The sequence below is a fragment of the Anas platyrhynchos genome, chromosome 4, assembly GCF_047663525.1.
Source record: "Anas platyrhynchos isolate ZD024472 breed Pekin duck chromosome 4, IASCAAS_PekinDuck_T2T, whole genome shotgun sequence".
Classification (NCBI taxonomy): Eukaryota; Metazoa; Chordata; class Aves; order Anseriformes; family Anatidae; genus Anas; species Anas platyrhynchos.
In genome coordinates, this window is record NC_092590.1 from 60,494,770 (window position 1) to 60,563,709 (window position 68,940).

Genomic DNA, 68,940 nt, shown 5'->3' on the forward strand with positions numbered 1-68,940 from the left:
TATTTGGTGTGACAGTTGGATTACAACAAAACAATGGGTTGTTATATGTTTTGACAGCTACAGGAACATTCAAGAATAACACAAAAACAGCTGTGGAAATTAGCATATTACAGCTTAGGGTGGTCAGAAGTATGTTTATTTGCCAAGGGACAACCTTGGAGAGCTAGCTAGATATTATTAAGTCCCTTTCTTCATCTGATATACTAAGAGCATGCACCTCACTACACTCTTTTTTTTCTTTATTTTATTTTTTAACCCAAGATTGGGTGCCAGATTGTAAAAGTCCAGACATTTTATTCATTTTTTTAAGAGGGCTTTGACTGTGACAATTTTGCATCTCCAGTAAAGTCATATTCAGTTCATTTGCAAACCTGTCTTTAAATAATCAATATGAATATTTTTAAGATTTAATGATCGGTAATATTACACAACCAATCAACATACTAAAATAACGTGCTGGCCATCCTTCTGTTTTCATGTTATATGTGAATTCAGCCCATTTCAAGACAGAAGTGGTAGCTTCTCACTCTTTAGTGAGATGACTTACTAAAAAAGGCTATCTCGGAGGGAAGGGTGTACAAATAATTTAATTGCCATATAAAAAAGAATCCCAGTATGTACATAATCTTTCTTTCACTTTCTCTAAATCTCAGTAAATCTCTAAATCTACACATACCGGGAGCTGAGACGGAAAGTGCTTTGTGTCTGCCTACTCCTTCCTGCTAGACAGCAAACAAGGAAAAAAAGTACAACCAGGAGATGACAGTGTCACTACTGTAGAGGACTAGCTTTTATTTTAAACTAAGCATGCCGACCAGCACAACCACCACCAAAAACTAAGACTAAAAGTTACAATAAATTAAAAAAAAAAAAAAAAAAAGAATTTGGGCATACTAATTAGCATATACTCATATGTTCACAGCAAGTAGTGAAGACTGCCTCTTGGGGCATGTTTGGGGATGTTTTCACTAGGAGAAAAAGTTCCTACTCACTTGTAGCTGGAAAAGTTTGGGATGGAGTCTGCCTGTTCTGGCTGGTAGAGGTGTGCTGGGGAATTGTCTGTAACCAAGGGAACTGCTGCATTAAAACCAATGTGTGTAGTAACTTTCATTATTTTTGTCTGTCTAAATAAATAGCCAAAGCCCTGTTAGCTTCTAATGCAGAGAGGTGTTCTTTATCTTACTGAGTGGGGTCTAAGAAAATGCTGTCAGCTCAGTTGTTTAAAATGGAAATCTTTCACCCCTTTAAGTAAATATTTGGGATAAGAACAAAGAATATTATGACCTCATGAGCAGGCAAGAAGGAAGTGATCGGAGATTTGCTTCAAATGTGGTTCTGGTAGTTTTAGCAGCTGTTGATTGAAAGGTTGGACAAGCAACCACTCATTCGGTGGCCAGAACTTGAGTGAAAAGGAGATTATATTCTCATGATCTATGACTAGAAGATAAAAAGCCTAGTGAATGTGTACATTGTTTGTAAATACAACTATATTATCAGTTGTTTTGTAGTAAATTGAAATGGCTGCTCTGAGGTCACAGCAATCAGATTATTTCCTGGAATTTCGGAAGGCAAGCCGCACATCCTGTAAACAGCAGCTCTCCCTAGATCCATCAGACTGCTATGGCACGTGCGATGTGTCACACATGAGTGTCACCACGAGTTATGTGTCACACAACAAATACGATCACTCTGCAGAGGCAGAGACAGCTAGTCTCAGATCACTCAGAAAGGTGAAGGTGATATGGAAACTACTGCTGAGAAAGTCAAATAACAGATATTTTGTCTTGCTTTATTTTTATTTTTTAATTATTTGGTGTAGGTAATAGGAAAAAAAGCATTGAAGGGCATATTCTCAGTTACAAGAACACTGGAAACGGATTGACTTCCTACTTTCAAATACAACCTTGGGAATTTGGCATTATGACACTACAAACAGCTGTATTTCTGAGGGAGAAAAAAAAAAAAAAAAAAGTGAAAGCAAAATTTCATCTATAACTTACATCTTCAGAAATAGTACATGTGCAGTTCATTTTTGTTGCTGCTTGCTTTGCAGGTTGTGATACTTGGAGGTTGTGTGCAAGGTACTAGTCTTTCCTGAGCACTGGATTTGAATGACCTTCATGATTTTCCTCAGATTTTTACTTTTTTATTCTCTAATCTGCCTTCATGACAAAACTGGGAGAGTTTTGGTTAGTGGTAGGACAAAAAATGTTCTGCATTTATTGATGAAGTTTGTCAGCTTTCTCTGATATAACCTGTATAGGATTTATCTACATCTATTTAATGAGTTTCAACACTTTTTTGTAAACTGTTCATGATGGTTAATGGGAAAATACAGAGAAGAGTTCAACTAAAAGTTAGATATCCAAATCATTGTACTGGGTTTACGTTGCAAGATTTTGGTAGCAGGGGTCTGCAGGGCCCAGCTCTGTGAGCAGAGCCCAGCAGCTGCCTCATGTCAGGTCAGAGCCAGCTCCACCCGGCTCCAAAGGGACCTGCTGCTTCCCAGAGCTCAGCCAGTGAGCAATGCTGGTTGGGCCTCTGGGAGAGCAGACTGAAGAAAGGGAAAAAAACTGTTGTGCCACAGCAGCTGGGAGAGAGGAGTGAGAAAATGTGAGGGAAATAGCCTTATAGACACCAAGGTCATTGCAGAAGGAGGGCAGGAGGTGCTTCAGGCATGGAGCAGAAGCTCCCCTGCGGCCTGTGCAGAGGCCCCTGGTGGAGCAGGCTGTTCCCGTGCAGCCCATGGGTCCCACATGGAGCAGATCTCCATGCTGCAGCCCATGGAGGAGCCCCTGGTGGAGCAGGTGGTTGTGTCCTGGAGGAGGCTGCGGCCCATAGAGAGCCCCTGCAGGAGCAGGCCCCAGGCTGGAGCTGCAGCCCGTGGAGAAGAGCCCATGCAGGAGCAGGGGTCTGGGGGGAGCTGCCACCTGTGAGGGACCCGTGCTGGAGCAGTTTGCTCCTGGGAGATGGACCCCATGCTACGGAGCCATGTGGGAGCAGTTCTTGAAGAGCTGCTCCCTGTGGGAAGCCCACACAGGATCAGTTCAGGAAGGACGGTATCCCGTGGGAGGGACCCCATGTGGAGCAGGGACAGGGAGTGACCGTGAAGGAGCGGCAGAGGTGAAGCATCAGAGACTGACCACAGCCCCCATTCCCCATTCATCTGCACCACTCGGGGGAGGAGGTTGATGGGGGAAGGTGTTTTTAGTTTGCTTTTAGTTTCTCCCTGTTCTGGCCTGTTAGTAATAGGCAATAAAATAAATTACTCTCACTACACTGAGTCAGTTTTGCCCATGATGATAACTGGTGAGTGATCTCCCTGTCCTTGTATCAGCCCTTGAGCCCTTTTCCATCATAGTTTTTCCCCTCTTCATTTGAGGACAGGGAGTGACAGAGCAGTGTGGTGGAGTCCAGCTGCCCAGCAGTGTGAAACCACCACAGAGACAGTCAAATCCTGATCACTTCAGAATCAATAGAGAGAGGCTGGAACTTCCAGAAGGTTGTTCATTTCTCTCTAAAACAAATGTCTGAGATCAGATAACTTTTCTTTTGAAATATTTGTTTCAGTCTACTGGCCATAAAGGGAACCTTGAAAAACTATTTTAGTAATTTAACTGCTGCACTTTGGGGAGAAGAAAGGAGATGGGAGAAGAGAGAAGGGGAGGGGAGGGAAAGAGAGGAGAGGAATCAATACTTTTAGGCCTTACTGAAGTATTACTACTACTACTGTTACTTACTGAAATACTGGAAAACAACAACAAGGATGAATGCTTACAGCTTACTTACACATCCAGTAGCAATGAGTAAATCTATTCTGATGATTTCCTATTTGTCATCATATTTACACCTCAGTTAGTTCAGAAGATATATTCAGAACCAATCCTGAAGGACTAAAGAGAGACTCAGAGAAACATTTGGCTCCAGAGATGCATTCTCAGTGGGATTAGCTGTGCTAACACCAGCAATGTTCTGCTTCATCAGGAACTAGGATTTGTGGTCCTTCAGAACTAAGAGTTCAGTATCACGCCAGGACTGATACCTTCTGTGCAGTCTTGATATTTTTATAATCTGACAAAGAAGGGCAAGCTCAAGAAACAGCTACCAAACAAAGAAAAAAAAATAGGTTTCTAATGTCTCCTCAATGATGAAGATTTGAGGTAGTTGTGAAACCTGTCCAGAGTTACTGGAGAGACATGGCAGCAAACCACAAACTATGACAGTGGGTGTTGTTCCTTAAAGCAGGTTAGTTGCCTTGTCCTGGGAGTCTTTAAGCTGGACAGGAGAGCATGACATGAGGTGCACTTAAATCCTGACAGCACCCCCTTTTAGATCTAACAAATGGCCTGTAAAGTCACAACACTGAAATAAAAGGAATAGTAAATTTTTAAAAGAAATACTATGAAGGAAATAAAAAGCTAGCTTTAATCCTTACTAAAATCTTAATACTGCAGTGGGTCTTTAAACAATGTCTCTGTCCCATAATAGCCCTGTCTTTGAATGGCCCAGTCCCACCAAAAGCAGAGCATACAGCCTTGACCTGTTTGCATTGGAACAATTTCCCCAGCAGTATCAATAACCATCTCCCTGTCTAAATGTCTGGCCTGAAGTCAGCAAAGAGATATCCACCCTGCACTTGCTATTTAATAATCTCACCACACTGTTTTCTGAAAGGGGGCAAAATTTCAGTCAAGAGCAAATTGAAAAGATGACTTACATTTGCATCGAGAATGCACTCATTGCAGTTGGGCTGGATGCAGTTTTCTGAGAGATCTACAGGAAATTCTACAAAAAGAACAAAAATTAAGGCTAGTCTGGCTGAGAATAGTCTTGATTGAACTGTGGAGCTTGTGAACAGGAAGCCTATCTCTTTATGAAGTCTTACTCCTTATTGAAAAAAAAAAAAAAGTTTATTTAAGAACATCAAGAGTCTGATTGATCGTTAAGAATGTCACCACTACCAGAGACCAGGAAGTATCTGACAAACTAGAAAAATGTCTATAGCTCCTAACATCACAAATTGCTATTGTACACACCATGTAAGACGATCTTTGTTTTCCTATTTATCCAGATTTCACAGTTCTCCGTTGGTTCTCTGGAAAAGATACTTTTATTACTTTTATTTTGCCCTTTCCTTATGTTCTGGAACATTGCATAAACATCTACTGTAACTAAAACAGTTTATTTGTAGGAACTAGCATCTTGACCCTTCCTTTTACATAAGTCAAGTAATACGGATGAGTTTTACGAATAGTATAATAATGGGAATATTTTAATTACCTGCTTGAAAGTTAGTACATACACTGTTGTGTGTGACTTCTTTTAAAGCCATGCTACTGAATATGGCCTCAGACAGGTTTTTTCCAACTTTGAGTGAACACGTAGGCTAACAACCAGCTTGAGAAGATTTGCAGTGTTTATCGTGCCTGTAAATTCACTGCTTCTCTCTCTCTCTCTCCTCCTAATGGAAAACCTGACAGAAACGCAGAACATCCTTTCTCCACACTGTTTCTCCAACTTTACATCCAGAAATGTGACACAGGATTATCAAGAAAACACCCTGGGCAGCAGCCCCTGCTGTTTCAGGATGACAGCACTGACAGGAAGGTCTTTGATGGATTTGACTTTCTAACATTTCAAACCTCTTGATCTTTATTAACCTAGATTGCTATAAAGCCCAAACATCTACTACTTTCATCTTCTCATGCTGTGTTTGCAGGTCTGAATACTGATTACCTGCCTAAATATATACCTGCTGTAAAGCGACTCTCCAGTGTAATACTCGCCCTTATCCATATCACCACCTAATGCAGGAATGGACTGATACCGAATCTTTAAAGTCTTTCCAGCATTTCTTCATAACTGATTAGAAATAATATCTTTCTAATGGAAAGATAAGTCCTAATCAGAAATGTGTGTTTTCTTTAAGCTCTAAAATGTAATTCACAGTGGCAAGAAAGCCAAATTATACAAAACTATGTAAGGATAATGAATGCCGTAAAAAGGAGAAGAGGAGGTAAAGCTCTAAATGAGAAAATATCAAGTGGTAAAAGTTTGAATTCCAAAATCTATACAAATATGTCAAAAATATATTTTCTCCTTCATATGATTCAATATTTACTCCAGCTTATAAATTAAAAAAAAGAATTCAGGAACACCTTTTCACCTTTTTATTGACATTCATGCTGCATGAAGATGCAATGTGAAGTCAGTAGAAGAAAGTGTACTTTGTTAAACGTACAAATCATGAATAGCCAGCCCCTTTCTGTGCTGCAGAGACATTCTACAGAGTTTGCACACTTTTTTTTCCACAAGCCTTTCATTTCAAGAATCCTTTTCCACTGGTGTGATAGTGAAGCAGAAGTTGGAGACAGGCTCTCCTGCCTCAGTGCTCAGGGTGAGGGCTGCTAATACCAGTATTACTGCTTTCCCATGTCTGGCACTGAACTGTACATCTTCGGAAACTGGTTATGGCAAGATGTGGTGGTCAGAACATCTCCAGTGTATCACAAACTAAAATTAAATTTCTAAATATGTCCTTATGTTGGAAACTGTAGAGCAAACTTCACCACTAACATGAATGCTGAAAGCAACCGGAACTTCCTTCACAAGCTGTAACACTGCCAATTTTCCAGTCAGAGTTTGATGTCAGTGTTAATGAACCAGAATTGGGCTTCAAAGCAATGCCTCTGTTTTTGTAACCCAGAAGCACTAGGAAAAAAAAAAAAAAAAAAAGAGAGAGAGAGAAAAGGGAAAATCTTGTGACGCTAGACAAATAACCAAACAATTGTAGATCATAATTCTGAACATACAGAAAATTAAATACTATTGCTTTTTACAACATATATTTGTGGTGATTTCCTATTCACTACTGGACTCATTAACTGCATAACTTAACCCTAAATATTACTTTTCAGAAAAAAAAATACAGAATGTATTATTCATTGAATAAACCACTGTTGAATAAAGTGAGCTATCAGATGCCTACTAGAATACATTAGGTGACTATAACGCATTTTGTCTTTGACAATCCAATTCCAATCTTTGTTGTTTAAAACACCACACAGAAATTGGTTGCATGCTTTGTCTTGCATAAACTGTGGGATTTAACTTCTTTGTTAAATATTCCGTTTATTTTGGTCATAATCCCAAAAGAAACAATTTGTTCAAACTGTTCAGCCAAACACAGTGTCACTTGGCAAAGCACCATGGTCGTCTATACAGCCAATTCTCTAGAGATAATTGCTAGCACATATCAGTAGCCTAACATCTAAAACAACACACTGATTTGGAAACATGGACAACTAGAGGCCCTGCTGCATCCTCCATCACGGAACCCAAAGCTCAGCTCCTGCAGGCAGTAATGTAACATCTGATACGATGCAGAATCAGGTGCATCTCCTCAGGTTTGCGGACTCAAAAAAAAAAAAAAAGTTTACCACAAAGCAGCATTACCCACCCTGTAATCATTTTAGGATTGGTCCCCAGTCAGTACTTAGCACAGCTGGATTGCATTATGCACTGCAGTTTTGCAAAGCTCACCGAACCAAAGGCAAACATCATTTTCTAAGCATGCATTCATCCTGTCCCCATTAACGTCTGCTGGATGCTGTTGCACTACCTGTCATCTGCAGCAGACATAAGCATCCTGAGACGCTTCCCAAAAACGTGATTGGTCTGTACGGTAGTCAGTTGGTATTAAATTATTCATTGGCTAATTAAAAAAATACGAAGACGAGACATTTTAACAGTTTTAAAGCAGAGCACAACTGCTCCATGGCTGGATCAAACTGATTTTCCCTGCTTCAATGTTTTTGTTAAGGTGTTGAAAAAGCTAAGCATGACGTGTGCAGGAAATAAAATAAAATAAAATCTTTTGGTGCTTTCAGCAGACCTCAGAGCTCCCAGTTTCTGTGGCTGTTTACAGCAACAAACGGCTTCCACAGAACCGCTCACAGGCACGCAGCCCCTCAACAAGCGTGGCCTTGTGTGGAAAGCCCAAACCTCTGCAAGCCGCCACCAGAAAAAGGGGATTTTTTTTATCCCCTGTTATACCGGGTCCTAAAGCTCTAAAAATAATGGCATGGCTGTCCTTGAGACCCTCTTCTAAAGCCCAGGGTGGCTAACTCTTGAGGGGGAATTGGTCTCTGGGGCAGCTTCCCCGCCTGTCCCAGCTTTGGCCCTGGCCCTGCTGCACCCGCGGCCCAGCCCCAGGCGGGTTTCTGGGGCCGGAGGAAGGAGGCCGTAGCCGGCCACACCAGATACAAAGCCCTGTTGATCTCAAACACTGGCTTCGGCTGATTGCCTTTCCTGTGTCCGCTTTGGGGATGAAAGCGGCCAGCGCAGCACCATCTGCCAGCGGCCAGGCGTGAACAGGAAAAGGCTGTAAGAAAGGAGGGAAAAGGAAGAGCCCAGCAGCTCCAGCCACTCCTGCATCCTCCCCTCCCTCCCCCGCTTCCTAACATGAAATGCTTGACAGAGGAGCTGAGAAGTATTTTTCCGATTTGTTAAAAAGGGTAGAAAGGCTCTTCTCCTCCCCGACCGAAAATACACTACCGCAGTCTCACGCTGTGTTTCAGTAGCTCTAAATGAATTCTTACTTAGGGTTAATAAGCCACTCACTAAATGGCTTTCCCCTATTTGATGTTCACACAGCAATTTATTCAGTGAAATCCCTTTAGTCTTGTTGGAAGAACTGTGTAAAATTCATTGGATTTCTTTTTATTGGAAGAGAGTAAAAGAGAGACTTGGGCACCGTTTTTTCTGCTGGTTTCTGGAAACACACAGAAATTTGTCCTGCAGTGATGACTTTCCAGCCTTTCCCTTTACTGGGATACCTAACTGTTTTACAACCTCTAAATTCCCTGCATTTCTCACAGTAAAATTTGTTACTATGAGCAAAAAAAATCCAGTAAAAAGTAGGAACTGTTCTAGTTATTAAACTGTTCTATTGCCAAGCCATCAAGACTAAAGTTTCAATATACTTTTTGGAGTACTGAAATAAGGTAACTTGAGTACATTTTTTGAAAAGGCTATTTGCTCTTGCTTTTTTTTTTTTTTTAAACAGTCTCTTTAACATTACACAAAACTTTTGACAGGTCATAGCCAGAATCCCAAAGGTAAGCAGCAAAAATTGATCTTTCTCTAGAAATATGGAAACAATTGGTTCTTGAACTCAAACATTAGTTTGTATTGATTTCATACAGGGAGGAACAGACCAAGAAAAACAATTTGGCTAGACTGAGCCATTTAAGGTTCAGCTATATCTATTTAAATCAATATAAGCATCTTTATTTATGATTTTACTGTCAAAATTTGGCTGTGATTTATAACAGTATAAATGAAAGAGGAGTTTTACGATTTAGGAAGCCTGGTGATAGACCATGGCCTTTAACAGGTTTGAACTGCTCTCCAGAGCTGAAGAATTAACACTTAAGCAATTGTACAAGAGAAGTATCTAGCTGTGAGATAGAAACCAATCTGTTTAGTGAAAAGTGGAAGAGTATTATTTAAACAAAAGATTAAAAATACACATATCAGCCAGAAACTGAAACACAATATTTTGTTGGAACCAAAATGAGAAACTGATGGGAACATGAAAACAATAAAACTTCAGTAAAAGCAATTTTTAAAATAGATTTCAAAAAAGTTCCAACAGAGTATAATTGCAAGTCTAAGGAGAAGAGCCAGTTCATTTTTAATCTTATCTTAATCTTATTGTAAAGCAATTGTACTCATCATTCCTGTATACATATCTGTGTGTATGTGCGTACCTTTCTGTGACTCACAAAAATCAATTTAAACATCTGACAAAAGTCAGCAGAGGCCTTCAGGAGATTCCCTGCTGCAGCTGGTCAATACAACGCCTGGTTCAAGGCTGCAGGTAGTCCCCAAAGCCTTTGTCTGGCCAACCCTGAAGCAAGAGGCACGGCATCACCTCAGGCTGACAAAGCAGCCAGCACGAGTGGTCTGGCTAATGATGCACAATGGTCTACGCTAGCTGCTAGCATAAGGTCCCTTGTTCAACCAGCAGGAGAAACGTAGATAAAGGACAGATTAAGTACTCCAGCGGGGAAGGAAGAAAGACACAGGGGAGAAGCGAGATGGGTAGAATAAATAATGAGATGCCACATCACAAGAAGACACACCACGTCTGTCATTCACAAAATGACTTATTCAATCACCCATCAGTCTCTATCTCTACCTATTGATACCTTCTCAAAACTACTTAAAAAAAAAAAAAAAAAAAAAAAAAAAAGAGAGAGAGAGATTGAGAGAGAGAGAGAGAATATCACTCAAAAATCCCATCAAGGAATGGGTTAGGGTAATGGTCAGATTCTGCACCATGTACCTACACAGAGCAGTGGGAAGAATTAGGGGGTCCAGCAGGGCTCTCAGGGATCTCATTCGCTATTTAGTAAACACTTTTAATTCCCTAAAAGCCATGGTAACCTTGTAATGAGCTTATTGAGCCACAGTCCTTGTGACTGCTTTGTAACATTATAATTTCTAAGTTGGTACCCAGTCTTACGGATTTTAAAACTGCAAAATGCTCCATTTTCAGAAGTAGATGTGCATGATGTGCTGTCACGAAGATGAAGTAAGGTCTCGTGGTTAATACATAAACCAAGCTTCCTGAAGTATAAACAGGAATTCAGGAGAGACTGCTCATCTCTTAGGAATTTACTCTGTAATCTTCAGCAAATCTCTTAATCTTTCTATGCCTTCATTCCCCATATGTAAAATAGGGTAATACTTTCTGTAAAGATAAAAGCTGTCATGTGCGTCCTTTTTTAAAAAACTAAATGTCTAGAAAAGCCTCTAGTTAAAGTGTTAAAACCATTTCTGTCAAATATTAAAAGATCTATTTTCTTGGTTATCCAGAAGAAATTTTCCCAAAATATTATTCAATGTCATACCTATTAAGCAGTTTAGTTCTTCATGTAAGAAGTGATCATGCTGAAGCCAAAACTTTACTTTTTTTTTTTTTTTAAGTTAGCCTTATAAATTTAGTAACAATCTATACACGTTCAGTAAGTTTCTTACTATATTATCTAGACAGATGCACACACATAAAGCTCATTACCTTATCTGAGATTTTGGCTTAGATCACTTTTTAGGTATCTTTTGAGCAAATTATGGTTTGTATTTTATTGTCATACATACATAATGTATGTACACTCATGTATGACAACTACATATATATAACACATAGGATGAAGATAAAAGTCCTATGGCAACCTCAGTGGCTATATGCCCCATTATATCCTTTTGACTTTGATCCTTTTCCAGGTATTAAGACACAAATCAAACCAGATTAGTGATTCCCACTTTGGTATTAAACAAGCCAGTGGAAAAAGCTGGAAGACCTCACAAAATAGTACTCGCTAACAGACAATGAGCCAGCCTGATAGCGTAGTGAAAATCCGTCACACATCGATACGAGTTTGGATTCTGAACTGAAGCCTGAGCTGTTGAATCACCAGGGCTGGAAAACTGGCAAAGGCACAACGCTGCTCTCTCAAAGAGGGTGTGGGGCACCGTGAAAGAACTCTTGGCATCATCCTCAGGGGAATATTTTGGCTCATGTGAGGACTGGCTTCAACAAGTTCAGAAGGAAGCTATGCTCAGGCCTTCTCTGCAGGGGAACATATTTTACAGCATGGGACCTTTGATGAGACTCTGGGTAGGACTTTAGAAGACGCCTGAGAGGGCATGTCGGTGAATGAGGAAAGGGCGACTACAACTCTCTGTATGAAAAAATAAACATAAGTAACTAATATGAGAAGACAGAGAAAACTTCAGTGGGAAGAATAAGTAAAACAGAGATAGCAGAACTGACGTGTTGTCCATCTGCATTCTTAGAAAATAAGAAAAAAATATTGTAAGCTAAAGTATTTTTATTTTCTCCACTTACAGTATTCGAGTTGATATCCTCTGAGCTGTGAGTTTGAAAAAGTTATTTAATATGAAAAGTGTTCATAATTCTGAAGCATTAACGTCACAACTCAGATGAAGAATCACATTACATTTATTTAATATTACATGCATTTTAGACACCGATTCATGCTTTGTTTTTGCATAAGTAGTCATTCTTAATGTACATGTACTAACCATTGTTACAGGGAAATTCAGTAGCATGCATTACACACATCTGTGCGCAAAGTTCCTGTTTTCAGTTACAAAATTCAATTAAGGTCATGATTTCTAAATGAATATTATACATACAGTTCAATTTTGGTTTTATGCAGACGTTGCATAGTTAATTATTAGCTTCTCATGAAAGACTGGAAGTGTGGTATCAGCATTGTTGAAGCAAATCAAGTGACAGTAGCAAACAAGAAGATTTGAAGAAGAGGCATAACCTTCAGGGTTGAAAGGTCAGCAAGTACAGCCTAGGATAAAAACCCAAAAGGCTTGTTAAACTTGACATTTGAATCAAATTTCTTTAAAGCAGCTAAAGAAGTCAGAAAAAGATTCGGTATTGACTAGTAACAATAGTTAGGTTCAGACCTGAATAGAAACAAATCACTGTTTTATGTTATTGTGCAAAAGCTCCTCTTACCTTTTTTTTTTTTCATTCCAACACTTCTAAGAAAAAGCATATATTTACATATAGAAAACCAAGTAACTTTATTTTAGCCTTTAGACTTACTTCAAATATACATGGCATCATGAGGGTATAAGAGGTCTAACATTTCAACTTGCTTCTAAAAATAATTGGGAATTAAGAATCCTTATCCTGTGGCTTGGCTAGTACTTGTGAAGTAAGTCCAATGTAATGACCGAAACAGTCAATGTCTTCTGATGAAGTATGTTTAAAAAAAAAAAAGCCATCACAAGTTTTCAGCGTTTGAAAAAAATACGTCACCAGAGCTTTGAAAAAAATATACATTTTACACAGTAGTAGAGATAAACAATAATAATCTTCATCGTAAAGATTTTTCTTCATTTCCTGCCTGTAAAATGACAATACTTGCAGCAAAATTTCAGATTCAAAAAATGACAAAAGTAACTTTGTAAAATCTTTGTGATATCAAAAAGCACAAAAGCAGCAACATTAAAATATACTGAGAAAAAGGATAAACATCCATAATATTTTAAAAAAACAATATATCCTACAAACGTAATTACATATTAAAATAGGAAAAAAATCTAATTATACAGCATAGTTTGATAACTCTTCATTTTTGTAACGAATATACTCTTTTACATAGTTATACTCCAGAAAAGCAGTATTATCTACTGCATGTTCACAATTAGTCTAGTTTTTATCTAAGGTAAGAATTTGGGCAGAAAGATTTGCACTATGTACCACGTGCCATGTGAAGCTTAAGTTACTGTTGTTGGCAAAGGATCAGAAACTATTTCAATCTCCCCTAACTGAAACGTATCCTTACTTCAGCTGCAGCCAGTGATGTCACCTCCATCAGGTTGACTGCTCGGAAAGCAAACACAGCAGCTGCCAGCACTGGAAAGAAAAAAAAAAAAAAAAAAAAAGAAGAAGCAGCAGCCCAGTATTTAAGTTGCTGACTTGTTAATTAGTGATTAGAATTAATCTTGATTTAAAATAGCAATTTTCACTCCCCAGAGTAATTACTTGATTCTGAATAATAATATACAGTGGATGTCAGTGTTTGAATTTTTGTCTGTTCATTAAACTGATAGGACAAATGCAACTTTCTTTTAGAAAAGTTTGAGTGAAAATGTTTGCATTTAATGTGGCAAGCTTTTAATTAAAAAAGACAAGGTAATTTACAAATAGTTAATTTCTATGCCAAAAAATTGGATTTATTTAAGTGGCAACATTTCAATTGTGAGCATTATGTAACATGAAAAAATAATTCGTAGTTATCTCTTATACAGTTATATATATATCTACCTAGCTGTCTTACATGTACAAATAGAACTACAACCTTTCCTCTTCTGTTCATCTACTTTGCATTTAAAATGTGTTCCAACTGAAGATACTTATCTGCTTTAGAACACCCATCTTGAACCCTGCATGAATCTTTGGACAGAATTTCCTCTGTAAGTACAAAACTTTCAACGTCTATTAAAAGATAGGGTTTTGAATAAAGATATACAGCAAACCCAGGGTAATTCTCAGTTGTGCTAAGTGTTGAAGAAATACCCCCCATACATGAATAAGACAAATCTTGTATTTTGTGAAAGGTGATGAACTCAAATCTTAATCATTACCAAATCAAATGGTACCACTGAAGCTGGGAGGACATCCTACGCTCTTTTTCAGAGAGTGCTTATTATCTCTGGAGCACTATCACAGCAAACAATGATAAAGAAGAAATATTGTAAAAAAAAAAAAAAAGTTACTTCACATTTGTGATAGAAATGCAGTGTTTATGCAATTCTATTTTTCTAAAAGTTATTCTCTTTGACTTGTACGCAATCTACTTTCAGCATTCAAAGAGCAACTAAGTTTTCTAAGTTTTCTAAGTTTTCTTCTTGTCACAAAATAGACTTGAGCTAACATGTATTTGCCTTACTACCACATGGACTGAACACATTTTGTAAAAATAATTCCATTACCAGCAAGAACTTCTAAAGAGTTGTATCCTAGGATTCTGTCCCACAGAAGCAAGAGCTGATCTGTAGCTAAATAACCAGAAAATGCTCGGACCATCCATTTAAATGAAATTCGTAGCCTGCAAACAAGCGATAAACAGTAGTAGTAACATTTTTCTCTCTCCCGTAATGATTACTCTGATGGTCTATAAATTCTTCTGCATTTCTCCTCCAGGAAGAATGGTCATTTTCTCTTGCTGCATTAATAATCAATATTTTCCTTTGTAACAGCCATCAGAAAAATATTAGGCATCTCATTTGATAAACCACTAATATCATTACAATAGTCTGACCAAACAATTACATTACAGGGATCCTCAGCTTTTATCACCCCAAATGTTTTATCCATTTCTGCTACTTTTATGAGTATCAGTTATAATACAGTAAGACTTTCAAGTTCTATTGCACTTGGTGCCATGAATACATTATTGAGAATGACAGTCTCCTGCTCTTTCCCCTTCCTCCAATGGCTCCTGCTGTAATGAACATACCACAGTGAAAAAAAGTCTCCTGTCCCCTAGGAAATAAATCATTTAGTTTCATCAGATCTAACCTGCTGCATTATTCAGCTAAATTTCAGTAATTCTTTTTCTCATATGAACACAAAGAGCAATTCAAACTGAATTTCAAGGAAAACTGGCACATTGGTGGCTGCACTTTGGAATAATTTCTCATAGCTTTTTAATTTAAATACTACAGAACGGCCAGCATTTTCAGAGCAATTAATCCACCATATTTGTAGCAAGTCAGAAAGAAGTACTTACGGCTGCGCCCCAATTTCTCGAAGGTGATAAAAAAGCTGGGGCAGATGAGTTTGTAGAAGAGTCTCAAATAGCAAACACAATGACACAATGCCCTAATGAAACAAGATCATGTCCTGAATACTAACACTCATACTGACAAATCTGAGAAAACAGCATTGGCATGTAAGTATTCATGAATTTTTAATTCAAGAAATAAAACACCATTAATGATGTAATATACAGCTCAGGTAAGCAGGGTACAAACATCTTTGATGCCTCCAGTCACTACAGCCTTGCTCCTACAATTCTGTGTATGTATTAGCAACATAATACGTTGTGATAGCCCCTTTCACCTCTAAGTTACTTAAAATATTTGCATGTCATGGTCTAAGTACTTAGTGTGTTATTACAGTATGACCTACTTGAAATATTTCCTCTCCGATGAAACAGACCCAGTTACACCATACATATACTAAAAAATGGAGGACGTGGGAAATAAGCTGTCTGATAACTAGAAACAAACAGCAATAGGGATAACTACAAAGAAGTTAAATGTAAATATATTTTAAAATTTCTTTTTAAAATTACCATGAAAATGAATAGATTCCTGTCCGACCGGTTTCCCTGCTATTAATGACTGAAAGCACAATGCCCAGCTTTGAAACAGTATATTAAGGAAAGGATTTTTTTTAACCAGGAAATGATTTCAAGATATAATACAGCTATTCAGCACTTTGTGAGGGAGAAAAGGAAAATATTTGCTATGCTCTATTCTTCAAAAATGGAAGATAAGCAGAAACGTCTACAATTGTCTTATACTTGAGACAGCTGGCCATGAACATCACCAAGTTATTTAATTATACCTCCAGCATCTAGTAATGCCAAAAAGCACGTGCTGTCACATAAAGAGTGTCTCTTAATGAAAGAGACATTAACTTGATATCACTGAAAATACAGCTGTATATCTTTGACTATATTATAGTCCCTCTACCCCAGAAAACACTTGTGAGCAATTAGATGTCATCAATTAAAATGAGACTGAGTATGCATTTACATAACTGCTTGAATCGAGAAGCCTATTACATAAATACAAGATTACACAAAGTACATGACATTTTATAGCAGAGACTAATATTGAGGTAGAAAAAAATGTCCGATATCCTTTCCAAGTTTGCTGAAATATTTCATTATATTTAAAAGGATGTCTTTCAGTTGTCTAGAAAATCATGTCACCGTACATTATTGTTTCATAGCAAACAGAGTATTTAGTGAGTGGGTTTTAATTCCTAATGAACTTACAGAGGGATGAGAAGAGATGGAATGGAGTCTGAAGAAAAAACGCACATACATCTCACGGAATATCTGATACAATTTGGAAGGTTCATGGTACAGAAAACAAAGTGGAGCAACTGAAAGGATAAAAGAATTATAATTGACTCAACACTGTAAACTGCTAAAAGAGTTCAATGATTAAGAGCATGAAGTATGGTGAAAAAACAAGTAATTTATACACGATTTACAAAAATTATATTATATAAATTATTCAGAAAGATTTTTATAATAGAATCTACCATTAGAAGTAAAAAGTGAAGCAAGGGAGTATAATACATTCTAGCTTACAGTTCTATACATTTCAAGAACCTAAACTGCTTAGAACCTGCTTTTCACAGTGCTGGCTTCCTAAGAATAAGAAATACACTTTAAAGATAGCTTCTTTGTGAGTTAGGGCAATGATATGCTGCATAGTGCAAGTTTTTGATTTAACCATCTGTAACTTCCAATGCGCTCTTCAGATACCGACCATCTCCAAATTGGTTCCCCATTTTCAAGACAGGCATAATTTTACTATTTGAAGATAGGTGTTTTGAAAAGTAAAGTATTAAAAATAGCTCTTGGTTGCCATAATACCATCCCATAAGCATGACTGATCAGGAGAGACCTGTTTCTTTCTTGTAAGATCTGAAAAGCACAGCCATTTGGTAGTTTATTGTTTATAAGCCTTTTAATATACCTGATTCAAAATAAGAGTTGGCTACATTTGTAAAGCAGTGATTCTCAAACCTGTTTTTTTTTTTTTTTTTTTCAGTCTGACATTGGTCTGGCATATAGATAGACCTGTTTCATGTACATTGTGCCTCAACATAATCAGATACCCCTGATTATATTATTATATAATTAATATATTATTATATTATATTATTAATACCCTCCATTCATTCAATGCACATTTCACAGACAGTTGTTCTGTACGCATTTGAGTAAAAAGCTTTTCTTTAATCTCTCCACTCACTCATCATCACTCAACTACTACTTCTTTTTGAAGATGCATTCATGCAGCTTGCAGTTGAATACATTCATAATCTCTACATTCACCCTCCCCTCCACTTCTTTTCTACACAAGTGATACATGTCTGCATAAAAATCTATACATGTACACATATCTATGTGCATATTTATAGATATATATGGATGTATGTGTGAATTCATTCACATATGTGTATGTCTCAGGAAGGTGGCTTTATAGAAAATAATGGCACTTGTGTGTGAGAGGTGGGGCACTAAGGTTGGGCGAGATGTTCACAGAAATGTGTATTTACGTTGGGCTGAGAAAAGCTGAGGGTATTACTAGTGTGTATGTGTAAGGATTGAAGATGGAGGTGGAAGAGCTGGCAGGGTGCGTATGTACATAAAGGCCAGGGAGATAACAGAACAGTGCCTGACAGCTGGCACTGCATGATCGTATGCATGCGAGCATGCAAAAATATATAGGATTTACATAAGGTCCCAGGTACTTCCTCCTAGAGCAGCACAGCATGCAAGACACAGGATGCTCTGCTTGGATTTCCACTAGTATTTCTACCACCTTGCTTTTCATCCTCCCTCTTTGTCACAGCTGGTCTGTTTTGTGCCCTTTCCAAGCAAAAGGGGAAAGGAGGGAGGGAAGCAGCTCCCACCCAGTTTGCTGCTGTTCTAAAGGGCAGAGTCAAATCCAAACATTTTGAAAAGAATACATTTCACACAGAAATTGAAAGCCTTCTAGTGAACACTTAAGGAAGAGTTTGTAACTAAGCTGTTCCTTACTTCAGAAGACTTAGATTCCCTACCTGGGTTCAAATTTCCATTTTACATTCATATTACATTTTATTTCTAAGAATCAGACATTTATTATTAGTAAAACATAGCATTTAAAGTATAATCTTGAAATCTGCTTGTCCCAAAAATACCTTTGATAAATCAAAAGAAAAAAATGGAAACCTGTAACAAATATTCTTACATTATTTCAGCATCTCTCTGCACTAGCTGCTTTGTTACATCTGAGAACTGGGGAGATTTTTTTTGCTCTCTTCCTAGAAATCTTGTTGATATTTAAGCTTTCGTCTACGCAGAGTAGTAGCAACCATTCTATCACTTAATACTCCTTTAACACCTACTTGAGGATGGATACAGAAACAGGCCTTTTACATAATTCATGTTTTTAAGATCTACAGCTAACTTGGTATACCCAAAAGACACAAGAAACAAGCAGGCTGTCAATAAACTTCCTCCCTTTACTCACACACATTAAGATGCAGCCTCTGACCAGACCAGCTGCATAATGATTAGCTCTCAAAGGGTATATGATATAAAGTTGTGATGAGAGTAAACAGGAGCAGCTTGGAATTTTAAAAATTGTATACAACAGCTTTCATGCACACAGAAATAGAACACACAGAAGTTTAAAATTTGCATAGTATATGCAGCTTTTAACTACAATACAACAAAGAGAAATCCCAAACTGATAGAGTTTATGAGAGTCACACTTACCATACATAGAAAAGCCATGAAAAGGAATTACACCTACAAAACAAAGATTTATTTTTTTGTCGTTTTTCTTTTATATTTATTTTTAGCCATGCAAGAAATGTATTCTTCCCCAAGTTTCTAAATTGAATTCTGCCTGCTACAGGAATAAAATATTTCCTTGTTATAGCACCTGCAGTCTTAGATTTTAAGCTTGTAAATATTTAAGTACAGGAATTATATAATTTACTTCACTATGAGCAATGGTGCACCGTAACACGTACTGTAGTTCCTAGAAAGCCATGTAAAGCCCTGTTTCCATGAAGTATAAGCTTTGCTGAAATCAGAACCTAATTTCAGATAAATGACAACTGGTAAATGTCATGCACTAACAAGGAGGGAGCAGGAGAAAAAGGAGGCCAAGACCTCCAGTAACTCATGTAGTACTCAGACAAAACATTTAGAGGACTTGGCAGTGGTACCATGACAGTTGTCTCCTCTTTTCCAGCTGATCTCAGCTCCCATTCATTAATTTTCCTATAGGACCAATAAGAAGGAGCTGCTTTGGCAAAAGGTCATAAGGACAATGTTTCACGGCTATAAAGCTGCAAATAAATGTGGAAGCAAAAATGGGAGAAGGGGAACAAACATATTTGCTATCACTGACACTACTGGAAAGGAGAAGGCACAAAACACAAGGTCAGAGATACAGATTTAAAATTGGTGACATGAGGCCCTGAAAGCAAGAGCAAAGAGCTTGAACTTTAAATAAAAATGGGGGGCAAAACCAGGGTAAGGATGCAATAGACAGGGATTTAAATGGTCAAAATAAGAGCCAAAAAAAAAAAGAATTTTAACAACTGAAGTAACAACAGGAACGATATTTACTAAAAATTATATAGAATTTTTATAACTGAATTTCGAAAATGGACACATTTTGAAAGAAACGAGACTGTCAGGTGTGGTTTGTAGAGTTCTGGAAAGCTGGGGTCAGATGGTTTCAGCATGTAGCTTTCAGATCCTCTAAGTGGAGCATCCTGTCACTGGAGTAAAAGCTGATGCACCAGAAGTTGTTTTCCCTCTGCTTCCCACACACGTAGACAAACTCCGTATGTGACTATTAACACCAGGCTGAACATGGTTCTGCAGTAGCTTCAATCCATCTTACTCCTTTAAATTAATTATTTTGGCAGAATAACAGTAAAACACAGTTTGTAATAGAAAAAGAGGTTATCATGTATTCAGGAAAAAAAATCCTGTATCTTTCCAATCTACCACTAGAGGAGGCAACAGTATAACTCTTACCATTTGGTGGATAGAAAACAGCATATTCTTCTATTCCAAGTTTTCCTGTGAATCAAACCATAATAATTAAAATAATTAATCTAATAAAAGTTGTAAAGATAAAGTCTACATTTATAAATTATAAGTGATAATTAGAAAAAGAGTAACTACCAATATTATTGACCATTTAATATTGTCCAAAAGCATGTAAGCAATTCAGATACACTCTAAAATATAAAATAAAAATGCAGCACCAGCAAGGGAGGATGACAAACAGGAAAAAAAAAAAAAAAGAGAAGAAAAAAAAACATTTCAGCAATGCTATACCAATGAGATTTGATTTGGGTGTATATTAGGAGCTCTAAAGGTGTTTGCTGTGTCCTTGAAGACAGTGAAGCTCTCTGACGAGATAAGGTTAAAGGGATAAGTCTGTCATGCTGTGGCAGACTGACCTAGGGACAGGAAAGCCATTTAAAAGGACAGAAGAACACTGGACAAAAAAAATATCCAAGGCTTCATTAAGGCTGCAACAGAGAGGAAGATGGATGGTACAGCTGTGATATAACAACAACAGAAATTAAGCAATCTATTGGAAACAAAAGGCTAATTAAGTAAAGACAAACTTTAACAGTATAAACTGAACATATAACTTTTTCTCTTCCTTGCAAATGAATGTTACATTAGTTAACAGTATCTTAACTATCGGACTTTCTCAATTAAAATCTTAACAATATAGCAATAAAAAAAGTTTTTAAGCACAACTATTTAAAAACTTTAAATATTTCTCTGTTTTAATATGAGAAATTTAACTAGAAATTATAATAAATTATGTGAAAACGTATAGATATGCAGAGATCCTCTAGACCTCTGTGCATTTTGTTTCTCCTATACATGAAAAATTAGCGCACACAGCTTTTGTCAAGTTTGGACTTAAATATTTTCCTGTGATATGAATCAATGCAATTAAATTCAAAATTACTTTGTGAAGCTCTTGCCCACTACCTTATGAAAATAAAAAGCAGTATTTTTGAATAACAGAAGTCACCTGTTTCATTAAACTAAAGGAATTACGTTTCCTTTCAATTGTTTGCTTGCCATGCAGCGGGGAGTTGTGATCAGGAAGGACAGTATTTTTAGCATGAAGCATTTCTCTTGGCTAATTAGCCAAAAATAGGACCTACAAGCCTTTCGGATTTACACTGCACAGGTTCAGCAGAGACTTAGATTTCAGCAACTTCATTCCCCAGATTTGTTTCTGAATAAGTGGAATAGTCCTATAGATGTGTTTCTGGGCTGCCATGGCCTGAGGTGAGACCCAGGTCCCTTTCCTGTTCTGTCTTCAGGTGAGACCCTTGCTACTTTCAGACAGTAAGTAAAGAAAACTGCTTAATTCAGGTAAAGAGAGAGAAAAGACCTATGAGGCAACACAAAAGGAAGAAAGAAAAAAAAAAACACACACACAAAATAATCATTGTCTCTAGTGAGAAAAGTAGCAGCAGAAGCCCAAGTCAGCAGAGATCCTGGTACAGGGATCACATTAAGCTAAATACATTGGAATGTGGGACCAAGGAAGAAAACAGGAATGTAGAAGGTAAAGCTAGAATGAAAAAAATCAAAGGGATTGGATGATTGAAGGGTTCGAGGTGGAAGACAAAATTAGGAACATCTGGGTAAAGCCAAAGCAGGTGAGGAAGCAAGGAAGAGCCCAGTCTGTAGAAGCTGGCAGAGAAGGCAAGCAGAATGAAGTGATAAATTTAAAACTGTTATATTACAAAAAATAAGTCTCGCTGAGAGAAACAAAGCCAAAGGTAAGGTAAAACTCTAGAAAATGCAGTGCTTTGAAAAAATGATAATAATAATAAACAAAAATCAATGTAAGCCTGCTTGGTAGAGCTCTACTCTTCCAGACCTTGGAATAGAGCCTAAGATTCTTCAGGAACTTGTTCTGCTCATGTCTATCTGTGAAACCCACTGCTTTGGAAGGTAACATTCTACCACCACTTCCAGTTGGTAAATTTGTTAAAGTTGCAGAGGACTATGTCACACATTTAAATTTCTAACTCTGATGACGATAGATATCCAGATTCTACCATATTGTCATAGTCGTGTTTTGAATTTATTTTGGTAAAAAAAAAAAAAAAAAAAAAAGAGAACTATACACAGAAAACTACCATAAAATAACATCATTACAACCTGGTCTTTATGTGATCAGTTTCTAAACTGTGATAACAGAATCTGTGCATATGTCAGCTGGATACATGAAGTTTTTATTAACGTTCTTTTAAATGTAGTCTATCAGGTATAATGAATATAAAGGAAATTCACATACTGCATTGCTGTAGCAGTCAACAGAAGTCCATGCATTATTTTTTATTAAAACAACTCCCTTTACCTCGTATGTATGATTTTGGTGGGGTTGCACTACTGTAAGTGAAGTGATCCAATACTGATGTATCTCGGGAAAAACAGAGTAATACCTGCAAAAGACAAAAATAAGCTGACAATCAACAAAGTAATGTCAAACAGAGATTTAAGCACCTGCCCTAATTAGCACCTATTAGACTCTCCTAAAGAGAGCTAATATGGTTGAAAGCTATTGACTGACTTAATTCACTTTCCTGTTAAAATTTCCAGGCTCATTTTAACTTGTTAGGATACCATCTTCACATTCATTTATTGTCAATAAAATATCCACACTCTCCAATCTTCCTCTTTGCCTCTAAGCATGAACCTACATCCTTCTGTCACGTCATATTGACCTACACCTGAATAATCAGCACATTGGAACATTTTGGAATGTTTGGTAAGTATTCTAAGTTTTTGCTTAGACATCTTAGTTTTAACAACTAAGTCTTTAACAGCTTGCTGTGTGCATGCAACTCAATACTGTGATGCATATCAGTTCATTTTCCTAATCAGTTACTATGACTCGGGGAAGTCTTACTAAGTGAATAAGCAAATGAAACATTTACATTTTAACGTGTGCATTTCCAGAAGACCGATCCTCATATTTCTCTCTCATTCCTAAAATCTTTGCAGAATGCTTACACGATGTTCAGTGCTTTCCAAAAGAGCAGATGAGAACGTTCACCTCATATCCATACTTTCTTAAATACATATTTTATTTTGTGAAATGTATCTGTAGTTTTCATGCTAACATAAAGGAACAATCTAGAACAATTTAATATAAAATTAAATATTAAGAGCATTCATAGAAAAAATAATGAAGAAACTCATCCCACATACAGTTGTAAAAAATGTAATAATTATTGGAAAATGTTCATGTTGTGGTGCAATGAAAGGCTGCACTACCAACAATGCACACAAGAGGGCAGAAGTAATACAGTCTTCAATTGATGCTGATCTTTGCATATCTTAAATCTTCTCCTCTTACAGGTTTTATAAGTTTTTCTTCAAATTGTAGCCAAGGTTTAAAATGTGGAGATGTTTTATATGGTGTTTTACTACATAATTTATTATAAATAAAATAAGTAGATTTTTCCTTCAACTAACTATTCCAAACATTTTCCAGATATCAGTATTTACCGAAAGGAAGCATGCAAAACTGTGACACCTGAACACCACTGAAATTTTTTTGAAAGTAGGTCATATTTTGAGACATTTCCCTCTTCTGAATCTTGAAATTACTTCTCAGATAACAAGCATCTTTTAAAAAATAAATAGTTTCTTTATCTTCAACAGTTGAAGCTAAATATTATTTTTGCGCAATACACAATCATTTTCATAGCTGCCAAAATACAACTGACAATAACAATACACAGGCAAATGTAATTCTGTGTATATGTTAACTGAGGTGAGAGAAGATGAACTAATCTGAAAAGGACATAAATTGTGTTCTCTCATAGGGGAAAGAATGTAACCTTAATTTGAGGCCTCCGACACCCACCACCTTTTTTCTTTCCTTTTTTTTTTTTTTTTTTTTTTTTGAACACAGCATCCAGTACCAGTATCTGGAAATCTTTAAGACTGTGTGTCTTCAAATGAGGTAGACTCTCAAACCCAAGTTCTGACTACACCTAAAAGCTGCTGGGTGAGGTTCTTTGCATGTATTTATTATGCAGGATGTAAAACTACAGTATTAAAATTAAACATCTGACATTAAATCCTGAATTTTGATTTATATATTATTCTTCTCATTCACAAAAATGATACTGCTAAAGGAAAATAATACAAACCCTTTTAAAGTACAGAAATGCTTGATAAACCACTGGATATTTTTAGCAGTAATACAATCACAATCAGAAAACCATTGAATTCAAAGGAGTAAGAAAAAAAAAACCACCACCAACAAAAAAAACAAAGCTTTAATTAAAAAAAAAAAAAAGACTATACTGAATGTAACTGTACTCCATTTCAATAGTTATAAAGAATTAATAAACAAATGTTAACTTGGGATAAAGAAAGCACAGTAAAGCAAATACATTACATCATTTCACAATGTTCTTTCTAGGAAGGAATGCATGCTATTAAAGAGGTACCAGCAATGCAACTGAACATCCTCGTTATTATTTTATGCCCAGATGTTCTGGTTTTGATTGATACTTTTTCTGTTAAGCAATTCACAGATAAATGTCACACTCTGCTCAAAGACTTGAAAATTTTCAAGGTGGTAATGAGCTACAAGAAAGCTAAAGGAGCAATACAAAAAATAAAAAAAAATAAACAAACAACAATGCAAACATAGAAGTAATTTAACTGGTTTAAACTAAAGTTTTCATTATCTCCTTTACCTAGCCAATATTGAATTCCAGTTATCATATGAAATCAGTAAATAATATTCCATATCAGACAGATGCCAATACTGCAAAGTTTTTAGGTCCCACAGAATAAAATCATCTAACAGTGATGCATTTGCAAATTCATGATGCATTTGCAAAGCAGGTCAGAAGTGAAAATAATCAAGGAGAATGGTTAACCTTCTACTAGAAAAAAAACACTTAAGGAATGGCACAATATACCAAAGAAAACAAACAACTAATAACTAGATGCTTAAGGTATTCTTTGCCGAAAAGCCTGGAAGTAAAATTAGCCTCTTAACTTTTCAAAGATTTTTGGTTGACTCTCCCTTCAAATTACTAAGGCTAGGTTGGGCTTTTTCATGATTTCCATTCTGTAATTATTCCTTTAGTCAATAGAGACTATATTTTTATATACAAAAATAAAATTTTCAATTGTGCTTTATGTTGAGAACAATGAAAAAAAAAAAACTATCTCTGAGAGTCTTAAAACAAAAGATTATACTGTATACTTGCTTAAATTCATTTACAGATTTGAATTCTGTGTCCACTGGAACTGTCAGCTAATGACTAGTTGTTGTGTCTTAGTTGCCTATACAATGTATGAAATGGAAAAAAATGAGATTTTTACATCCCATGAAGTTTCCAGTATAACAACAATGAAGATTCTTTTCTAGATTTAAGTGTCAAAGAAAAATCTACATGCAAACATTGCACTGAAAAAACACACTGTTGCTTGAGTTGTCATCATGTAGCCACTTTACAAATTTTAATTTGGAAACAAATTCTGATACAGATCTTAATATTGTAAGTGTTTTAAATTAAAAACAGGCTATATTTCCTTAAAGTTATCATTTTAAGTGTTAATATTGAAATCCTTACTATGCTAAAAATATAATTACATAATTAAATAGTATGTTTAAATACTAACACATTCTTATACTTCTATGGGCTAAACAATGTTAAGGACAGCTCCTTCCTTTGTTTATTCTCCAGACTACTAGCAGTTTTATCATCAAGGAAAAACTTATTTCATTTCACATAGCTCTAAAACAAAAAATTAAGCCAGTCTAACCTAACAGGTGTGACTAATGAAATTGAAAGAACTGTGGGAATGGTAAGTTTGCTGCGTGACATTTATGTTGACACTGCAGTCAATCACAAATTAGGAAATTCATAAATGTAATCTCCTTCTATTTAAGGGCATCTGACAGGCAGCAATGAAGATAATTCTTTACAAATTAGATGGGTTTTCCATTGCTAGAAGCAGCTTTGGAATGGGAGCAATCTTTAAAGTAACCATACATATAGAGAATCAATGTCTTCAGTTTGAAAACACATCAATAAAATATCTTGATACTTATTTTAGTAGGTCACTGAAATAGCTCTAAAGCAATATTTTTGTTCTTAAACTGGAAATCCGAACATACTGGTCCTATCTTAATTTCTCTGCACTCCATAGCTCCTGTTTATCATTTCAATACTACAAAGCTAGAAAGAGGAAGAAAATGGCAGACTTCATATTTTCTGTATTGGAGAGACAACTTGTAGGGTCCTTCAGGAGTTTTTAAGAAGCCTGTCATGCTTCATCTATCTAAATGTCCAAGATTAACTTAAGAGTATTGGTATTCCAAATGGACAATATATGTGCAGCACATGCATCTGGCTAGGGTCTCACTGCATTCTGTCTCAGCAATACACTTTTCTAGCTTTTCCAAGAAAAAAAGTAGTTACATACCTGATATAAATAATCCTCAAATACAAAATAGTAGTCATCATTGCTTGCTGTTAGCTTTACATCCTGGAATCAAAAAATACAGCACTTTGAAGCCAAAAGACATATTTTCAGACTCCCTACAGAAGCTAAGCTTAACAGAGTACTAAAAGACACCATTTCACCATTTAATCATGAAGGAGTTGTAGTTAAGCACATACTCCATATTTTAAAATGCAAAACCATTATATTAACTTGATTATTAAAGTATTTAGAATTGAAACTTGGAATACTTGGATGACAGTGCTTCCTTTCCTTCCAAAACCAGTTATTCCTTCAAATGAAGTTACCATTTCTTTATGACTGTTTAACACTTCAACTTAAACAAATATCTTATGCAAGAGCCAACACAGGCACAAGGAGACAGTTTACAATAATGAATCGACCCTAATTATTCTGACACTCCTTAAAATCAAACCATCTAACATTTTGTTTGTTAAAAAAAAATAAAAAATAAAGATCTTGGTGTGATGAGTATATAAATCACTTAATCACTGGTTAATGAATTACTTACTTTGTAAATCAGGCTGTCCACTAAAAGGTCATACTGAATCACATTTGATTTGAGTTGTTCATAATACAAGATATCCTAAAATTAAAAAATATTATCATCATCAGTATGAGACAAAATTCAATCTATATTGAAATTACAGAAGCTAATTTTTAATAATAATAATAATAATAAAAAGCGTTTATTAAACTCAAATACCCACTGCATAATTTAGGAAGTATTCTATCACTGCTTATTCTTTCTCAGAAATTAGGTAGATACTCAAGACTTTATAAAAAGACCTCCCCTTTATATTTATTCATATATTAAGTAATTAATACAAGTGAGAACTAATTTAAACCAAAGATTCTTATCTTCCAACCTTTGGGTATCTACACAGTCAAAAGTTTTTCAATGCTCAAAATCATTACAACTTTCTTCGTTATCCTCTACTTCGATGATCCTTTTCAGTAACGAGTTCTGACTTCTAGCATTAGTGAGCTGCTGCAAATATTTAATGTTAATACAATACAAACCTAAAAAAATGTTGAAAAGATGAAATGATATCAAAATGATGAAAAGATATCAAAAATCTTGTGGGGAATACAAAGAACTTGGACTTTTTTTTAAAAAAACTTCAGTTACTTCCTGAGTGTCTAAAAAAGATACACAAAGGGGAAACAACTGGAAAGTAGCAGAACAAACGCTATTTTACTTTGTTTATTTTATGCCTTTCTTCTAAGAAAGACCTTGCAAAGGAAAAAAAATGACATCTTTCACTATCATCATGTAATTCCTAAATCCCCAAATACCTCTCTGCCATTATGCCTGCAATTGAATATTACTGTTTCAACTGTTTTAGATTGAATTGTTGTAATGTGTACACTAAATCGTCAGTCCCAAGGCTCCCTCTCACTTTATTTATTTATTTATTTTTATTTCAGCATCTCTCCAGACACCACACAAATGCTTGTATATTGCAAGCTTTACATATATACTGCTGATTTCTCTGCAACAGATGTATACTCGGAGTAAGGATTTCACAAAATAACGGGAAAAAAAGATGAAATTTCAAAAGTGAATTTTAAAGGGAGAGAATAGAAGTAAAAAAGACTAGGGAACACTGCAACTGTTCTTTGCGTTGATCAAAAACTGAAAAGAAGTGAATAGCATACACTTAGAAATCTATTAGAACAGATTATTAGACATAATTTGAAAAGAGGACAAATAAAGAATTCCTTAAGTAACACTAAGTACCACAGGGAAAGTATTTTTCTTTCTGAGAAAAAAAAAAAAAAAAAAGGAGGTATAACTAATCCACTAACACTTTACAAAGGTTGAGACAAAATTTACTAAATAAAAAACTAATAGCAGTCTGGATGGAGAACTGTTCTTAAAAGCTACAGAAAATTACCTTAATATTCAAGTGAGAATTCTGAAGTATCAATATTGCAGTATTGTGCAGCACTGTCAAATGAATAATCTACAAAGGTGTTTGGTTGTGGTTTTTTTTTTTTCCTATCTCAAATAACTGTACCTATTATGACAGGAACTAGAAAAAAAACAAACAAACAAAAAAAAAAAAACTTCTTTTTCATGCTAGCCATATTGCATGATTAACTGTTTCTGTTGTATATGCATGCAAGATGCCTTAAAGGTATTGCCAATTTCACAAGTACTAATATGGTTGATACATTACTTGACGGAGTCTACAATCAAGGCAGTGTGGGAATCCTTTGCCAAACAACTAGCTAATTCCTCACATATGCATAGCAAGATAAGAAAGACATCTTTAACTATGAGAAAACAGTAAGACAGAATGGGAAGAGGATGACAAGGCTTTTTGTGAGTAACAACTTTCCTTTAAAATTCAGCAAGATTCCAAAATACAGGTCCTCAAGGCAGCAACCTGGTGAGCTCTGGAACTCCTAAGGATCAGTTCCAACACTGCCACATTAGAAGAAAGTCTTCTGTCACATTACATAGGCTACTAATTTGTAAAACAGGAATAATAATGTTTTTCTACTATGCATAGACCTGTGAAGCTTCATGAATTTATGCTCATACATCAATCTGAGCTCTTGAATTATTTTTTTAAGGTAAGTCAACTGCAGTACCAAATCTCTGCATTTTACATGTACAAAGTAAGTCCTGCTACTCCAACTCCCAATGCCAAAACAAAAATGAATTGTTTAGAAAACCGAAGCAGCAGAAAACATTAAGGCCTCATTTTAAAAGGTGTTTGTGTAGCACTAGGCTGCATTTTTTTTCTTCGGTGCTTTTGTTCTGTTAATGAAGAAAACAATGTTAAACCTTTCACTGAATGCATTGAAAAGAGTTAATTTAGCAATACCAGATGGATGGGTCAGTTTCTCAGGAAATAATAAACACCCAGCAGTAAGTACAGACATCAAAACAAATGTAATGTTAAATCCACCTGAACTAGACTCTGCACAAGTGAAGGTTAGAGGTAATTTCATTCATAAGCAGAGCTTACATGGATGTCAAGAAAACACCAGAATAAATGTACACATCGGCATTCAAATATGACTACAAGTATTCACTTTTGCATCAAAATCGAAGAGTCAAATCATTCAACCCTTTTAGAAAAGAACTAAAAATATTTCTAAACTGAAAATTATGTATCTCACAAGATATTTATATATACAAACACTGTAGGCTTTGCTTAAAGCATTTTAAAGAATGCTCTCAGCCTTCTATTTTATAATTAAGATATATTAAACTATATATATTACTCTATAAAGTATGTCTAGAAAATTAAGCAAAATGAAATCCAACCAAAAGCTAAAGAAAAGAATGATACAGACACAATTTATTTGACTGAATAGCTAGCTAATTTACTTCATGGTAACATTTGAACTGCAGAATAATGTAGAGATAACATATTGCCCCAAATACAGCTGTTATCAGTGAAAAGTGCATCAAAATGCATCTTATCTGCTAATTTATCTGCTACATTTCTAAAGAAAAAAATAAATTAATAATATAGATGATGCTGGTGAATATCCACGTGAACAGGTTTTAACTGGAGCATGTGTTTTGTTAAACTTTCAGTGAGAAGTGTCCCCACTCATTGATGAAAATATTTATCTTCCATTTCTAGGTATTCTAGGTTCATAAAGAAGCAAGGAGCATGAAGGGCACAAAACTCTATGCCTGAGAACAAGTGTACATTAGAAAGTGTTTTTCTAGCTATTCTGCTCAATGGAGGCAATCACAACCAAGCTCTGTAACAGACATGCTGTCCTTCAGCACTTCATACTGTGGGATGCAACCCAAATTGATGACAATGGTAGGAGTTGTCCTTCATTACTGTTAGCAGTTTGTAACTAACCCATAGAAGCTGTCAGATGCCATTGAACTTAGATGGAAAAGATTCAGAATAGTCACACTCTTTTTCATGAAGTACACTCTTTCTGTTCTTTGGCGTGTTGGCGTGTTTTTTTTTTCTTTTTGTTTGTTTGTTTGTTTTGTTTTTAACTGTTTTCCAGTCCCTTATTTCAATAATCTCAAACTGTTGACAAATTTGCAATTCAACATTATTTCATCCATCCTTACTTTTCTTTCAGGTTGTTGTTACCATTCTCTAGCTACTTACCTTTCTAGAGTTTTTTCATCTTCACCACAGAATACTGCATACAGGCAAATAGTCTCCATCTCAAGGTTCTGAACCCCGTGCAACATCTCCTAAAGCAGAATGTCTACTGCACTGAATCAAAGAATACTTTGTGTGTATGAAGTTGTTTTTTTTTACCTCCTCTATAGTTCATGAGCATCATTTGCTAAGTGTGTGGAAAGTTAACACAAGGTAAATATGATGTCAGGGAGGGCACATTAGCAGTGCTAACAGAAATGTCCATGTGCATAAGTTGGAGATGCCTTACTAATTACTACAAAGTGAAAACACATCCATGAGTAGATGTAATCAAATGCACTGCTCTCTAGCTTACCTAATGGTAGATTGAGTTAATACACTCACAGCAGAAGCTAACCTTTGGACAAAGTCTAAAATATTAATACTTCATGCATAATAGAAACACACATTAAAAACTACTAAAAACTAGAGTTAACTTTTAGAGGATGTAACAGTATGGCCAACAAATATATTAATAGACAGACACAGCTTGTTCCTCTTTAAAAAAGAAGTAGAAAAGATGTCCATGACAATTTCAGAAACTGAATTTTAGGAAATCTATTTCCATAATAGCTCATGCTTCACATAAAAGTAAAATGAAGTATTTTTTTATTTTTCTCATTTTCTTGACTTTCTATCATCAAAACAAAATCCTTGGCTTTTTTATTCAATGTTTTCATTTTCTACATTAAGATAAAAATGCTGTTAAGAGATGTAGCATTTAACAGAACATAAGCAGATGCAGTGTAACCAACAACATTAATTTCATATCTGTTAAACTCCCAGTCTCATAAAGAGCAAGACTTCTAAAGGTCAAGCTGGCCTAGTAATTTAAAAGAACTTAAATCTTGCGTTGAGCATCTTGATTAAGATTTACAATATTTCATTATTATTTCAACAGCTCTTTCTTCTACAGAGAGTTTCATCTTTTACTTATGAGAAACAAAAGCCTGCTCTATTTCTCAAAAAAATAAAAAGAATAAACTAAGTAATTCTAATTCCAGACCATGTAACTTTATTAAAAATTTGTTTTAGCATGAGTACTCCTTAGGTAAGCTGCCAATGAACAAGATTCACACTTATTTTTATGGATAAGATCTTATCATCTTACTATATAGTCACCAATAAATGCTGCAGTGTTATGAGAAAATGACTACATCCTCAAAGGACATGAAATACAGTAAAATCTATACAAGGCTTTTATTGAAATAAAAATAGCCTTCATACATGTAAATTCGGTCATAAATGTAACAAAGTACTGACAATTAATTCTCCAAAGACTTACCTATGGATTTTAATTGCTATGGTATGAATATATTACGTATATATTGACAGTTATATATCTTCTGATACTGCAGAAGAGTTCATTGTTCAGGACTTGAGTAAAATAGTAAAAGTGTTTGTACACTTGCCTTTGTATTTTCATAGAACAGCTCAGGTTTGAAGGGACCTCAAAGATCCTCTAGTTCCAACCCCCTGGCCATAGGTAGGGACACTACCCACTAGATCAGGTTGCTCAGGGCCTCATCCAACCTGGTCTTGAACACCTCCAGGCATGGGGCATCCACAACCTCTCTGGGCAGCCCGATCCAGCACCTCGCCACCCTCTGAGTGAAGAGTTTCCTCCTAATCTCTAACCTAAATCTCCCCTCTTTAAGTTTAAAATCATTCCCCCTTATCCTGTCAGTATCTGACTCAGCCAAAAGTCGCTCTCCATCTTTTTTATAAGCCCCCTTTAAGTACTGAAAAGCTGCAATAAGGACACCCTGGAGCCTTCTCTTCTAATGCCTAAAGGCTGAACGGCCCCAGCTATCTCAGCCTTTCTTAATAGTAGAGGTGCTCCAGCCCTCTGATCAACTTGCTCCGGACCTGTTCTAACATAGTAACATCCTACTTGTGCCGATTTTACTCTCACTTTGCTCCTTACCTCTGGCTGATTAGAAATATTCAGAATGAGGGCCCACAGATCAGCTCGGAGTGCCGTTGGGCATCCCTGACGGACATATTGTTGAGCTGCAGCACTATCTTGCTCTGCTAAAACTGCAAGAAAAAAAGCAAGTAATAAACTGATGTAGTTTAAGATGTCCAAAGTTCACCAAACTTCGAGTACTTCAATTTATTTTTTTTTGGAGTACTGAAAATTGAGACACACTACACAGCCTATGACAGTAAAAGAGTTCTGCAATATTTGCATATATTTGAAGTGGATATTAGTCTGTTAGACCAATAAAAAAAAGTAATAAAAGACTGTATTACCAAGAAACTTTGCATTACACTGGAATTCGATGCACTTTACTCTTCTATTTAGCTTATTACAGTTTTGTGTGCAAGCAATGGTTCTGAAAGATTTATTTTTGGTGCTGTTTGTTATACAGAGAGAATTCAAGCATTTATTTTGGCAAATTAAACACACATGAAGGCAACAAAGAAATCAAGAGAATGAGGTTAGTCCGTTACCTATTTGACTGATAGCTGGAGTGTAGCTTAGCTTTACATGCACGTAATATGAAGATTCAGGAACAGGGCTTACAATCTGCTTTTCCAGCAAGCATTAGCTAAAGGGAAAATATCTAAAAGGTTTGGAAGGATGAGGTTTGGAATTATAAACCTACTGAATTATCTTTTTCTCTCTCTTCTGAAGTACTGAATAACTGGTCTACAAATTTTCTGTTTAATGAGCAGAGCTCTTAACACAGATGGCGTGTCATCTTTTTTTCCCCCCTAAAGAATGGGGCAAAAAGAAAAAAAAACTGTTTACCTTTCTGTTTCTTACTGAGACACAAAGTATGAAAAAGTAGTTTTGCTACATACAAGATTAAGTTTTACAACACAATAAAGGAATTACGAATTAGATTATAATAAAATGTAGCTCCTCAGACTAGGTCGTATGTATTGCATAAAAGAAAATCAATGCACCCATGGCAACCAAGGACATAAAGAACACTTTATGTTCTAAAATCCAATAGAGCATGCAAAAGAAATCCCACTGAATGAACTTAAATATTCATGGTCAACACTCTAGCTTACACTTTTACAAGTTTCCATGTCTTTGCACGTACAAAAAGTTAAGACCAACTGTGTAATAGAGGCTGCTCTAAAGAGACAAGATGAGGACTAAGAGTTACATTGTGGATTTAAATGAATGGCTCAGTAAGTTTGGGTGGAGAATTGATTTGGAGAAAAAAGAAAAGAACAGGGAGATGGACAGCACCCTAATGAGTTGCACTTGGATCAGAGAACAGACAATGAACAGAAGGACCACAAAAGGAGAAGACAAAGAAAGGTCATTGTTTTGTTACTACAACAACAAAAAAGGGATGGAGGACTTTTGAGATGGTATCCACCCCACTTTTTTCCTTTGATAATGTTTTGCACAAATCACAAGAAACTGTAAGTTGCATATATTTCAAACATTCCCTGCACGTACACTCCTATAAGCGAACTGGAACTAATAAATGTTTTTTTTTTCCTTTCTGGATCAAGTCTCAGCCATCACAGAAACTCCTAACCTTTTTCAGAAAAAGCTGTATACATGGTAACTAAGTATTGCAATATTTAGCAAGTTCTGCAACTGCAAATTAAAAAGACGTTGTTCTGACGCACTGGCGTAAAACCCATTTCATTAATGAGAACTGTGTGTGCAGGGAAGGGAGTCCAGAGTCTTGTGATTTTAAAATGAAATTCAGTAGCAGCATAAGTTAAGTCATCACCAAAAAGTTATGTGCCTATGCTTCCTATTTCATTTTAATGAAATATTTGTGGAGTTATTTATCTGATAGCTACTGGTAGGCTGCAATGCTTGCTTTTCTGCCCTTGTCTAAATTACAATGTTATGACTGCCTATGTTTTGTTTGTCTGCCTACCTTGTTAAAATTCTAAAGGCATAGGAGGTATGAAAGTACAAACTGTATTCGTACTACTCATAGGTTTCTGTTGTTGGTGTTTTTTTTAAACAAATGAAAACATATCCGTACCTTTTTGTCCAACACGTACATGTTCATTTTCAAAGAACTCTAGGAAATAAAGAAATAGAAATGAACTACAAAAAATAAATTAGAAAAAAATGACACTCAACCCAGTAAAGTATTCTGTATTTTTACTACACATCACTAGCAGTAAAAATCAGCTGAATGCAAAGTCACTAAATATTAACCTGCATCAGCATCAATGTTTTTTTCCAAGAAATACGAAGAGATAATACCAAAGAATTTCTTCTCATCTGAAGGACACAAATACAAAAGTAGCACTACACTGCAAAAGCCAAGACTTTGAATAGGTAAATTTCCATTTAAAAAGAAAAATAACTTCAGTGTTTTCCATTTTCACATGAAGAGGCCATTTTAAGACCCGTTTATATAGGAATAATTGTATACCAGGAAAAACAACAGAAGATATTTGTATATATATGAATCTGTTAGTGGTGTCACACTGCAGGGTTGACTTAAGATTTATCAGTATTTTCTGTAGTTTTGGAGACAGAAAAGTTTGTTCTCCAGGCTTGATCCTGAAGTGTTCAACCACCTGAAATTAACATATTTTCAAGCTGTAAATATGCTAATTTTAAATCTTCAAATCTGACCCTTTGTATTTTCAATGTTGCTTATTATTAGCTGTATTTTACCAAGAAAATCATTAAATTCATAGGTGCAGAATAAATATTTATGGTTCATTATGGAAAAAATACACAAGCTACTTGATATTTGCACTGTATTCTATGCATTATTTCTCTAAGTAAATGACTAAACCACAGCATTTACTAACCAGGAGGCACTTGTGCTGAATCATCAATACCCAGCTGTCCCGTATTTAAGCCTAGTTCACTGAAATCTTCTTTCTGAAAACAAACAAACAAACAAACAAAACAAAACCGTAACAAAGTAATTAGTAGTGTTTAATTCTCTAAGTCATGAGATTTCTTCTGAAAGGTTTAATGCAAATATTTTCTAAACCAAACACAGTTCTTTTAAATGCATATATATGAAACACGATCCCAGTTTTTTTAAAGAGAAAAATCTCACATCAATACTTAGTCTAGTGTCATTTTTCATGTTGACTATGAAATACGCCTGTATGTAATAAAGTGGGAAATGAGAGATCAGGTTAAGGATAGCATAAACTCCTCAGCAACCTTCTCAGTGGAGCCTTAAGAACAGCTCTCTTATCCTCCAATGATAACAGTTGTATTCAAGCGCTTCCTTCCATTTACAGTCTGACAGTATAACAAGATTTAAAATTACTTTAAGAGAATATCAGACACTGATTGTCAGCTTACTTGATCATGTGCAAGCTCAAATAAAACTATAGAATTCATTACAATAAAATGCGTCTTTAGAGTTTACCTTCACAAAAAAAAATGAAGAAAATATACATATGTATATTTTTGGCACAAATCAACAGTGATGTGGCACAAAATGGAAATTTCTCAAGTGACAATTTATTTTTTATATTTTATTTTTCATTAAAAACTACTTTTAAAAAGACTTTTCTATGCTCTGTTTTAACCGTTGACCCACTACATGTTCATACTGATTTTCAGTTTCAAAAGGAGAAACTTACTCAATTTTAATGTTATTATTGTTTAGAATCTTGTTCATTAGCAAGGCAAACTAATTTTTATAGAAACCTCTTGTAAGAAAGAATATACTTACCAATTCTGGAATATCTTTAACTTTTAGAGGAACCTGAATTAGCCCCAGATGATTTCTGAAACTAGGTTGTTCTCCATTCTCATAATTTGGGTTTCGAAGATTCATCAGTACCTTAAAAATGGTAGTTCTGTCATTCCTTGCACATTTTCAGAAATTTACATTCAGAAATGTTCTCAAAATCATCAGTATTGTAAACAGTACATTTGGCATAAGACCATTTCCTGAAACTATCATATGTATAGGCCCAAATTACATCAGACCATATATCAACTTTTCAAAATCACAAAGGAGCCAAATTGTTCAGGATGCAAATATATTCTACTTTGAAAACTAAGTCCAAATTATGAAATAAAAAAACAGAAATAATTTTTCATATATGAGATTAAGTGCTGGTTACATAGTGAAGTCTTAAAAAAAAATCAGCTTCTTTATCAAAGCTATTTGAACACTTAAGAATATCCTCCTGATGGCTACAATATCTAGAATATTCTATAGCACTACTTTTTTTTTCTGAAAGAATTTTTATTCATATTCTTACATTGGCAATCCTATGTAGCATTCAATCAAAGCACTATACAATTTGCTACTACAATCATTTCTTACTAAATAACAATAACTCTAAACACTTCCTTCTATTTGAGTTTTTGTTTTTTTTAAACAAATTTAAAAATCTAAAGTAAGGGTAAAATTTAAGAGACAAGGACTCAATGTCAAGATAAATAACTAGACTATATAATGGAATTTCGTCTGTTACATACTCTAATTTCATGGGTATATATTTTGATATTATAATGTTAAGCTGACAAGGTTAGTTTCTAAGATAAGTTTCTTGCTCTTATAAAATTCTACAACATTCTATCTCTGTAATTCTCAGTCTTCTAAGTATTCTAATATCACATAAACTCATCATCAGACTTATAAATTAAAAGATTAACGTAATAAACTACATACTCTGGAAAGAAAATATTTTAAAAAAAACGGTCACTGGATAAGTCCAAAATGAAAATGGATTCATTTGCAAACATCTGTAAACTCAAGACTATATACACAACTTGATTGTGTATTTAAGTGATGGAAAACGAAAATTAAAATTTGTTTAATTAAAAATTTCAGATATTTCTAATTGGACAAGAAGCACTCTTTAGAAATGTAATACAATGGACAGAAAGTTTATTGTTGGATTCAGAAATGTACTGGCAATTCATAACCATGAAACATTTCATACGTAAATCAGAAATATGATACATTTTCTCTACCACTACAAAAGACATTCCATTAGACTTGTACTAAATCACATCAAACATTAAAATACATTGACTCTTGACTGATGATTCACTATTAGACATCTACATTTTATTCTGCAAATGAGGAGGCCATCTTAACTCTATAAATCCACACTGTTATGTCCTTGATGATTTGGTTCCTGTATAACTGACAAAATATACAGATGCAGTTTTTTTTTATTTTATTTTCAATCTCATTTTAACCCCAAACCTCCTACTGTGTCAGCATTAAGTTCACCGTCATCAACAAGGCTTCTTACTCCATTGTTAGTTCCTATTCTAAGCATAGCTGGTAAAGCAAGTTCTGTTTTATTAAAACATTTCGTGCTTGAACCATGCAAAATGATGAGTAATACTGTCATTTTGGACTTTAAAGATTCAGCAATCACATAATCTCATTTTTGTAATGATATCATTTGGTTATAGATAAAAGAGTTCAAATTCCACAGAGTTCTGTTACATTTGATTTTTCACATTCGTCATACATGACCTAAAATTTCAACCAACCTTTCAACCTGATTTCAATCAGTCTATCAGTTTCACACATTGCAATTTATTTTATTTATTGCTTAATGTATTGCCATTTAACATCTAAAATGAATTACGAAATAAGATGGAGCTACTCTTATAGAAGATATTAACCTTAACTAATGATCCAGTCAGACACTGGTGTTCTTAAAAAGAGAAAAGACCCTGAAAAAGCTGCAAAAGCTAACCTGAATGAAAGAAGGACCCTTTAGTAGCAAAAGGTTTGCAAACTGTAACAAAGTAGGGCAAGGGAATTGTATGGGTAGGTCTCACACTTTGTTCTAGGAGTACTAGGCAGTACTATTATTAGTCTTTGTCTCAGTGTAAATATGCATATGGACAATTGCCAAAAAAAAAAGATACTGCAAATCCTTTTTATGAGCTTTCTATTATATTACTCAATGTACAATCATCCCCATCATACCAATCATGCTTTTTTGGAATAATAACAAATTGTATTGCTTACCAGTCTCCTTGAGACTTAAAAATTACCTTTCCCACCTCACATAAAAGACTATAATGGATGCAATTCAATCACTGAGTTTTTTCATGATACTTACTTCAAGAAAATCTTTAGGTGCATAAACAGGCCGGAAAAGACTTAGATCTGAAATAAGATTTCAATGATTACTTGTTAAAACCAAAAGAGATTAAAAATGCATGCAATTTTCCCATAGCTGTAACACAATTTAGCAATTTCAATAACGCATTACACCAAAGATTAAAAAAACATCATGACAAATAAAAGAGTTACAACTACAACACACTCTCCAAGATTATGCTACTATTAGTCAGTGCCTTGGTTTTCCTTCATATTTAAGTGAAGAGTCCTAGAAAGCCTTTTATCAATTCCAGGTAAGTTTTTAGATTGAACCACTTTCAGACATGGGAGTGATATAATATTCCAAATAGTTGGCTTTTGTTTGTTTGTTTTTTAAAAAATAGTGAAGATTGCTGAATGAAATATGCTATAGTCAAATAAAAAATAGGGACTTGTCATCAGCAATCCATGAAAGGTATTGGTCACTGTGTAGGTGGTACTCCATGGGATACAAACTATTACCCTAGCAAAATCATTTCTTTTGAGAACTTGGGAATTAACTAACTGTATTTAGCTTTGCTCTCCCAACCGATATGATTGATTATTCTGTGCAAGTGTTATTTTTATATTTTGTTAATAAAATGTCTGAATTTAATCATCCATACTTCTGAACATTTTCTTTCTATTAGCTTGAGTTTACACTAGAAGGGGTACTCCTTTGCTGTATAAATCTCTACAGCATCATAATGAGTATTATGCCATAACCTTTAAGTGCTGACTCAGAGTTAACTCAGTAACTTGAAACAAAATCACAATGAAGTGAATGTTTATGCATAATAAAACATAACAAACCAGAAAAAAAAAAGGACTGAAATCAGTTTACTTTGCATTTATTAATCTTTGACCAATAAATAAGATACATACGGCATTTTTCTATGTACAAATATTTAATGCATGTAATTTTAGTTGATCTTACCTGGTTCATCAGTTCCCATTTCATTCCATTTATTAAGCAGTTCTTTCTGCTCACTTGCAGGCCTCTGAAAGACACAAGAAAGTAACTCTTCTTTTTTAAGGGAATGAGTAAAAAAATATGTAAATTAATGTAACACTTTTAAAAACAGATTGCACTGGCAACACAAACTTACTTTGCTAAAATCCAGTCCCAAGCCTGAAGTTACCTTTTTCTGCAGAAAGTCCCAGGTTCCAATTAAAGGTTGAAAAGGTGGCAATTTAATAGTTTTATGAATATGCTAATGAATTTGAGGCTATTTGATAGTCGGTTTCAGGATTTACCTCCTTTACTGAGGATTTACTGCTTATTCGCTAGAGCTGCTAGACTTTGTCCTCAAATTCCCATCCATGAAAAGCAAAACCAGCTGCACCCTGTATCTCTTATAATGAACTATAGAGGTTTTGCTACATACTGTAGAGAAAAATTGTACATATTGCAAAAGGAGCAAAATGAAGAACAAAACATTCTAACATTGCAATCCAGTTCTGTAATATTTAAAATTAAAGCTTCTAAATGAAGAAATGCAGAATGGAGACAAATAAAACCAGTAATGATGTGTCAGTACTAGCAGTTTGCTGCTTTGCTGGCCAGCAAACGAAGTATATCCATATTGCACACAGGCTATGCAGCTCTAAGTTATACAGCTGAGCCTGCACACAGGAATGCTCTGCTAAAAGCCAATTAGCTCTCCAACATGCTGCTCCCTCAAGAGGCTAATTTGTGCAACAGCAGAGGAAGATCTTACTATAGACTTCTCTCAAGTTCAGCTCAAGCAAACACTGCCACAATCTCTGAAATTTATTCTATACTAAAATAACTTGGATACCAGTCTTGCAGCTCTTGATAACCATGTGCAAAATGGACAATGAACACAAGCTTACAAGACCAGGCTTAACTTCCAGAAAAACATCCATTTGACAACAGAAAGTTGGGAATACATTACCTTCTGTGCTAGTGGGATACTGAGTTCAGTGCACATGCTATTTAGACTTTTTAGAATTCGCTTCTCCCAGCTTCCCTGAAATTCATAAAAAAAAAAAAACAAAACAACAAACAAACAAAAAAAAAAAAACATAAGATTTCTTTTTTTCCCTCTCCAATTTTACCATGACTGACAATATGCAGTTTTATAAAGTCATATATAAGAAAGGATGGCAAGAGTCACTGATTGACGTTAGCAAAAACATTTACATGGTTGTTTAAATGGAAACAACAGAGCAAACAGATTTTATCATCTACATCACAATATAGAACCAGTTAAGTGAGTTATTCAAATTTCAAAACTCAAAAAGCACACATTTCATAATTACTGATTTTTGCCTAATGTTCAAGCTTCCTTCCACATCTAACAAATTCCTCAAGAATAAAAAATGATTACAAGCAGGACAATGAACTACGCATACAGTACGCCTCCTCCACTTTGTGACCTGAACAGAATGCAAGTCTTTCTCTACAAAAGATATTTGAGATCACAATGATTCTCAGAAGTTTAAAAAATTATAAATTTGGTGTTCTGTAATGGTGAAAGAGCAGTAGTTCTACAATAACACTCAGGAAATAGTTCACATATCAAAGAGAAAAACAGAAGAAGAAAATACTTCAGTAGCAAGTGGACAGCTTAAAGAGCAATCAGATTCTTCTGTCTATTGCATTAGACTTTGAGCCTACCATATGGTGCCTGATCTGTGGATAATTCCTCTGAAGTTAATGCCTGCTAGTACTGACTTCCTAGTCAACTGACTTAAGATTTTGCTTCCGTGATTACAACAGCACTGGTGGGGTTTATATTTAATTTAGTTTTCTGTGGATGATGAGTCAAGCCCCAACCAAGCAAATGCAAAGACTCCTGTTAATTTAATTTAACTCTATTTATTATTTGTAATTAGCTCTAGACACAAATTCTACAGTGGTTAGATACCATCTAACCACATGCTCCTCAAGCTTAAAGTTCTGTCCAAAATGGGCTGCAGTTTATTAGACAGGAAGCAAACGAAGGGAAGGGCAGATGTTCAAATGTTCTGGTTTTTGTTTTTGTTTAAAAAAGAAAAAAAAAAAGAAAAAAAGAAAAGATTACATCTTATCTATAATTGCTTTGCTTTAGCTTCCGTTTACATAATACTCTTATGACATTTTCCATCAAATGCAATAGCTATCTGTTACCAGTGATTTTTTTCTCACAATCAAGTAATCCTTTTACCTTCTCTTGCATAAACAAAACAGACTGAGTATTGACTGTAACAAATGTTTTCCAGATCACCGTAAATTTTATAATATTCTATATCATATTTTTATTTCACTGTATTAGTGTACTTAAATGCCTTCCAAATGCTACAATTACACAACAGCACGACACAAACTGTTTATTCTCTCATGGATGGAATGAAGCATTTATGGAACCCTGCTTTGCTGCAGAGCATTGATGTGCCAAATTATAAAAAATACAAAAGAAGCACAGAGGTGGATGATAGCAGCTTTGCAAGACTGAGCACCAGCTCACACCAAGGAGGAATGGAGGCTGATACCCTCGGTTTGACTGACCAGAGATTAGTTGGGTTATTGCATCAAACATGTAACACGTTAGTAATAAATACTATCTGGATACTCCAAGCCTTCAGGATTCTGCCCAGTAAAAGATATTCAAACAAAAGTGACCAAATCCAAATAAAAGTGAGGGTCGCACAACCCCTCCAGAAAAGACCTCCTCCTCTCTCCCAAGTGCCACAGGACAGTGGAATTTCCTGCACTGAGTAGAAACAAAATGCAGTATGCCGAGGGGCTAAAGTAAAAGCCAGAGATCACCAATTCATTTCACTGATAGGGAATTACATATACATTTTTAAGATGATTCCTATAATTTTATAAATAAATTTAACACCAAGAAAACACATTGCTGGAATTGCTATGGCTACAAACGATGTATCTTAATACTATAGTAAGGTCATTTATGAACTAAGCTAAATGAAACTGGGTGGACAACAAATAAACTAAAAAGAAATACATCTGAGCTGCATAAACCAACTAGTATTGCTTACATTTTTTTCCCTACTATTATGAATCCCAAAATTCTTTCTTCTAGAAGACTAGATAGCAATGTAATTCCTTCAGAGAGTACCCAACAAGAACTACTCAGCAAGCTGAATTCAAGGTATCTGGCCACAGATATCATTGGCTACATTTTCTCTAATCCAAACCTGAAGATTTCTAAAAGAGGAGAAATGCTAGCAAATATCTTAGTATTGCTCTAGTTCTGATGCTCATGAACTCTACTTTCTCAAAGAGATTTAGAAACTAAGGAAGATGTATTGATTACTGAAGGAAAATGTTTTAAGTGGATCTTTAGCAGTCACAACGTTAAAATTTAATATGTAGTATTGTCATTTAAAAATTTTTCAGAGTCAGTCAGTCTGTTTCAAGAAAGAAAATACCCTACGGATTTCTTATCTCTTCTGGGAGAAATCAGAATATGGATGGTTGCATCTCTATCAGACTTTAGAAAGTTCCTAGTACCCATGCTTTTATTGAAATCAATGGTAGTATTACTCACATTTTAAACAAGGCTGGAGAGTGCTCTATATTGTAACTCTAAACATACAGGTCAGAAAGCTTTTTTAAAAGTATTTCTGCATAGCACGTACAACATGGGGAATCCGGTCTTAGGCAAAAAACCTACCAGAATATGAATACTGAATATAGTAATGGACTCCAAGGTAATTTTCTAATCAAGTTTATTGTTTATATATTGACTTTCTTCAACATACAAGACCTGAAAATGAGCAAAGAGTGACAGAGGAAATGCGAGCAGCAGTAGGGAAGGTTTTGTTTTAGCAAAGCTCAGAAAGGTCTTCACAGATTTGGCTAGAAGCGTGGAGGTAAAGAATCCATTGGAGCAAGGACCAAACTGGTTAGCATATAAGCAATTATAGTCTTCTGTTTTCCTGGAAGTCCAAAGTGCAGGCCACTGGAAGACAACTTATCCTTTCATGTCCCTGTATTTTTAGCTACGTAGCTGATGCTACTCAAGTGGAAAACACTGAGTTACCCTTAAGATTTCCTTATGTAGTTCATTAGAATTCTTGTTTTTGTGAATGCACTCCAATACCCTAGTTTTAAGAACTGCCACGCCTTCAAGAAGGAACACTGTACTGCAAAAGATCCCCCAGAGTTACGTTTCTCGCTGCACAAATGTCAGACAAAAAATATCATTTTTTTCACTAGAGATAGATTTTGAAATAACAGAAGAAAACCTCAAAGAATGGTGAACAAAAGAAGCACCTAACAACATGGGTTCTCCAGAGCCAGTACAGTATCTCAGCTTCCTTTGACGATGGCTAGTTGATTTAATGTTGCCTTAATCTGGAAAGCAACACCTTTCAAGCAACAGGGTAGGAAGACCTACTCCAACACAGAATGGGCTTCTCCTTTCCTGTTTTCTTGCTCTTTATTCTCTGTTACTGGATGCTGGGGCATCATTTATTATCTAGCAATCTATCTCCTCTTCACATTTACTTGATTTACTTTTCTGTCAGAACGCAACCTGAAACATCAAGCTCCTGGCTTACAGCTAAAAAAAAAAACAGGAAAAAGGAACTGTATGGATTAAAACACAGTATTGCAAATTTATGACTTATATATTTATGGGACTTTCATGATAAGAGTTCCTGTTGAGAATTTATAGTGTTTGGCTCATTGTGAACTTTGTAAGATCTATATATGACACAATCAGAACATAGCTGCATGGGAGGTGTCAGACTAGAAACACTTCCTAACATTTCTTTGCACTCAGCTTCTTATTCTTTAGCTGTTTGTCCTTATCTTTATGTTGTCCACTTCATTTCTATGTTGCTGTTTGCAGCAGAGTTCTCCTAAATCAATCAAAGCCTTTCCTAGTGATCCCCAAGAGTGAACCAAATAGCTGATAAGGCTTGCAATCATTTCACCTCATCAAAATACAGATAAAAAACAGTTAATACAGGAGTCTAATGGATTTAAGAACTTTTCAACTCACACCAGTCTCTGCTGGGCAGATAAAGCAAGTTAGCCAAGTCCATATTTTTTAATCCTAGAATTTAATGCTAACACCTAGTATGCATTAAGATGCCTACGTTTTAAGAAATAATTCTGCTATTTAACAAGGCGGGAAGAGGTTTGTTTAATCATTTTCAGGAAAGCTGTTTTTCTTTTGATATAACAAAAAGAATACAGTATATAAACTTCAGGCTACCGGAAAAGAATCAGAAAACATAACCAATTTGAAAAGCAAAAGGGTTAATTATGAACATTTTAATATCTACTGTTAAAAAAAAAAAAAAAAAAGTAAGTAGTTTTAATTACTGATTCATGCAAAGTAATTTCAATAAATTACATCAAAATAAGATGCTTTTCAGCCAGTATTACCCTTCTTTCCAGAATACTGAGGTAGGCCAAAATTAATTAAGATAGAAGAGGATAAAGAAAATGCTAGCAAACTGATAACAATAGAAATAGCACTTTAAACAGTGCCTGTGAATAACAAAAATCAAATATGACGTACATGGAAAACATTTTTCTACTAGGACAAGTTTTGTGGATAGCATCAAAATATTCTTCTTCAACTGTTGGGATGCTAACAGACAAGTAAAATGAAAAAGATCTACCTACAAATAAAACAAAACCAGTCTTCTACCTTCAAAACATTAATTAGATTTCTGATACCTAGTGGAAATAAATGAGTAAATTTCTATTTTTAGTTTACCCCCAGAGGTATCGGCAATCTGTATAATTGCATTTTTGCTACTTCCAAATATTTTAAGTAAACAAAAACAAAATCAAGGAAATTGACTTCAAAAACATTTTATATTGTTCGCTGTTCTTTATTCAAACAAGTAACATAATAAAATTTAGTTATGATTCTACTGCTCTGATCATCCTTTTTTTTTTTATTAGTCCTACTACTTACAGTGATAAATGAGTGCATCTTGAAAATCAAATTCTCTCATATAAATTGGTGTTCTTAGAAAACATGTAAATTCCCTAACCATGTATTTATGCAACTTTGCAACTGTTACCATTTATCAGTAATTCCCTATGAAAAGGATTTGTATGTTTTTATTGAAGAGTTGTATTTCAGGAAAGGGTTTAGAAGCAGATAGGGATGCCTAATACTCTGAAATAGATCTATGAAACTTTGAAACAAGTAAACAAAGGACTTCTTTTCATTCCTAAACTATCAGAAGAACTGCTGTTTCCATACAGCGCTAAAAATATTGTGCAATTTAAGTATTATATACACCTTATAAAATAATAACCAACAAATCTTGCTCAGACAAACATATAAATATATAAACACATATATGAATGCTATTGTGCTTTTTGCATTAGTAAATTGATATGAATGATTATTTTGGTGAAGTAAATTGTGGCATCGCATTCCACATCACAGAAGAAAATTTGTTTAATACAATCTTTGTCCCCAAATGCTACAGACTGAAAACCCAGGGCAGCAAGATGAGACTTACTGGAATAAGCAACAAGATGATTGAAAAAAGTAACACAATTTGTTGAATAACTTATAAGAGAATACTGCAATATATTTCTAGACACGGCTGAGTTAAATACAATTTTATCCTCACCACAAACATTCTGGTTAGATCGTACTCTTGAATATGGAAAGAAAAAAAAGCTTTATGAGGAATTTTTATTTATTTGATACGGCATGTAAAAAAAAAAATCCAATGAAGTAAAAATATTCTTTTCCTGACATCCAATATCTTTGCTCAATCTTTTACAGTCTTGTTTCTCTTATTTTCCTTCAACAGTTCTTAACCTCCTTATCTCTATAGTTTTCACCTTCCTTTCACATTTCTAAGTACTGAAGGTATCTCTTCCTGAAGATCTCATGATCTGCACAGCCTGTTGACTTTCATTGCAAAACTGCCTACCTGTATCTTTTCAAAATAGTATTTTTGTAACTCTAAGTAAAATGACTAATATCTACACTTCTTTTTCTCAACAGAATCAAACTTTCCTTCTTGTTATGTTTTACATGGTCTCTATTCTGTAACATTCAGCTACCTGCCAATATATCCTACTTTGTTCATGGTTGGAGAATTACTTGAGCATTTTTGCTATGTATATAAAATATCAAATATACAATGTCATTATTAACTTTAACACACATACAATTACATGTTTTTTGTAAGGTATAAATGCTAGAAATTGTACAATAATGTTAAAATTGAAATAAATGTCAAATAGCCTAACCAAAGATCTATTAAGAACTGTAAAATTGGTAACAACCAACCTGTGCTTTCCTCATATAAGCTAATGGTTCTTTCATGTGCTCAGGAGGTGCTGCAGGATGACAGGGTGAAGGAAACCTTGAAGAAAGTATAGTACATTTTAAATGTTCAGATCTTTATTTTGCTTAATTAATTACTTGTAAACTTAAACATATATTTTTTATGAGAACACAAGTAAAAACACTGTGTATGGTGATCGAAACTAAAAATAAGCATTATTTTTAAAATTATTTCTTCAGAATTTCCTATGGACACAGAGAATGTAATACTATTAGTAACATTACAACATGAGTTCTTCTGGTACTAAAACCAGTGACTTGTTGCCAAACATTTCCTCTGGCTTAATTTTATCTGTCTCAAACATCTTTCAGGAAACAAAATTTACCAAAAGCATTTGTCATAGCCTGAATTTTCATTTATTTAAATGCATTCAATCAGTCCTCATCATAAGAATTTGGGAAAGCCTCCCAAAGTCTCCCCCAAGTTTTAGCTGGTAAGGTCAGTCTTGTACTTGCTGAATAAATAACAAAAAAATAACTGTACATTTGAGTCCAGTATTTTCACTAGGATGAATAAGAAAATAATGGTCCTTTAAAATAGAAATGAGGTTGGCACCCCTGGTATGACAGATCTTGCAGATAATAACAACATATCAGCGTAACAACATAAAGGAATTAAATCACATGAATGGAACTTATTAAATAAAAACACTAAATAAACTCACACGTTGAGTTCACTATAAACAGCATTCTGAAGCTTCTTTTCCCAACCTGTTAAAATGAAATAAAAATCAAGAATACAACTTTAGGAATTAATACTAATGGAACATGAAACAGAGGTTGCTTTAGAATCATTAGAGTTCTCTGTCCTGTCTCAATTCACGTCTACCTACCAGACAGACAGGAAGAGATGAAGACAGGAAGAGATGAACCTAATTAAGGTAGGAACAATTACAAGTTCAAGTCTGTATAAAGGTTGAATATCTTTTATTTCCATCTGCTATTCAAATAATTATAATACAGCTTTGGTTAAATAACTAGTTGGTAGTTTTTCAAAAACATATTGTTAAAACAACTATAAATATTAATAGACACAGCATTCCTGGTGATTACAGATCTTGTATCACTTACCAAATCTTCACATTATAGTTACGTATCCTACAGCTTCCAGAGGAAATTGGAAATTTACCTAGGGGTAAACTTTTCAAGAGTACCTCCATGAATGCTGTTTTCATTTTTATAAAGTGACTAAACTCTCGTATCATTCATAACTTAAAAAAAAATTACCAGTATCTTGTAAAATGATAAAATTACTTCTTTGGATGGCACATTCAAAATGTTGCTGTAATCCAAGAAATTCTTCCCTCTCGATTTGTTCTATCCTGTTTAATAATCTGATAAAAGTTCTCACAAATCCTGTTGCATTGTCTGTATTTTAGCAATGCCTCACACAATCTCCATGTTGAAGTGCTAACAACTTCAAAGACAACTTCAAATTTTAAACTACATGTATCACAACACACCTAAAGTAAAAACAACTATTTTTTGTTATGAGTTCCATACACAAAGATGTGTCTTGCTGAAATAAGGGCTAGGTCTCAGTCATGCTTAAACCTACTGTAAATTTTAATTATTTAATTCCATTGGATTTACTGAACACTGCAACCTACAATCTTTCTTCTATTGACTACGTCTTATTTATAAAAACACAGCTAACAATTAATTGATACATAAGCTAATTCAGGCAGAAAATTATAAAAAGTTCAATAGTCTTACAGGACTCCATCTTCTTCCTTTTCATAGAATCATGGAATGGTTTGGGTTGGAAGGGACCTTAAAGGTCATCTAGTTGAATGTTAGTAGAAAGAATGAAGTATTACAAACCTGATGTCTTCAGAAAATCTTTAATATCTTCTTTCAGTGATTCCAGTTTAATTTCAGGTTTGTGTAGGCTAACCTAACATGAAAAAATCATAAAGGAATAAATTAATAAGCATAAAACATTCACTAAAAAGAAAGGAATCCGTGTATTTTAAGTTATGAATTAAGAAATATGCATGCTTAGTGTTACACAGCAAACTGCCTCCTACTAACTTGAAGGTGGTAGCTACAGTCAAAAATGTCAGCCAACTTTTTCCTAAATCAATCTTTGTTTTTACATCAGTGATAAAAGCTGTACATGGGTAAAGGGAGAGGACCTACCGGTGGCATACAGGTTTTTGACATTCTGAGGAATCACCCTACATACATAGCACAAATGCCAGTTTCTACACAGTAAAGGATTGGTCACTGATATGAAAGGATCAAACTGAAAATGTTCCACAACTTCTCGCTTAACCTGGCAGGTAACAAGTGCCATCTTCAAACTTCAGCTAAAAGCTGTGGACCAAACATTCTCCTCTGCAGCTCTGATTATAAGGTATATACAGTCCCTTGTAACAAAATCCACTTGACACAAGCCAACAACCAGCTCCACAGCCCTACCATGAAGATGTTGCTGCAGATTTTTCAGCAGCAGCAGGAGCAGCTGCTATAGCATCTCTTCCTGTAGACAGACCAAGAAGAGAAGAAAAACAGACCAAAAAGCTCCAAATGGACATCAGTCAGAAACCCAGGAACTTCGTGAAGTGACTGTAACGCATAGTTTCCTAAACAAGAAGTGCAGCCATAGCCAACTGGCACTGGAGGATAAATCTAGAGGGTTGGAAAAGAAGAGCAAGCCTGTCTGCAGACTTGAAAATATCACTGGGAGCTCCGTGTGAAACTTATATGCCTTGCTCTGGCAATGCTGGGGAGTTCGAAGCATATGGCCACATCAGCTACCTAGAAATCTGAGATACCGCTTACCAAAATCTACTCAGCAGTGTTGCAGCCATATCAGCTGCTGATTCTATTATGATAAATTGTGCTGCTTATAAACACTCACTGCCAGCTCCTCAGCAGTGTGCCAGCACTAACAGCACTGCTGACAGCACGGCAAGCTTTCACTCCTTCATACAGCCAGCTGAAAAGGGGAAGGGATAAAAACACAGAGACTGAGCATCAACATTTTGCCGTTTTGGGCCACCTTGTTATTACAGGTAATGAAGGTTTTTGGATTGGGTGCATTGACTGCAACAGCAAAGAGGCTGCAAGCATGCTTTTGGAGATGGAAAGGTCATCGTAAGGACAAACCATAAGATGCAGGGAGTTGCTTGATTCTCACATCAAATGACAAACGTGTTCTGTTCAGCAGCACAGCAAATGCTGGCAAAGGACCATCACTAAAAGCAGGCTTGGTGCCTCCCCTGTATGAATTCAAAATAAAATAACATACTTCAACCCAGGCACCTCGTGCCTTACTTCAGAGTTCTTTCTGAATATTTTGGTAAATTTTGTCTCCTGGGTTAAGTATTGCCAATTTTAATGCCACAGTCCACAGGGCATTTATCTGTGGGTCCTGTAGTATACGCATGCTTCAATAATCACTTCCAGATATGCAAAATACCCTCAGAAACTCAATTCATTGACAGATGATGAATCACAACATGAGAAAGCTGAACAATGTACTAACAAGTTTGTTGACTGTCCTGAAAGTGCAGCAGTGCACCAAGTGACGAATGTGCAGACAGGAGAACAATATTTCAATTCCCTGTTGTACATGAAGCTGCAAAATTGGGGCTTTTGGCTCATTAAAGAGATTGTCAGTATCAATGTCAGACCCCTTGTGTGTGTGTGTGGATTCCTGGAAACTGACACGGGATGTTGTGAGAGGGGAAAAAGGAGCTCAGTCTCTATGGAAAGCTTCCCATTTTCCCTGTCAGGCCACACAGTATCACCGAGGTACACTGCAGCTCCAGAGCAGTAGAAGAGATAAAACCAAAGCAGGGAACCCTTCACGTGCTGCAGGGTGGCAGTCAGGAAAGAAGCAGGATGGCTCTTCAGGGAAAACCTCCATGGTTTATGCCAGCAATTCACATCCACCTGTTACCGTCGCTGCTTCATGCCCCTTTGTTCAGTCAATTCCTATTTCACAGCTAGCTCTGCTTGCAGCAAACATGCTGCTGAGAATATTTATTACAACTTTTATATTTTAGTCCATTTCTTGTGTCCTTTTCTTTCTCTTGAATGCAAAACACCCTACTGAGTCAAATTTTTGTATAAGAAACATGAAAATTTCCCCCAAAATTATGTTCGTTTCCGCAGAGGGCACTTCTGTCCCACTCTTGTCATTTCAGGATGTGATCCCTAGAGCCTCTTCCCATTTCCCAAGCCCCCTTTCTACCTTTCCTTTTGTTCCTTCTGATTACAATCAATGGACCCCTACAGTGCCAGACAGAGCCACAGAGCCACACCAGCTGCTGCTGTTAAGGGCTCATTGCATACTGCATTGCTGATCAATGTGATACCCGAAATGTGAGTACCTGGCAGCCAGGCCAGCTCGGGGCTGAAACAGCTGTAACACAGAAGAACACATCCCAGGTCTGCATAACATAGCCAAATGCAAAAATACTGGAACTAGATGGTATTTTTAACGTCCCTTCCAACCTGAGCCATTCCATGATTACAACTTACTCCTATTAGTTAATTTTCCTAATAGTTGTCAATATTATGTTGCAAACACCATTTCAGTATTTTGGTAGGTTTTGTTTGCTTGTAAACTGCTCATTACAATGTACTGCTGAAATACCGTTTGCATTTTCACCACTATGGCTTTTTGGTAGCATGAAAAACACATTAACAAAATTTTTTTCTATAGAAAACATTACTGTGATTTATGCTGATAAAAATGCCTGCCTGCAGTTTATTGGGGGAAAAAACACCTTGAGGTGATGTACTGATGAATTGAATTAATTTCCTGCATGACCAAAATACAGGGTACACACAAGCAGACTCTCCAATTTCAATACACACATCTTGATAAAAGATTAAAAAAAAAGAAAAGATAATCTTCCAGGAGTCTATCAAAGGCAGGGTAAAGGAGCCGGAGCAGTAGAAGTTAAAAACCTGTGAGGGCAAAAAACAACAGCCAGACCAGGGAAGAAGTGATGCTATCCAGTGGCTCAACCAGGCCAAGACAGAGTCCTAAACAGAGAAAGAGATGAATGGAGCACATTTGAGCAAACAGTAACAAAGTATTTCTTAAAAATGTTAATGTCTACTGTTTTCCTTTCCAGTCTAAGGCTGTATAGGATTTGGCACTGTACATATTCTTATGGTTAGGACACCACGGTTTAAGGGTTGGGTGTCCACCTTCATCTGCAGTCTTGGCACAGCCCTTGCAAATCAAGGAGCAACTGGCTGGTGGGCATTTCTTCCTAAGCCAAGCCATCCTTATGGCATTTCTTGGCATTCTCATCCTTCAGCTGTACAGAAGAGAAAGTACAGTTTGGAACTTCAAGAATTTGCCAAAATTTATTCAAAATGGATAAGGTACTGTCCTGGTTTCACTTAGAACAGAGTTGATTTTCTTCCTAGTAGCTGGTGGAATGCACTAGCAATCCTTTGTATTTACATTCTGCACACAGCTCTGATTTTGGTAAGGTATCCTGTTGAAATCCGGGCAGTCACCATCATAAGTGATACTCTAAACGTATTACATGTTCTGTACTGCATGTCAACAAGGAAGAAAATCCAAAGACTCAACACTGAAACAAAAGGATAGCATTTCCTAGTTGGAAAATGGTGTAGAAAATTGATTTGTAGAGCAAGCAAACACAAAGGGACAAATTGAGTTGCAAATTAACATCTAAACTCGGAAATAGCATTCAGCCGTCAGGATCGAAGCAGAATTGATCATGCAAGAAGACAGATGAGCCCCTAAGGCACAGCATTCAAAGCAGTGTAGGAAAGTGGCCAGAGGACCAGCAACACACTACAGAGAGGAAGTTCAACAAAATAAAGCATCACAGCATAACACCAGTGCTAAGCTATTTTACTTCCCCAAAAATAATCACTACAGAAAATTGGTCCAACTATACTGAAATGTGGAATTGTACCAGGTGAATGCTTTTTTTGTTTTTCCCTGATGCAACCAGTTCTGCAACTAACTTTAGACACTAAATATTTTTACTGGCTGTCCACCATCATCCCTTTTCAACACCTTTCTGTTTTAGACATGTATGCACACCAACAGTGCATTTATTAGTCTTCACTATGACTTTGCACAAGCGATCAATGTTTTTAGCTTTTACAGCTATTATTTCCCAAATTACAATAATGCACACTATCCCAAGTGTAGTCCAACTTTAACAGACTGAAATCAAATGAAGGCTAAAAAAATAATTCCCTTTTTCATATACTCAATTTGGCCATAACTAGATTTTCTCAGAATCAAGTTGACTTGTTCAAAACCACTTCAAGTATTATGACAATTTCAGTGTAAACACTCTAAACACCTAAAAATCCTAGAAATTTAAGGGAGCGATTTGTGTTTATTTTATATATTTCTGTATGCAAAAGACGAATACTTCTGAGCATAACTAGACCTTCAGGAAGTAGAGAACCCTGAATACACTGACATTTTTCCAGCACTTGCACATTCCTACAGTAATTACACTACCGGTGAGTGTTGTGAACTCTCCCATACAAGTAGAAACAAGTTTAAAAAAATCTAGTAGTTGAAACAGAGTTTCGAATAGCCTCATGCAGTAAACAACAGCTTAAAACGTTAAGTTCTCCCGCAAGATGTACAGGATGTATTTTTAATAATGCAATTTTGATGTTTTAATTAATTTTCTAGGTTTTATTTAAACACAAGATTAGCGCTGCAAACAAAATGCAAGGGAAAACGTATACAATCCACATTGCTAAGAAAATAAATCTGCAAATCAAGCTTGCATTGTTTGTGAACTCCATAATCTGTTCAAAGTATTCATAATTGCATTCAATTTAAAATTCATTACACTGCAGATGTAACTGCTGAGCCATTTGGACCAGAGCACGAGCTCTATCAGAAGGGGATAGCAAGCTCTTTGTTAAATGCGATGCACGAAAAGGAATCATTAATTATCTCTGATGACTCATGAGCCTGTGTTTACTTGCTAAGTTTTATTAAATAAATGCTACATTTCACAGAAACATTCTCTTTCTTAATTTGATCTTTTACTTAAGTAGAAATCTGTATCAACTTTTTTTTTTGTAACTGTTGGGAAAAAGTGCCCTGAAAACCATACCTGCAGGTATCTCGCAGATCATTCACTCCCTGAAATGTTCACCCGCATTCCCTCTAGAAGCACACACAGAGGCAGCTTCAACAAGCATCATTCCTGGTGCTCCTCTCTTTCTTTGCCCCAGCTGAAGTCTTATGAAGTCCCTCACCTCTCACTTGGGTTGATAATTTAGGTCTTTAGACCTCACATTTCCACTTTCAGCCTCCTCAGCCAGCCATTACCTTGTTCTGCTATGGCTTCTCCTTAAAGCACTCCTGCCACAAGCATCTTATGAGAAACACAGATCTGGAAGTGTCCACACACAAAATGCCCGGAGGGATTCCTTGTACTGACTGTGGCTATTTCTTACTTGATTTAAAATATAATTTAGAACCTTTACCCTTCATTTTATTCTCACCTCCTGTTTTAGGGAAGTTCTTTAGGCTTTTTTATTACTGTTTTTTTTCATTTTATTTTTCTTTAAAACCTTAACTTGTTATTTGCCCCTGACCATTAGAAGTTCCAGGCAACTCGGGCAGATTCCTATTAGGGCTCTGGAGAGAGCAAAGATTTTTGATGTTCTGTTAAATACCTCTGTTAAAAAGTGACACTTTTTTCAGATCTCTCAGTTGTTCCAGTTTTATTCTCACTTCCCTGATGAAGATTCTGCTCTCCCCCCAACATAGAAAAGCAAGATTTTACACAAAATTTTGATTTCAAACTCCATTTTCTGTCTGAAGATTTCACATTTCCCTAACCACCTCTATTTTTTACCTTAAAACATTACAGAAAGGGAAGAATGAAGACAAAACCAAACAAATTTGGTTACAGTCTCACACTCTGAAAGTTGTTCCTGAGAAATTGCAATCAGATTTCTTTTCAGAAACTCCAATGGCCCCAGCAGCACTCCTACCCATTGAAAAGCTATTAGCTAATAGTTCCATACTTTATCACTGTTATTATTTCCTTTCAAACAGGACCCAAAATAAAAACTATACTCACTCTTTCCTGCATTAATCTCTTGGTATTAAGTGCAGGCACATCATCAATATATTGAAACTCAACCTAAGAAATCAACCTAGCATTTCTTTTCCCAATCTCCTCTAGCTAGCATATGACCCTACCTCTATTTCACTCCTTGGGACAAAAATGTGATTATCTGATACCCACAGAGCCTGAGCTGTGACAGCAAATCATTTGGTGCCCACACCAAACTAATTTTAAAGAGATTGCACATCACAGTTCTTGACACAGGCATGGGCTCCCAGTGTCAGTCCAACGCAGCGCTGGCGCGATCAGTTCATAACCGCAGGACTACTCCATCATCTCTCACAAATAATGTCAGGAAGTTGTGTTTTCCCCCAGATTCTATTAACTGGTGAAAGAAACTGTTCATTCTCAGCTCTCCTTCCTAGACTTTAAAGAAGAGATAAGTTTACAAAACAGTTGTTGCTGAAAGTTAAAATAACGTCGGCGAGACTACACGACACCTTAAAAGTATCAGGCAATATTATACCAGATTTTACGATGCATTCCAACTCTCATGTTTCTACACTGACATATAAATATCAATGACTGTAAAGGTAAAATATAACTGTAGCAATAATATCCAAAACAATAAGTTTTACTAAGACACACTGCCTCAATGCATTTCTCAAAATACAGCATGGCTTTCAAAAAGTAACTTAAAATTAACTAAAAAAGGGACCACCGATAGCTCAGCACTGTAAGCAGTGGAGACTTTGTTCAGAAACCGAAAAGTAACCAGCCAACAAAAAAATCCTCCATGCCCTACTGACCAACTGGAGTTTGGGCGCGATGCACAGCAGCAGCAAAGATTTGAATTTGATAATGCAACTTCAGAAGCACTCCAGGCAATGGGAGAGAAATCAAGCATTAATTTAATACGGAGAGTGGCAAAAGTCAGAAACCTTCAAAATTCCATATAGCTAAATATGGATGAAGCAAAGATAAGGAACATGCAGATAGGGCCTTTGCAATTGCACAGCACAGAGATAATACGATGAGCGATATAGATAGAAAAAGTCTATATTGTACAAGAAAAAAACATAAATGCATGTAAGGTCTATAAAAAATGAAGATCAAGCAGAACATAGAGATTCCTGACAAAGGGGATGTACTTCTGGCCCTATTAACTTAAAGTGCAGGCTCTGAAAGATGACTTTTAACGTTGCTAAATTGTTTATTGGTATATCTAAAGACCTTCCAGTCTTTCAGATGACTATACTGAGCTATAGCTCTTACTTAATCTTCTACTACAAATTCTTCAAACACCTACTGTAAGAATCAGCCTGAACATTTGTCTCCTCCCCTTTGCCCTTCATCCATACGTGCACCAAGTTCTTCTCTTCTGTTCTGTGAAGCTATCAGGACAGATTTAACAGTGACCATTACACTGGGATTTATTTACTCCACAGGTTACCCTCATGCTGTTAGATTACGCAGTTTCAGCTTGTATTGAGTCAGTGCCGACCTGCTATAGAATCAGGGAGGGATGCAGATATTTAAGGGCCATTTCAGACATCAGATCGCAGAGGGGCACTGCTACGGTCCTCAGACTGCCCACCTGGTGCTCAGAAAAATAGCCATCCACCAGCAGCATGTAAATACCTCTCTGTGTATTAAAAAAAATGTGCTAAGTACCAGACGGCTGTGAAATGAGGCCTTGTGGGAGACAGAGCAGAGAGAATAAAAGCAGAGATGGGCACAAACTTTTCATTATAATCAGTAATGGAGTTGTTAAAAGAGAGCTCTGTTCTGAAAACCCATTGCTGCCATTACCAAGGACAAGTTCTTGAATTTAACTCTCCACACATCACATCAGGCCATCTACTTGGGCTTCTGAATTCCCCTACAGGAACTGAATTCCCCAACACATACCAGGAACTCAACATCTGGGTTGTTTTATAAACCTAGCCTCCTTAAAGTCATGCACGTTTGCTAACTCACGTTTTTTTCAGAGAATTCAGTCAACAAGAGCCAGGCAGATAGACATATATTTAAAAAAGCTTTTGGAGACCAAACCAGCAGGTGTTTCAAACAAAAAGAAACCCCCCCAAAAAAGACATAATGCCTCTTGCTAGGGAAGGCTTTAGGTTTCTCATTGAGAGAAGAAAATCTAATTTAAATTAAAAACTCAACACAACTAGGGCAGGTAATGGGCATCCTATCCTAAAACAAACCTGCACAACTTTAAGCATTGTTTGCAAAATGTTAAATAAACCCCAAGATTTTATAAAATGAAACCCAAAGGATTTCAGTGCATGCACTGATAGCTGTAGTAGCACTACTGTATTGTCATGGTCATGAAATCTAAAATAAAATATATCTGATAGGGAGTTCACCTGAAATATAAAAATATGGTTTCAAACACAGACAAGTTACCACATACAAACTGCTTTCCCAGCTACCATAACGCACTTTCAGTGAGTTTTTCGCTTATTTTCAGCTCTTTTCAGCAACCCCTCATTTCCCAGGGGGCTCTCTAGGGCGGGGGGGGGGCACTCCAAGCCTTGAAAATCTCAGACAAAAGCCAAATCCGGTCACTTTCAGACCGGCTGAGGTTTGAAGGGGGCAGCCCCGAGATTCGCCCCGAAACCCTTCAGCCTCACAGGGACAAAGCGAGCCCCGGGGAGCGGCCGGGGAAGGGGAGGGGAGGGCAGGGCAGGCCCCGGGCCGCGCCCCACAAAGCGCCGGGCCGGGGGGCAGGGAGCCGGGCCTGGGGCCGGGCCGGGGCTCACCCGGGCCTGTCGCTCGAGCTGGGAGTGGAGGCTGGAGCCCTGCAGGCGCTGCACGATCCGCGCTATGGTGAGGGACAGCCCGCTGTCCGGGTCCAGCATCGCGCCGGGGGCCGGCCCGGAGCGCTTTGGCCGCCGCACCGCCGCCCGTGGGGACGTTACCAGGCAACGCAGGGAGCGGGGCGCGCCGCCGGCGTGGGGGCCGGGTGGAAAATGGTTCCTGGCTGAAGAGTTCCGCGGTGACAAAATTTTTTTATTATTATTATTTATTTATTTATTTTATGCCCCCCAGCACGGATAGGCAGTGCCCTGTCCATGGGCTGCAGCCGGACAGGCTGCCCCGGGGGCTGCCGCCTCTCCACGGGACCCTGGCAGGCTCCTTCCAGCCCGTGGGCTGCAGTTCAAATATAACTGGTGAAAAAAAAAACACACTGCTCCTGTTTCATAAATGATTTTGTCCAATAAATCCCGCATAAAAACAGCATAGGGAAAGCCTGCGAGTGGATCCAGGGATGTGGCAGCACCTCCTGAGCTTAGGCATAGATACCAGTAAATGTCCCAGCCACCTTGTGTTGGGTCCTGTACAGAGAATCATAAGATGGCCTGGGTTGGAAGGGACCTCAAGGATCCTCTAGTTCCAAGCCCCTGCCATAGGCAGGGACACCTCCCACTAGATCAGGTTGCTCAGGGCATCCTCCAACCTGGCCTTGAACAACGCCAGAGGTGGGGCATCCACAACCTCTCTGGGCAACCCATTCCAGTGCCTCACCACCCTCTGAATGAAGAATTTCCTCCTACACATGGCCTGCTCTTTGCTTGGGCTGAGCTGACAGACAAAATGTCCTCGTCCCAGTGGGCAGGGTGAATGTGTCAGCCTTACCTGCATGCCTGAACGCTCATGTAGTGGAGGCAGGCTCCCGGCAGGAGCCTCAGGCGGTGTTTGTAGATGCTGTGGCTCACAAGTCGCTGCCCTCTGGACCCCATGGATTAACTGGCTATTAGCATTTCACATTTAGCTCAATAACTATTAAAACAGTATTTTACATCATCATTAATTATGGCTTAATTAACATGTCTGTCTTTGCATTGTAAAGGACTAAGGTTTCTCATGCAGTCAGCGATTCCATCGCAGCTGAGCTGCTACAATCAACAGCTACAAGGCAGCATCCTCTTGAATTGCTTCTCAGCTGGAACTGACAGGGCTTCAAACCCATTTCAGAGCAGTCAGAAAGAGAAGCTTAAAAAAATCTTTAGCTGTGGTTTAAGTCGCTTTACACTAGTGTGAGGTAGCCAGATTCACATCATTAAAGCTTGAGAGTTTAAAACACTGCTGTCTAGGGCCTGAGGTATCACATCCAGATGGAGTGAAAAGAGCCTTTAGCTACACAGCCTTTCTGTGTGCTTCAAGGGATATACTTGTAGACCTGCACTCCAGTAAAGTTTTATTGCACTCTTGAAATTTTGTGTACACAGCATGGTAAGTCATTAATTCAAGCTCATTACGAGGAGCCAATACAGTTCTCACTTAAACAGGACAGCTGTGTGGCACTAGGTACATCTCACTGGGTGGTATGAAGCAAGGAGCTTCAGCACACTAATCGCTTCTGGGGAAATCTGTTCCTATCTACATAAGTAACAGCACTATGTAATCAAATTCTCACTTAGTAAGCTAATTTACTAAGTCCAAATATTAATTTTATAAAGCACAGAATTATTATTAAATAAGAGACTTCAAGGAGTTAATGTGGAAAAACTGATGGTTGGCTTCCAAAGTCAAGCATTAATATTCATTTTCAGCTCTGAGGATGACCATACCTCTCTAAAATAAAGAATGTTGTAACATTCTGAAATATCAGGTTGTAACTTTTTCATTGCTGTGAACTCTGCATGCAAGTAAATCAGAAGTGAGGAAATGAAGATAGATATCATCAGCTATCTTGCTAGAAAAAAAAAAAAAAGATATAAAAAAAAACAGTAGATGTAACAAGTATAAATATGCACCTGAATTCGTCTCTCTGCAACCTCTTGACTTTTCATCAAACTTTTCTGGATAAAATGAAGTTTAAAGGAAAACAGTAAAAGAAGGCCAGAATTAAAATTCCTTAATCAGCTGTAGAAGAAGCTTTAAAAATATCTTACATGAAATCGAGAGACTGAAGACATCTCTCCTCTGAATTAGTGGAGAGAACAGAGAAATCAAATGCCCAGTTGTCTACCAATGCCTTAAACACCTCTTCTGGTTTACGTCAAGTTGTCTGTCAGTTCTGTTCTTGCATGCATTTATGAAGTTAGTGGCAACAGTGAGCACATTTGCTTTTCTTCTTGTATTGGGAGATAATTAAATGTTTGCCTACATTCCCAACTGAACAGGTATACAAAGTGTAATAGCTTTATGTACTAGATCATATTAAAATTCTGCAGAGTTTTCATGGAGACTGTTTGTTTGCTTGTTTGCTTGCTTTTGTTTGTTTGTTTGTTTTTGTTTTTTTGAGGAGGATCATATTTGTAGGAACTCTATCTGTTAGAGAGGCACATGCAGAAAACCATGGTATGCCACCAAGCTCCATAGCTCAGTGTCTATCAGTCCAGGGTTTTACATTGCAGCTGCCAGTATGAGAGGAAGCCCTACTCCCTTCCCTGGCACAGTCCTTGACATTATTTTCTTTTCCAGATTTTAGGAGAACTTGTGGTCTGCCACATGTGAGAAGACATACTCAGAGGCAGAAAATGGAGGAGGGACTGTAAACACCATTGTGTTTGGCAAGTGTGTTGCTTATCAGGACCACGTGGTACGTGAGGACTCCGAGATTTGGTACTTGTGTACCTGTAACACAGCACCATGTCTGGCTGTTTTCTGTGCTGTGATCCTGCAGGCACCACATCCAGCTAGATGGCAGAGTTGTGGGACAGGACAGAAGCCATGATATTCTGCTGGTTAGAAGTGTAAGTTCTCCTGCCCCTCGGGGAAGCATACATGGGAACATGCATGGGGAGCATACAACAGATGAATATCATGTGCAAAGCATAAGATTTCTCAGGTCTCCAAAAGCCATCTTTATGTCCTATGGGTCAACAAAACAGGCAAAAAAGCTAATGTCAGCTGTAGATGAGCGATTTCCTGCAGCTGACAACCTCCACTCCAAATTTAACTCTGTTACCTTCTTCACATGAACATCTGTCATTCTTCATACCCTGATTTTCCAGGCTATTTCCAGTCTGTTTTCCTTCCTCCTATTTTTTTTTTTCCTGCTGTCAGTTATGTGTCCAATATGGGTAGGAAAACTTGCATCTTGTAAATGCCAATCAAAGCTAAAAAGAAAGGAGATATAAAGTGGTCATCTTTACAGCATCTCACTGAGTGCTCTTAACTGCTTCTTGTGCATCCTTACCATATCCAGTTAAGAAATCTCATGCTTAAGTGTGTGCTTCTTTTTTGTTTCCTTACAAGGAGCTTACAGCATAGCAGCTCAAGAAAAAATAGGGTCACTGTTAAAAAATATCACTTGAATAACAAGCATTGGCAGAAATCCCAACGTGAATGGCATTCTCTTTAGCCCACCCCCATTGGATCCCATGACAAGTTTAACTTTGTTGATGTGATGTGTTTGACAGTTCCTGCTTTTTCATTGTGATTTACTTTTAAATTGCAAGTAAGCAACTGCAGTACAGGCAGCATAGAATGGTTTTATGATGTCCAGTGCCACATACCAGAGGTAGCTTTATGGTTTTGGCAGAACATCTGGTGTAGGTGTCTTTTTTTTCATGATCTTTTTTTGTTTGGTTGTTTGGTTGTTTTGTTGTTTGGTTTGGGTTGGTTTGTTTTGTTTTTTTTTGTTTGTTTGTTGTTGTTGTTTTTTTTTTTTCTTTCCCTTTCTTCATCACTGACCTACAGCCTGAATAACAACTCTCTTCCCCATCATTTCTCACCTCCACACACAGCTGCAGTGATCTACAATGTAATATCCTTCTTTACTGTGTTTTGTGTTGACTTACTGCAGTTTGCTATAACTGATACTGGTATCCCAACTGTCTTATATTTATCTGCCACTGCAGGTCTGGAAAGCATCGAGAATTTGGCAAGGGAAAGTAAAAATTGCAAAGCCGGTAACTGAAATATTTCTCCCTGTTTCCCTGGTGGGATTTAGGTTGAAAAGAGCAGAGGACCTGAAGCAACAGATCATAAATTGCATACTGTCATTTTTAAGGCCACACGAGACAAAATGTATTTTAATGCTTCCTCATAATTCTGAAGACCACTTTATTTCTTGGAATATAAAGCAGACAGTAAAAAGGAAAAGCATCCAAAGGAAACATTTAGTACCTGGAAACTTGTCTTTTTTTTTTCCCCACAACTGTGCTAGTCAACCTAATGAAAGCCAGGGCTGTCTGTAGGCATTACCAAAGGAGGCAGGTGCTTTGTACAACAGAGTAATGGGTGAGGAAGGTCAACAAAATCCCAGCAGTCCTAATCCCCAGATCCCAGCAGTGAACAAAAACCTGTCTCCTTTGGTCAGCTGCTCCCAAACCGCTCCTTCCTGAGCAATTCACAGCACTGAATACTCCTCCCCTAAGCTGTTCATCTGGGGAACTGTATAACTCCTGCTGCCCTGATTCCACCTAATGCTCATTCTCTTGCTGCTAGAAATAACAAGTCATAAAATTTCATCCTAGGGCTGCTTTCTTTGCTGGGTGAAGGGTCTTGGGGTGGTCAGGGGCACTGCCCCCTTACCTTAGCTCTGCTGAGGGGGTGCATTCAGTGCTGGCAGTGTAAGGGAAAGAGGTATACTGATTTATAAACACACAGTACTGAGTAGTCTTATAGTTTTGACAAACTGTAACTTATCTAACTGCATATTTTTACTGGAGATACCACAGAGGGTAAGATATATGACAGTAAAATAATATACACTGCCTTCATGCATTTCTATGTTCTGTCTCTTTAATCTAAAATAATTTTTAATAGATAGCTAAAATGGTACAGGTCTTCGCTTCTGTGATCGCTAACCTGAGGGGTACAGGAGGTTTGCCACTATTGTCAAGTGGCTCAGAACTTTTTTGTGGCATTAGATGTCTCATTTCTTTTGAAGTGTTAACATGCCTCCGCTGTTAGCAGAAATTCTGCCGTGAACTAAAGCGTGAAGTTCAAATAGCTACTCTCTAGGTTTCTCATCCAGGCAGGTTCTTTCGGAGAAGAAATATATAGTCAGTCCTTCACTCAGTATGCTCACTCCTTATATTAGACTAATGCAAATTAAACTTTAATCTCAGTTATGGGCCAACACCTGCTGCTTTTCATATGCAATCAGAACCAGGATATATTGTTTGTAGCTGACAACAGAGAGATGTAACAAAAACTACAAATGCAAGAAAAAGGAAATTTCTGTCAATGACTCACCCTCATCAGTTTCAAGTTTTCTTCAAATTGCTGCCCAAAAAGCAACACTATATTTTGACAAGTTTCAATACTTTTAAAAAATAATTGCTTCCCATAGAGTAATGAGATTTTTTGTCGATATACCACTGATTCAATCTGAAGAAAGTAGGAAGCTTAGATGATGTATCTTCACTTATAAGGACAGAAAACATCTCTTATTGCAGACTATTGTTCATGAAAAGTAATATATTTTATCTAACACATGGCTGAACTCGAGAGCCAGACTTGACTACCAATGACATCAAGGATTATCAGTCTAGTTTTAGGTGTTTCACATTGCTTCAGCTCTTGATTTTAGGTAATTTCCTACCAAACCTTGGCTTTGTATAGGTATAATCCTCCCTGGAGAGGTTCATGATCTCAGGTCATGATATCTATTGCTGGTACTTTTTAATGGCATTGCTGAGTCATAGTAGCAACATTCAGTTAGCAGGCATGTAAAACATAGAACATGCACAAAGTCTCTCATTTTTCTAGTATTATTAGTTTTAGTCCATTTTTCATGTGTTTTATTATTAATTAAGCAGCATGGGCTTGAGCAGTAGCACCCTGCATTTTCTGGTTCTTAAACCCCTGAGTGCACATTTACCAAGACTATTAATAAATAATTATGCAGAGGCAGGTTTTCTTAGGCTTGCAAAAGAAACAGAGCCTATTGATCTAGATCAATTTTGAAGAAAAACACATCCTGAACCACAGATACAGCTTATTTTCAGAGTAGTGTATGCACTTCATGCATGGCATATATATCTTAATTTTAAATTATATATTCACCTATCAGCAAGTTTATCTGGAAATTTACACAATTATTGCACATAGCCAAACCTTTTAGAAGACATTCTTCAACATTATCCAAGCAGGCATGTAAGTTCAGTTTACTTTAGCCACTTCTTTTACGGTTCTTTAAACAGTCGGTCAGTAAGCAACTGAAAAGAGCTCTCAGGAGATTCTCAGTTGTCATCTTCAGGCCACAGTTTATTAGTATATAAGTATGCTAGGGTGAGATTCTGTGTTGGCTTTTCAAGCCTATTGATTTCAGTGAGCCTATGTTGTATAACCACAATCAGAACTTGAATTTTGCTTCTGACAAGAGGTATTCTTTTTTTGACAGTACCTAAAAAAAATGTATGTAGGAAAGTTCTTTATGTATTATTTTAAAATATCTAAAACTCCAATTTTCTATTTATTATGCAATGTTGCATATTGCTCCACTGAAATAGCTTCTTGACACCATATCCTACTGACTGCATTAGGGAAATTTTTCTTCTGTGAAAAGTATAATCAATGTTTTAAGGTTGCCTGTTATGTTTTTGTTCACTACCTGGAATACATACAACTTGTTATGGAGTCATGTCCATATGTGTCGCCAGTCTTTGACAACCAGTGGGTCATTTTGAATGCATCACTTGGTGTCTAAATTGTAGTCTTCCTCCCCTTGGCAGAACAAGGATATCTTATTGGGTACCAATTCTAGGCATTTTTTATTCCTCTGATTAAGATTTAATGGTGATTAAAGTGAATTTATCCTATTTCTAAATGTTTTTATTGGATTAGTAGGCTATTTAGTCCTTGTTTGTTATATTTCCAAATAGAAAATTCAGAAGTAAAGAATAAGCCAAGAAGATAGAGAAGAGAATTCCTGTAGGGTTTTTGTAATTCTTTCCTGATGGTTAGAATTGGAAAATAACCAGATACAGTAACTCTTGAAAGCAGCACACTAGGTTGGGTCACACAGGGATCCTCACTTCCATTACTAGGAGTGTTCAGATATCCTTCACCTTGACTTCTGCTTCCTTAACTTGACATCTGTGCTGTTGAAAAGACAGCTGGAAGTGCTAGAAAGATAAACTACCCAGGGGAAACACTGAATGGACTGAACATTGCAAGCAGAAACCTTCATAAGCTTCTCATAGTTCTGTCACCACTGATGATGCTTTTCTGTCCTTGTATGGACAAATGCTTTCTTCTATCAAAAGGGAGCACAGGGGATTGACTAAATATCTTAGCCAACTATGGAATAGAGTCTCCTCTGATAGATCTCAGGCTGTGGCAGGGGCCTAAAGAATCCTATGCCAAAATACTTAGGATTGTCCTGTATTAGTCCAGAAGAGGTTAAGTCAAAATGTAAAACTGAGCCCTAACTTCTATACACAGCTGCTCCATTTATATATAGGAATAGATTTTAGCAGAAAATGGTCCGAGAAGGTTGAATACTAGAGCTGCCTGTTACAGGAATGGTTGGGCATGCACAAAACAGAAGTAAATGAACAGTTTTTACTGTGGAAATAAATGCATGATAAGAACGTGCACAAGAATTCAAAGCAACAACTTGAAGAGTGGAACAAGGAGGTGGAAGAGCAAGTGCATGTAAAATGCAGCTCTGAATGCATTTTACAGCATTCAGCACAAACAAAACCAGGCAACTGTTTCAGATGAAGCTCTGCACATTGAAGGCAAAATGTTTTTAACATGCAAATGCAGTTTGGTTTTCTGTTTTGCATCATTTGTTAGAGCTCAGTAAAGAAATCTTTCCAATGCACAATGGATTTTCTAAATTAAAAATAAATAAATAAAGAGAGAAAATATAAAAGAAAAAAGAAACAGAGGCACTATGTTGAAAAAAAGAAAAGTTATTTTGTTAATTAGTGGGATACAAGACTGAATCTTGCAATCTATATTTCAACATATTCCCAGAAGCACTGGGAAGGAAAATAGAAGGCAGCCCTCCATAATGCTGAAGGAAAGTTGGAATTATTTGTATTCATAAGAAGGAGAGGAAGGAAGGAAGGAAGGAAGGAAGGAAGGAAGGAAGGAAGGAAGGAAGGAAGGAAGGAAGGAAGGAAGGAAGGAAGGAAGGAAGGAAGGAAGGAAGGAAGGAAGGAAAGAAAGAAAGAAAGAAAGAAAGAAAGAAAGAAAGAAAGAAAGAAAGAAAGAAAGAAAGAAAGAAAGAAAGAAAGAAAGATACATGATATGAAACTGCTAAAACAATTCAGCAAAACTGTAAAGATTTGCCCTAGCTGAGCTTCTCAATTATTGCTGTGAGTAAGTAATCGTAGAGCAGTGTAAGAGCAGGAATATCTACTGTCAGAAGGGTAACTATGGTACATTAGATAGCTAAGGCAGAGAGTATTTTACAGACACATTTTCCCTGATCCAGCTCCAGGAGTCCACACCACTGATTGTCAAGAGCTTACCATAGTCCATCCTCCTCAGTGGGATATCTCCCTACTCTCCCTAATTATTTTTATCATTAATTGCTTTTCTTCTTCATCAGAAGGATCCCTGCAGCCAACTTTCCTACCCACTGTTTACCAAAAGACATATTTTCCAGAGCAGATGGGACAAAAGGTGCTCCCCAGTTTGAATAAATATGTGGATACACACTAGTGGCCAGTGTGTATAATAATTTCTGGTCTTTGTCTGAAACTGCATGCAGGCTTGCACCCACAGGGAACTGCAGCAGGGTAAGTTTCTGATGGATAGTATGTAGTATCAACCCAAAATATAGCAGAAAAAATCCTCTTTGGGGTTGCTGAACAGCAGGAGGACCCACTCACGTATGAAGCTTTTCATTTAAGTTTAATTAGATGAATAATAAAGGCAGCATAATAAGGATTTAGATGAATGAGATGCCTCTCTTCCTACATACGTAGTGACATGCAGAGAAATTATAACAGGAGAGGACACCAAATCTTTGAAGGAAGCTACTTTCAAAACACAGTTAATATGTTTCAAGTATATCTGTGAGGGTTTACAACAAGAATATGAACAGGACAAAGACTTAAAATAGCCTACAGAGCAGGTATGGTAAGGGATTTGGAGAAGAAAATGGCCCAGGCATATATACTACATCCCTAATCTGCTCTATATAAATTTACATATTTGTATATATTTTATAACCATATGCTCACTTAGAAAAACACTGGCACTGTTACACAGTGGTTTAGGGCACCAAAACCCCTAAACCATGCAACGTTGCATAACCATGTAATGGCTTTAAGTTTTCATGAGCTTTAATTGTAACATGAGTTAATATATATATATATATATATATATATATATATGAAGTGGTACCTTATGCTGTAAGGTGCTACTAGCTTTCATAACTTTATACAAGCAGCATAAATCTTGGAGGCCTAACTGTTTGTTTCCTTGAGAGAAGTGAAAGTAATATTTGTACCTGTTGAAGCTACTGATTGCAGCTCAGTTGCATGGCCCAAGGGATAAACACTCAGGACTTTAGGTGCCATTTGCAAATTCAGAGTTTTGGTCAAGTTCGTTTAAAGGAGAAGAAGGTGCACACAGATAGAAAGGGCAATAGCTAAAGAATCATGACGATGCATGGAAGAGGAAAGAGAGGAGAAGTCATCACCATGTCACTAACTAGAGCAGCCACTGCATAATGAACAGGGTGATGGGGAAAAGAAGCAAGGAAAAATCTTGTTTTGTTTCTCACTCCCTTTTGGTATTTGGGGAAATGAAATTTTTGGACTTCTTGATGAGTGTGCAGGTTTTCATCAAAGAAATATCAATTCATATTGAAATTCAGTTTCTTCTCAAATGGCATTAAATCTGGAAGGCCTTGAATATTTAGAAACAGACCAGAAGTACAAAAGCTTCTAATCATTTTAGTTTGGATAATGTTGTATACGGCCTACGACCTGCTCCTACTTAAAACAGAAAATCAAAATATCTTCAGCAATTTGTATTATGATCTGATTTTATTATTTTTTTTTTTTTTTTTAAGAATTGATTTGAACATTTCCTGCAGAATTCAATATGAAATTTCCAGTATTCTCTATATAAGGTCTTTGTGAACAAGATTTTCCAGAACGAAACGTCTCATTTTAACAGCTAATGAAATAAATGGTGCTTTCCTCTTTATTTTGCCACAGCATCCCCATTTAACTTCTAACAACTTTTATGAGCAAACATTAAGAATTAAGTGAGGACTTTGGGGAGGTCTGACTTTACAAGGTATTAACTTACAGCTGACATTTCTGGCTTTCCTCACTGAACTGCAAACAAAATTTAAAGAGATAAGATCACTGTAAGATTATGGTTTGAGCAAGACTGTACTTCTGTTACCATCAGGTTTAAAAACAGGGTGAGTGAGACTAGAATCAGGGAACATTTTACTAGCATATCACTTTATATGAATATTTTCATATAAATATTTTAAAATCCTTTGCTTGTTTTCAGAACCTTCAGTAAACAAAGCTTATAAAAATAACATACAAACTGTCACAGATCTTTTT

General features: G+C 36.4%; 1 protein-coding gene and 1 long non-coding RNA gene across 4 annotated transcripts; one reads left to right on the forward strand and one right to left on the reverse strand.

Moving 5' to 3' along the window:
• Positions 1 to 12,013: 12,013 nt before the first annotated feature.
• TBC1D19 (TBC1 domain family member 19) lies at positions 12,014 to 58,432 on the reverse strand. Of its 2 annotated transcripts, XM_027457289.3 has the most exons (21): positions 58,252 to 58,431; positions 49,245 to 49,317; positions 48,086 to 48,131; positions 47,364 to 47,439; positions 41,028 to 41,102; positions 40,046 to 40,109; positions 39,089 to 39,135; positions 36,718 to 36,828; positions 35,831 to 35,903; positions 35,044 to 35,082; positions 32,997 to 33,109; positions 27,439 to 27,513; positions 26,889 to 26,951; positions 22,786 to 22,870; positions 20,415 to 20,459; positions 19,134 to 19,166; positions 16,629 to 16,738; positions 15,351 to 15,442; positions 14,551 to 14,666; positions 13,401 to 13,471; positions 12,014 to 12,395 (listed from the first exon to the last, which is right to left on the reverse strand). In XM_027457289.3, the coding sequence occupies exons 1-21, from the start codon at positions 58,348 to 58,350 to the stop codon at positions 12,321 to 12,323; spliced, it is 1,581 nt and encodes a 526-aa protein (XP_027313090.1). In that variant the 5' UTR covers positions 58,351 to 58,431; the 3' UTR covers positions 12,014 to 12,320. The 2 variants fall into 2 exon arrangements, with proteins under 2 accessions (XP_027313090.1, XP_038034633.1); XM_038178705.2 differs by lacking the exon at positions 41,028 to 41,102 and having other exon boundaries at positions 58,252 to 58,432.
• On the forward strand, positions 22,877 to 32,067 carry LOC106017030 (uncharacterized). Of its 2 annotated transcripts, none has more exons than XR_005265536.2 (3): positions 22,877 to 23,196; positions 30,539 to 30,727; positions 31,005 to 32,067. It is a non-coding gene; the product is annotated as an uncharacterized lncRNA (long non-coding RNA). The 2 variants fall into 2 exon arrangements; XR_011809220.1 differs by lacking the exons at positions 30,539 to 30,727; positions 31,005 to 32,067 and adding exons at positions 23,926 to 23,994; positions 24,349 to 24,684.
• Positions 58,433 to 68,940: the final 10,508 nt, after the last annotated feature.

Coding starts and splice junctions, on each gene's coding strand:
- TBC1D19 (XM_027457289.3), bottom strand. CDS start 58,350: ATGCTGGACCCGGACAGCGGGCTGTCCCTCACCATAGCGCGGATCGTG. Junction 48,132..49,244: donor AGATTTTCTGAAGACATCAG/GTTTGTAATACT, acceptor TCATTTTAACAG/GTTGGGAAAAGAAGCTTCAG. Junction 27,514..32,996: donor ATATTTCTAATCAGCCAGAG/GTAAGGAGCAAA, acceptor TTTTAATTTTAG/GATATCTTGTATTATGAACA.